Here is a 72,089-nt window from a genome sequence, read left to right on the forward strand (position 1 = left end):
GGATACCATATTGGAGTGATCCAACATAACCCTGGTTACATACGTAACCTTCGATGTTCACTGAATTGCTAGCGCTAGTTGCTCAAAAATACCTAGCATCAATGCTAGCTTTGGTTAACACCGGCTGCGTGATGATACAGTTTCCTGTTTAGGTTAGAGGTCACGTTGAAGTGCATTTCAAATGTAACAGATTTTAAGCGATTTACATTCTTCCATACCAAACAGATTGCTCTCTCAGGTGTTCTTGGAAGATCACCTTTGAAAGAACAGGAGCATAACACAAGTGTTCTTGGAAGATCACCATTGAAAGAACAGGAGCATAACACAAGTGTTCTTGGAAGATCACCATTGAAAGAACAGGAGCATAACACAAGTGTTCTTGGAAGATCACCATTGAAAGAACAGGAGCATAACACAAGTGTTCTTGGAAGATCACCATTGAAAGAACAGGAGCATAACACAAGTGTTCTTGGAAGATCACCATTGAAAGAACAGGAGCATAACACAAGTGTTCTTGGATGATCACCTTTGAAAGAACAGGAGCATAACACAAGTGTTCTTGGAAGATCACCATTGAAAGAACAGGAGCATAACACAAGTGTTCTTGGAAGATCACCATTGAAAGAACAGGAGCATAACACAAGTGTTCTTGGATGATCACCTTTGAAAGAACAGGAGCATAACACAAGTGTTCTTGGAAGATCACCATTGAAAGAACAGGAGCATAACACAAGTGTTCTTGGAAGATCACCATTGAAAGAACAGGAGCATAACACAAGTGTTCTTGGAAGATCACCATTGAAAGAACAGGAGCATAACACAAGTGTTCTTGGAAGATCACCATTGAAAGAACAGGAGCATAACACAAGTGTTCTTGGAAGATCACCATTGAAAGAACAGGAGCATAACACAAGTGTTCTTGGATGATCACCTTTGAAAGAACAGGAGCATAACACAAGTGTTCTTGGAAGATCACCATTGAAAGAACAGGAGCATAACACAAGTGTTCTTGGAAGATCACCATTGAAAGAACAGGAGCATAACACAAGTGTTCTTGGATGATCACCTTTGAAAGAACAGGAGCATAACACAAGTGTTCTTGGAAGATCACCATTGAAAGAACAGGAGCATAACACAAGTGTTCTTGGATGATCACCTTTGAAAGAACAGGAGCATAACACAAGTGTTCTTGGAAGATCACCATTGAAAGAACAGGAGCATAACACAAGTGTTCTTGGAAGATCACCATTGAAAGAACAGGAGCATAACACAAGTGTTCTTGGAAGATCACCATTGAAAGAACAGGAGCATAACACAAGTGTTCTTGGAAGATCACCATTGAAAGAACAGGAGCATAACACAAGTGTTCTTGGAAGATCACCTTTGAAAGAACAGGAGCATAACACAAGTGCGCATTTTGGAACACAGTCAATGTTTTTAACACGTTTTAACTTTTGATGATGTCATCGGGTATAACTTTTTAACTTTATATTTGTTTCTACAACTTAAAGAAATGCGCCATTTTCACATATAGACAATGTGCTGTCAATAATGAAAATGATGAAGAGATTTTCCTTTTAATTAATTAATTGCTTAATTCATTGGAATTTCCTCTTTGTAAGTCTGCTGTTGTGTTGTGATGATGCAGACTTCTACCAGTGTTTCTGGGGTAATACTGACACCTGCCGGTTCATCATTGTCTTGACTGATCCCAAAGAGAAAGAACTAAGCTATAGCAATAGTACACTACATGCCCAGTACATTATTCATACATTAATACATTTATACATATATTTATCATTTATATTTTATTAACACTATTAAATTGCTGCACATACAAAGCATTTTAGAGCAATAGGATGAAATGATATTATAGCTGCAGTTTAAACTAGAAAAGGGAGATGTTTGTGTTGATATAATCCCAACTAGATGTCCATGTATTTTTACGTTACAAACATTAGTGACCAGCACATACACTTTCTGGCCTCAAACCTTAGTTAAAGGTTCAACAATGAATTTGTGTTGGTTCAAATATAAATATTTTACTAATCATTCTAGAAATACGAGAAATATAAAAATATCCTTAAAATATCATTATTTATAACTGGATGTATGTAAGATATTAAATATGAAATGGCCTGGTTTAGGACATAAATGATGTATAGGTGAGACAGGTTTATGAACTTTACATAAATTATTTAGATACTGGATTCATTGTTTAGGATACAGGAAGCATGACAAGTTCAATCTTCATATTGGGACCCTGAAAGTCAAAAACAAATACAGTGTTATTTAGTTACCTGAGTGTCCATCACTGACATCAACATCATTAGTTTAATTGACATCTATTCACTTACTGGTTTTGATTGCTAACTTATGATGTCGTACTCACAGGTGATTGGTCCGATGGTGACGGGTTCGAGGGGGACAGAGGGGGTGACAGAGCGGTATTTCCTTTTGGTGCACACCTGTGGAGAGAGACGAGAAGGAGTCAGAGAGATCAGATACTGAGACAGAGAGACGAGAGAGAGTCAGAGAGACCAGACACTGAGACAGAGAGACGGGAAGGAGTCAGAGAGACCAGACACGGAGACAGAGAGAGTCAAAGAGACCAGACACTGAGACAGAGAGACGGGAAGGAGTCAGAGAGACCAGACACTGAGACAGAGTGACGAGAAGGAGTCAGAGAGACCAGACACTGAGACAGAGAGACGGGAAGGAGTCAGAGAGACCAGACACTGAGACAGAGAGAAGAGAAGGAGTCAGAGAGACCAGACACTGAGACAGAGAGACGAGGAGGAGTCAGAGAGACCAGACACCGAGACAGAGAAACGGGAAGGAGTCAGAGAGACCAGACACTGAGACAGAGAGACGAGAAGGAGTCAGAGAGACCAGACATTGAGACAGAGAGACGAGAAGGAGTCAGAGAGACCAGACACTGAGACAGAGAGACGGGAAGGAGTCAGAGAGACCAGACACTGAGACAGGGAGACCAGAGAGACTCAGAAACCACCACACACAAACTGAGTGAGACCAGAGAGAGACCACAGACTGAGTGAGACCAGAGAGAGACCAGACAGAGTGGATGAGTCAGCGGGAAAGATGCAGGACTCACTGGAGTGCAGGAGGAGCTCCTCTGGTCACACAGGCTGAGTCTGCAGTGCAGGAAGACGTCCCGGTAGTCCCCCTGGTACAGGAACAGCAGAGCAGAGAAGCGAGCCCTGAGAGACGAGCCGCTCTCCTCCACCCTCACCTGACGGAATTCAGTCGGACATCTAGGAAACAGGGAGGGTCATGGGTTTAGGTTAGATAACGCAACAAAAAATACACAAACATTAGGGTTCGGTTCCCAGACACAGAATGAGCCTGATCCTGGAGTTTAAAGCAATGGAGAAACTCCATGTAAAGTGTTAGTCCAGGACCAGACTTAATCTGTGTCTGAGAAAACCTCCTCCATATGTTCCTTGAGTATAAACCAAGACACCTGCACACATACTTGTTCTGAATGATGTAGTATCGCATGATGTCTTTAGGGTCGGGGGATTGCGTGGCATAGCAGTCCTCCAGAACGACCACGAAACGCTCCGTCTCGGACTCCTCTACTGACACGCCCACGTGCAGCACGGAACCCACCGGCAAGGTGACTCCGCCCGCTGGGTAAGCCTTTGTGAAGTCGTCGCTGTGGTACAGAGTCATGTTGGAGCCCACTCTGGAGCCCTTACCGACTTTGGAACCCTTCAGCCTGTCAAATGGGCCAATAGGAGATTTGGTTTTGTTAGATTCCAAATAAACAGAGTAAAAAACTCACGGACGTTTAGTAAAGCTGAAACCAAGTTAATTCACCCACTGGGTCATACAGCAGCATAAGGCAATGACATGTTTCCACCAGTGGTAGTATATAGACCCCAATGTGGATGGAGCATCCTCCTTCCCTCTAAACATGACATGTTTCCACCAGTGGTAGTATATATATAGACCCCAATGTGGGTGGAGCATCCTCCTTCCCTCTAAACATGACATGTTTCCACCAGTGGTAGTATATATATAGACCCCAATGTGGATGGAGCATCCTCCTTCCCTCTAAACATGACATGTTTATTGCTGGGCAGGAAGTGAAGTGATGCAGGCAATAAACTGTTCCTTCTCCCAATGTGACCTGACCTCCATTCCTCACTAACCCACATCTCTCCATCCTTATCAGTTCCTGCAACCATGTGATTGCCTCTCCTTTACTCAAAACATTCCAAGCTTAACTGCCTCCACCACAAACATTCCTCCTACAGATAACCATTAACATCTGGTGTAGAAACCTGACCATAGTATTCAATATTTGAGGTTTAGGAGTCAGAACCCATCAGTATAGTTTTAGCACTGTTACACAGCCAGCTTCAGCTACATACTGTATCTTGGAGGAACAACCAGAACAACCAGTACTGTGATGAGTGAGTGGACAGATGCCACGACCGTCGTATGAATAATTGGACCAAGGCGCAGCGTGAGTAGAGTTCCACATTTTAACCATAGTGAAACTTCCAAAACAACAAAGACATAACGATCGTGAAATACGTAGCGCACAGAGACACTCATACAAAACCATATCCCACATCGCAGGTGGGAAAAAGGACACACTAAGTATGATCCCCAATTAGAGGTAACGATTATCAGCTGCCTCCAACTGGGAACCATACACACACCAACATAGAAATATAATACCTAGAAACACCCCTAGTCACGCCCTGGCCTATTACACCATAGAGAACCTAGAGGGCTCTCTATGGTCAGGGTGTGACAACAGAGGAGGTGATAAACTCTTAACTAGTTATCTAAAGGATCATCAAGAACCACAGGTTTAGAGTATAAACTGTCTACGCATTAACAGAATACTGACAGTCTGACATGTGTTAGCCTGCATTAACAGAATACTGACAGTCTGACATGTGTTAGCCTGCATTAACAGAATACTGACAGCTTGACATGTGTTAGCCTGCATTAACAGAATACTGACAGCTTGACATGTGTTAGCCTGCATTGTACAGAATACTGACAGCTTGACATGTGTTAGCCTGCATTAACAGAATACTGACAGCTTGACATGTGTTAGCCTGCATTAACAGAATACTGACAGCTTGACATGTGTTAGCCTGCATTGTACAGAATACTGACAGCTTGACATGTGTTAGCCTGCATTAACAGAATACTGACAGCTTGACATGTGTTAGCCTGCATTAACAGGATACTGACAGCTTGACATGTGTTAGCCTGCATTGTACAGAATACTGACAGCTTGACATGTGTTAGCCTGCATTGTACAGAATACTGACAGCTTGACATGTGTTAGCCTGCATTAACAGAATACTGACAGCTTGACATGTGTTAGCCTGCATTAACAGAATACTGACAGCTTGACATGTGTTAGCCTGCATTGTACAGAATACTGACAGTCTGACATGTGTTAGCCTGCATTAACAGAATACTGACAGCTTGACATGTGTTAGCCTGCATTGTACAGAATACTGACAGTCTGACATGTGTTAGCCTGCATTGTACAGAATACTGACAGCTTGACATGTGTTAGCCTGCATTGTACAGAATACTGACAGCTTGACATGTGTTAGCCTGCATTAACAGAATACTGACAGCTTGACATGTGTTAGCCTGCATTAACAGAATACTGACAGCTTGACATGTGTTAGCCTGCATTAACAGGATACTGACAGCTTGACATGTGTTAGCCTGCATTGTACAGAATACTGACAGCTTGACATGTGTTAGCCTGCATTGTACAGAATACTGACAGCTTGACATGTGTTAGCCTGCATTGTACAGAATACTGACAGCTTGACATGTGTTAGCCTGCATTAACAGAATACTGACAGCTTGACATGTGTTAGCCTGCATTGTACAGAATACTGACAGCTTGACATGTGTTAGCCTGCATTGTACAGAATACTGACAGCTTGACATGTGTTAGCCTGCATTAACAGAATATTGACAGCTTGACATGTGTTAGCCTGCATTGTACAGAATACTGACAGTCTGACATGTGTTAGCCTGCATTGTACAGAATACTGACAGCTTGACATGTGTTAGCCTACATTGTACAGAATACTGACAGCTTGACATGTGTTAGCCTGCATTGTACAGAATACTGACAGCTTGACATGTGTTAGCCTGCATTGTACAGAATACTGACAGCTTGACATGTGTTAGCCTGCATTGTACAGAATACTGACAGCTTGACATGTGTTAGCCTGCATTGTACAGAATACTGACAGTCTGACATGTGTTAGCCTGCATTGTACAGAATACTGACAGCTTGACATGTGTTAGCCTACATTGTACAGAATACTGACAGCTTGACATGTGTTAGCCTGCATTGTACAGAATACTGACAGCTTGACATGTGTTAGCCTGCATTAACAGAATACTGACAGCTTGACATGTGTTAGCCTGCATTGTACAGAATACTGACAGCTTGACATGTGTTAGCCTGCATTAACAGAATACTGACAGCTTGACATGTGTTAGCCTGCATTGTACAGAATACTGACAGCTTGACATGTGTTAGCCTGCATTGTACAGAATACTGACAGCTTGACATGTGTTAGCCTGCATTAACAGAATACTGACAGCTTGACATGTTAGCCTGCATTGTACAGAATACTGACAGTCTGACATGTGTTAGCCTACATTGTACAGAATACTGACAGCTTGACATGTGTTAGCCTGCATTGTACAGAATACTGACAGCTTGACATGTGTTAGCCTGCATTAACAGAATACTGACAGCTTGACATGTGTTAGCCTGCATTGTACAGAATACTGACAGCTTGACATGTGTTAGCCTGCATTAACAGGATACTGACAGCTTGACATGTGTTAGCCTGCATTGTACAGAATACTGACAGTCTGACATGTGTTAGCCTGCATTGTACAGAATACTGACAGCTTGACATGTGTTAGCCTGCATTAACATAATACTGACAGCTTGACATGTGTTAGCCTGCATTAACAGAATACTGACAGCTTGACATGTGTTAGCCTGCATTGTACAGAATACTGACAGCTTGACATGTGTTAGCCTGCATTAACAGAATACTGACAGCTTGACATGTGTTAGCCTGCATTAACAGAATACTGACAGCTTGACATGTGTTAGCCTGCATTGTACAGAATACTGACAGCTTGACATGTGTTAGCCTGCATTAACAGAATACTGACAGCTTGACATGTGTTAGCCTGCATTGTACAGAATACTGACAGCTTGACATGTGTTAGCCTGCATTAACAGAATACTGACAGCTTGACATGTGTTAGCCTGCATTAACAGAATATTGACAGCTTGACATGTGTTAGCCTGCATTGTACAGAATACTGACAGTCTGACATGTGTTAGCCTGCATTGTACAGAATACTGACAGCTTGACATGTGTTAGACATTGTACAGAATACTGACAGCTTGACATGTGTTAGCCTGCATTGTACAGAATACTGACAGCTTGACATGTGTTAGCCTGCATTGTACAGAATACTGACAGCTTGAGCCTGCATTAACAGAATACTGACAGCTTGACATGTGTTAGCCTGCATTGTACAGAATACTGACAGCTTGACATGTGTTAGCCTGCATTGTACAGAATACTGACAGCTTGACATGTGTTAGCCTGCATTGTACAGAATACTGACAGTCTGACATGTGTTAGCCTGCATTGTACAGAATACTGACAGCTTGACATGTGTTAGCCTACATTGTACAGAATACTGACAGCTTGACATGTGTTAGCCTGCATTGTACAGAATACTGACAGCTTGACATGTGTTAGCCTGCATTAACAGAATACTGACAGCTTGACATGTGTTAGCCTGCATTGTACAGAATACTGACAGCTTGACATGTGTTAGCCTGCATTAACAGAATACTGACAGCTTGACATGTGTTAGCCTGCATTGTACAGAATACTGACAGCTTGACATGTGTTAGCCTGCATTGTACAGAATACTGACAGCTTGACATGTGTTAGCCTGCATTAACAGAATACTGACAGCTTGACATGTGTTAGCCTGCATTGTACAGAATACTGACAGTCTGACATGTGTTAGCCTACATTGTACAGAATACTGACAGCTTGACATGTGTTAGCCTGCATTGTACAGAATACTGACAGCTTGACATGTGTTAGCCTGCATTAACAGAATACTGACAGCTTGACATGTGTTAGCCTGCATTGTACAGAATACTGACAGCTTGACATGTGTTAGCCTGCATTAACAGGATACTGACAGCTTGACATGTGTTAGCCTGCATTGTACAGAATACTGACAGTCTGACATGTGTTAGCCTGCATTGTACAGAATACTGACAGCTTGACATGTGTTAGCCTGCATTGTACAGAATACTGACAGCTTGACATGTGTTAGCCTGCATTAACATAATACTGACAGCTTGACATGTGTTAGCCTGCATTAACAGAATACTGACAGCTTGACATGTGTTAGCCTGCATTGTACAGAATACTGACAGCTTGACATGTGTTAGCCTGCATTAACAGAATACTGACAGCTTGACATGTGTTAGCCTGCATTAACAGAATATTGACAGCTTGACATGTGTTAGCCTGCATTGTACAGAATACTGACAGTCTGACATGTGTTAGCCTGCATTGTACAGAATACTGACAGCTTGACATGTGTTAGCCTACATTGTACAGAATACTGACAGCTTGACATGTGTTAGCCTGCATTGTACAGAATACTGACAGCTTGACATGTGTTAGCCTGCATTGTACAGAATACTGACAGCTTGACATGTGTTAGCCTGCATTAACAGAATACTGACAGCTTGACATGTGTTAGCCTGCATTGTACAGAATACTGACAGCTTGACATGTGTTAGCCTGCATTGTACAGAATACTGACAGCTTGACATGTGTTAGCCTGCATTGTACAGAATACTGACAGTCTGACATGTGTTAGCCTGCATTGTACAGAATACTGACAGCTTGACATGTGTTAGCCTACATTGTACAGAATACTGACAGCTTGACATGTGTTAGCCTGCATTGTACAGAATACTGACAGCTTGACATGTGTTAGCCTGCATTAACAGAATACTGACAGCTTGACATGTGTTAGCCTGCATTGTACAGAATACTGACAGCTTGACATGTGTTAGCCTGCATTAACAGAATACTGACAGCTTGACATGTGTTAGCCTGCATTGTACAGAATACTGACAGCTTGACATGTGTTAGCCTGCATTGTACAGAATACTGACAGCTTGACATGTGTTAGCCTGCATTAACAGAATACTGACAGCTTGACATGTGTTAGCCTGCATTGTACAGAATACTGACAGTCTGACATGTGTTAGCCTACATTGTACAGAATACTGACAGCTTGACATGTGTTAGCCTGCATTGTACAGAATACTGACAGCTTGACATGTGTTAGCCTGCATTAACAGAATACTGACAGCTTGACATGTGTTAGCCTGCATTGTACAGAATACTGACAGCTTGACATGTGTTAGCCTGCATTAACAGGATACTGACAGCTTGACATGTGTTAGCCTGCATTGTACAGAATACTGACAGTCTGACATGTGTTAGCCTGCATTGTACAGAATACTGACAGCTTGACATGTGTTAGCCTGCATTAACATAATACTGACAGCTTGACATGTGTTAGCCTGCATTAACAGAATACTGACAGCTTGACATGTGTTAGCCTGCATTGTACAGAATACTGACAGCTTGACATGTGTTAGCCTGCATTAACAGAATACTGACAGCTTGACATGTGTTAGCCTGCATTAACAGAATACTGACAGCTTGACATGTGTTAGCCTGCATTGTACAGAATACTGACAGCTTGACATGTGTTAGCCTGCATTAACAGAATACTGACAGCTTGACATGTGTTAGCCTGCATTGTACAGAATACTGACAGCTTGACATGTGTTAGCCTGCATTAACAGGATACTGACAGCTTGACATGTGTTAGCCTGCATTGTACAGAATACTGACAGTCTGACATGTGTTAGCCTGCATTGTACAGAATACTGACAGCTTGACATGTGTTAGCCTGCATTGTACAGAATACTGACAGCTTGACATGTGTTAGCCTGCATTAACATAATACTGACAGCTTGACATGTGTTAGCCTGCATTGTACAGAATACTGACAGCTTGACATGTGTTAGCCTGCATTAACAGAATACTGACAGCTTGACATGTGTTAGCCTGCATTAACAGAATACTGACAGCTTGACATGTGTTAGCCTGCATTGTACAGAATACTGACAGTCTGACATGTGTTAGCCTGCATTAACAGAATACTGACAGCTTGACATGTGTTAGCCTGCATTGTACAGAATACTGACAGTCTGACATGTGTTAGCCTGCATTAACAGAATACTGACAGCTTGACATGTGTTAGCCTACATTGTACAGAATACTGACAGTCTGACATGTGTTAGCCTGCATTGTACAGAATACTGACAGCTTGACATGTGTTAGCCTGCATTAACAGAATACTGACAGCTTGACATGTGTTAGCCTGCATTAACAGAATACTGACAGCTTGACATGTGTTAGCCTGCATTGTACAGAATACTGACAGTCTGACATGTGTTAGCCTGCATTGTACAGAATACTGACAGCTTGACATGTGTTAGCCTGCATTAACAGAATACTGACAGCTTGACATGTGTTAGCCTGCATTAACAGAATACTGACAGCTTGACATGTGTTAGCCTGCATTGTACAGAATACTGACAGCTTGACATGTGTTAGCCTGCATTAACAGAATACTGACAGCTTGACATGTGTTAGCCTGCATTGTACAGAATACTGACAGCTTGACATGTGTTAGCCTGCATTAACAGAATACTGACAGCTTGACATGTGTTAGCCTGCATTAACAGAATACTGACAGTCTGACATGTGTTAGCCTGCATTAACAGAATACTGACAGCTTGACATGTGTTAGCCTACATTGTACAGAATACTGACAGCTTGACATGTGTTAGCCTGCATTAACAGAATACTGACAGCTTGACATGTGTTAGCCTGCATTAACAGAATACTGACAGCTTGACATGTGTTAGCCTGCATTGTACAGAATACTGACAGTCTGACATGTGTTAGCCTGCATTAACAGAATACTGACAGCTTGACATGTGTTAGCCTGCATTGTACAGAATACTGACAGCTTGACATGTGTTAGCCTGCATTGTACAGAATACTGACAGCTTGACATGTGTTAGCCTGCATTAACAGAATACTGACAGCTTGACATGTTAGCCTGCATTAACAGAATACTGACCTTGACATGTGTTAGCCTGCATTGTACAGAATACTGACAGCTGACATGTGTTAGCCTGCATACAGAATACTGACAGCTTGACATGTGTTAGCCTGCATTAACAGAATACTGACAGCTTGACATGTGTTAGCCTGCATTAACAGAATACTGACAGTCTGACATGTGTTAGCCTGCATTAACAGAATACTGACAGCTTGACATGTGTTAGCCTGCATTGTACAGAATACTGACAGCTTGACATGTGTTAGCCTGCATTAACAGAATACTGACAGCTTGACATGTGTTAGCCTGCATTAACAGAATACTGACAGCTTGACATGTGTTAGCCTGCATTGTACAGAATACTGACAGTCTGACATGTGTTAGCCTGCATTAACAGAATACTGACAGCTTGACATGTGTTAGCCTGCATTGTACAGAATACTGACAGCTTGACATGTGTTAGCCTGCATTGTACAGAATACTGACAGCTTGACATGTGTTAGCCTGCATTGTACAGAATACTGACAGTCTGACATGTGTTAGCCTGCATTGTACAGAATACTGACAGCTTGACATGTGTTAGCCTACATTGTACAGAATACTGACAGCTTGACATGTGTTAGCCTGCATTAACAGAATACTGACAGCTTGACATGTGTTAGCCTGCATTAACAGAATACTGACAGCTTGACATGTGTTAGCCTGCATTGTACAGAATACTGACAGCTTGACATGTGTTAGCCTGCATTAACAGAATACTGACAGCTTGACATGTGTTAGCCTGCATTGTACAGAATACTGACAGCTTGACATGTGTTAGCCTGCATTAACAGAATACTGACAGCTTGACATGTGTTAGCCTGCATTGTACAGAATACTGACAGTCTGACATGTGTTAGCCTACATTGTACAGAATACTGACAGCTTGACATGTGTTAGCCTGCATTGTACAGAATACTGACAGCTTGACATGTGTTAGCCTGCATTAACAGAATACTGACAGCTTGACATGTGTTAGCCTGCATTGTACAGAATACTGACAGCTTGACATGTGTTAGCCTGCATTAACAGGATACTGACAGCTTGACATGTGTTAGCCTGCATTGTACAGAATACTGACAGTCTGACATGTGTTAGCCTGCATTGTACAGAATGCTGACAGCTTGACATGTGTTAGCCTGCATTGTACAGAATACTGACAGCTTGACATGTGTTAGCCTGCATTAACATAATACTGACAGCTTGACATGTGTTAGCCTGCATTAACAGAATACTGACAGCTTGACATGTGTTAGCCTGCATTAACAGAATACTGACAGCTTGACATGTGTTAGCCTGCATTAACAGAATACTGACAGCTTGACATGTGTTAGCCTGCATTGTACAGAATACTGACAGTCTGACATGTGTTAGCCTGCATTAACAGAATACTGACAGCTTGACATGTGTTAGCCTGCATTGTACAGAATACTGACAGTCTGACATGTGTTAGCCTGCATTAACAGAATACTGACAGCTTGACATGTGTTAGCCTACATTGTACAGAATACTGACAGTCTGACATGTGTTAGCCTGCATTGTACAGAATACTGACAGCTTGACATGTGTTAGCCTGCATTAACAGAATACTGACAGCTTGACATGTGTTAGCCTGCATTAACAGAATACTGACAGCTTGACATGTGTTAGCCTGCATTGTACAGAATACTGACAGTCTGACATGTGTTAGCCTGCATTGTACAGAATACTGACAGCTTGACATGTGTTAGCCTGCATTAACAGAATACTGACAGCTTGACATGTGTTAGCCTGCATTAACAGAATACTGACAGCTTGACATGTGTTAGCCTGCATTGTACAGAATACTGACAGCTTGACATGTGTTAGCCTGCATTAACAGAATACTGACAGCTTGACATGTGTTAGCCTGCATTGTACAGAATACTGACAGCTTGACATGTGTTAGCCTGCATTAACAGAATACTGACAGCTTGACATGTGTTAGCCTGCATTAACAGAATACTGACAGTCTGACATGTGTTAGCCTGCATTAACAGAATACTGACAGCTTGACATGTGTTAGCCTACATTGTACAGAATACTGACAGCTTGACATGTGTTAGCCTGCATTAACAGAATACTGACAGCTTGACATGTGTTAGCCTGCATTAACAGAATACTGACAGCTTGACATGTGTTAGCCTGCATTGTACAGAATACTGACAGTCTGACATGTGTTAGCCTGCATTAACAGAATACTGACAGCTTGACATGTGTTAGCCTGCATTGTACAGAATACTGACAGCTTGACATGTGTTAGCCTGCATTGTACAGAATACTGACAGCTTGACATGTGTTAGCCTGCATTAACAGAATACTGACAGCTTGACATGTGTTAGCCTGCATTGTACAGAATACTGACAGCTTGACATGTGTTAGCCTGCATTAACAGAATACTGACAGCTTGACATGTGTTAGCCTGCATTAACAGAATACTGACAGTCTGACATGTGTTAGCCTGCATTAACAGAATACTGACAGCTTGACATGTGTTAGCCTACATTGTACAGAATACTGACAGCTTGACATGTGTTAGCCTGCATTAACAGAATACTGACAGCTTGACATGTGTTAGCCTGCATTAACAGAATACTGACAGCTTGACATGTGTTAGCCTGCATTGTACAGAATACTGACAGTCTGACATGTGTTAGCCTGCATTAACAGAATACTGACAGCTTGACATGTGTTAGCCTGCATTGTACAGAATACTGACAGCTTGACATGTGTTAGCCTGCATTGTACAGAATACTGACAGCTTGACATGTGTTAGCCTGCATTGTACAGAATACTGACAGTCTGACATGTGTTAGCCTGCATTGTACAGAATACTGACAGCTTGACATGTGTTAGCCTGCATTGTACAGAATACTGACAGCTTGACATGTGTTAGCCTGCATTGTACAGAATACTGACAGCTTGACATGTGTTAGCCTGCATTAACAGAATACTGACAGCTTGACATGTGTTAGCCTGCATTGTACAGAATACTGACAGCTTGACATGTGTTAGCCTGCATTAACAGAATACTGACAGCTTGACATGTGTTAGCCTGCATTGTACAGAATACTGACAGCTTGACATGTGTTAGCCTGCATTAACAGAATACTGACAGCTTGACATGTGTTAGCCTGCATTGTACAGAATACTGACAGTCTGACATGTGTTAGCCTACATTGTACAGAATACTGACAGCTTGACATGTGTTAGCCTGCATTGTACAGAATACTGACAGCTTGACATGTGTTAGCCTGCATTAACAGAATACTGACAGCTTGACATGTGTTAGCCTGCATTGTACAGAATACTGACAGCTTGACATGTGTTAGCCTGCATTAACAGGATACTGACAGCTTGACATGTGTTAGCCTGCATTGTACAGAATACTGACAGTCTGACATGTGTTAGCCTGCATTGTACAGAATACTGACAGCTTGACATGTGTTAGCCTGCATTGTACAGAATACTGACAGCTTGACATGTGTTAGCCTGCATTAACATAATACTGACAGCTTGACATGTGTTAGCCTGCATTAACAGAATACTGACAGCTTGACATGTGTTAGCCTGCATTGTACAGAATACTGACAGCTTGACATGTGTTAGCCTGCATTAACAGAATACTGACAGCTTGACATGTGTTAGCCTGCATTAACAGAATACTGACAGCTTGACATGTGTTAGCCTGCATTGTACAGAATACTGACAGCTTGACATGTGTTAGCCTGCATTAACAGAATACTGACAGCTTGACATGTGTTAGCCTGCATTGTACAGAATACTGACAGTCTGACATGTGTTAGCCTGCATTAACAGAATACTGACAGCTTGACATGTGTTAGCCTGCATTGTACAGAATACTGACAGTCTGACATGTGTTAGCCTGCATTGTACAGAATACTGACAGCTTGACATGTGTTAGCCTGCATTAACAGAATACTGACAGCTTGACATGTGTTAGCCTGCATTAACAGAATACTGACAGCTTGACATGTGTTAGCCTGCATTGTACAGAATACTGACAGTCTGACATGTGTTAGCCTGCATTGTACAGAATACTGACAGCTTGACATGTGTTAGCCTGCATTAACAGAATACTGACAGCTTGACATGTGTTAGCCTGCATTAACAGAATACTGACAGCTTGACATGTGTTAGCCTGCATTGTACAGAATACTGACAGCTTGACATGTGTTAGCCTGCATTAACAGAATACTGACAGACAGAATACTGACAGCTTGACATGTGTTAGCCTGCATTAACAGAATACTGACAGCTTGACATGTGTTAGCCTGCATTAACAGAATACTGACAGTCTGACATGTGTTAGCCTGCATTAACAGAATACTGACAGCTTGACATGTGTTAGCCTGCATTGTACAGAATACTGACAGCTTGACATGTGTTAGCCTGCATTAACAGAATACTGACAGCTTGACATGTGTTAGCCTGCATTAACAGAATACTGACAGCTTGACATGTGTTAGCCTGCATTAACAGAATACTGACAGCTTGACATGTGTTAGCCTGCATTAACAGAATACTGACAGCTTGACATGTGTTAGCCTGCATTAACAGAATACTGACAGCTTGACATGTGTTAGCCTGCATTGTACAGAATACTGACAGCTTGACATGTGTTAGCCTGCATTAACAGAATACTGACAGCTTGACATGTGTTAGCCTGCATTGTACAGAATACTGACAGTCTGACATGTGTTAGCCTGCATTGTACAGAATACTGACAGCTTGACATGTGTTAGCCTGCATTGTACAGAATACTGACAGCTTGACATGTGTTAGCCTGCATTAACATAATACTGACAGCTTGACATGTGTTAGCCTGCATTAACAGAATACTGACAGCTTGACATGTGTTAGCCTGCATTGTACAGAATACTGACAGCTTGACATGTGTTAGCCTGCATTAACAGAATACTGACAGCTTGACATGTGTTAGCCTGCATTAACAGAATACTGACAGCTTGACATGTGTTAGCCTGCATTGTACAGAATACTGACAGTCTGACATGTGTTAGCCTGCATTAACAGAATACTGACAGCTTGACATGTGTTAGCCTGCATTGTACAGAATACTGACAGTCTGACATGTGTTAGCCTGCATTAACAGAATACTGACAGCTTGACATGTGTTAGCCTGCATTGTACAGAATACTGACAGTCTGACATGTGTTAGCCTGCATTGTACAGAATACTGACAGCTTGACATGTGTTAGCCTGCATTAACAGAATACTGACAGCTTGACATGTGTTAGCCTGCATTAACAGAATACTGACAGCTTGACATGTGTTAGCCTGCATTGTACAGAATACTGACAGTCTGACATGTGTTAGCCTGCATTGTACAGAATACTGACAGCTTGACATGTGTTAGCCTGCATTAACAGAATACTGACAGCTTGACATGTGTTAGCCTGCATTAACAGAATACTGACAGCTTGACATGTGTTAGCCTGCATTTAACAGAATACTGACAGCTTGACATGTGTTAGCCTGCATTAACAGAATACTGACAGCTTGACATGTGTTAGCCTGCATTGTACAGAATACTGACAGCTTGACATGTGTTAGCCTGCATTAACAGAATACTGACAGCTTGACATGTGTTAGCCTGCATTAACAGAATACTGACAGTCTGACATGTGTTAGCCTGCATTAACAGAATACTGACAGCTTGACATGTGTTAGCCTGCATTGTACAGAATACTGACAGCTTGACATGTGTTAGCCTGCATTAACAGAATACTGACAGCTTGACATGTGTTAGCCTGCATTAACAGAATACTGACAGCTTGACATGTGTTAGCCTGCATTAACAGAATACTGACAGCTTGACATGTGTTAGCCTGCATTGTACAGAATACTGACAGTCTGACATGTGTTAGCCTGCATTAACAGAATACTGACAGCTTGACATGTGTTAGCCTGCATTGTACAGAATACTGACAGCTTGACATGTGTTAGCCTGCATTGTACAGAATACTGACAGCTTGACATGTGTTAGCCTGCATTGTACAGAATACTGACAGTCTGACATGTGTTAGCCTGCATTGTACAGAATACTGACAGCTTGACATGTGTTAGCCTACATTGTACAGAATACTGACAGCTTGACATGTGTTAGCCTGCATTGTACAGAATACTGACAGCTTGACATGTGTTAGCCTGCATTAACAGAATACTGACAGCTTGACATGTGTTAGCCTGCATTGTACAGAATACTGACAGCTTGACATGTGTTAGCCTGCATTAACAGAATACTGACAGCTTGACATGTGTTAGCCTGCATTGTACAGAATACTGACAGCTTGACATGTGTTAGCCTGCATTGTACAGAATACTGACAGCTTGACATGTGTTAGCCTGCATTAACAGAATACTGACAGCTTGACATGTGTTAGCCTGCATTGTACAGAATACTGACAGTCTGACATGTGTTAGCCTACATTGTACAGAATACTGACAGCTTGACATGTGTTAGCCTGCATTGTACAGAATACTGACAGCTTGACATGTGTTAGCCTGCATTAACAGAATACTGACAGCTTGACATGTGTTAGCCTGCATTGTACAGAATACTGACAGCTTGACATGTGTTAGCCTGCATTAACAGGATACTGACAGCTTGACATGTGTTAGCCTGCATTGTACAGAATACTGACAGTCTGACATGTGTTAGCCTGCATTGTACAGAATACTGACAGCTTGACATGTGTTAGCCTGCATTGTACAGAATACTGACAGCTTGACATGTGTTAGCCTGCATTAACATAATACTGACAGCTTGACATGTGTTAGCCTGCATTAACAGAATACTGACAGCTTGACATGTGTTAGCCTGCATTGTACAGAATACTGACAGCTTGACATGTGTTAGCCTGCATTAACAGAATACTGACAGCTTGACATGTGTTAGCCTGCATTAACAGAATACTGACAGCTTGACATGTGTTAGCCTGCATTGTACAGAATACTGACAGTCTGACATGTGTTAGCCTGCATTAACAGAATACTGACAGCTTGACATGTGTTAGCCTGCATTGTACAGAATACTGACAGTCTGACATGTGTTAGCCTGCATTAACAGAATACTGACAGCTTGACATGTGTTAGCCTACATTGTACAGAATACTGACAGTCTGACATGTGTTAGCCTGCATTGTACAGAATACTGACAGCTTGACATGTGTTAGCCTGCATTAACAGAATACTGACAGCTTGACATGTGTTAGCCTGCATTAACAGAATACTGACAGCTTGACATGTGTTAGCCTGCATTGTACAGAATACTGACAGTCTGACATGTGTTAGCCTGCATTGTACAGAATACTGACAGCTTGACATGTGTTAGCCTGCATTAACAGAATACTGACAGCTTGACATGTGTTAGCCTGCATTAACAGAATACTGACAGCTTGACATGTGTTAGCCTGCATTGTACAGAATACTGACAGCTTGACATGTGTTAGCCTGCATTAACAGAATACTGACAGCTTGACATGTGTTAGCCTGCATTGTACAGAATACTGACAGCTTGACATGTGTTAGCCTGCATTAACAGAATACTGACAGCTTGACATGTGTTAGCCTGCATTAACAGAATACTGACAGTCTGACATGTGTTAGCCTGCATTAACAGAATACTGACAGCTTGACATGTGTTAGCCTGCATTGTACAGAATACTGACAGCTTGACATGTGTTAGCCTGCATTAACAGAATACTGACAGCTTGACATGTGTTAGCCTGCATTAACAGAATACTGACAGCTTGACATGTGTTAGCCTGCATTAACAGAATACTGACAGCTTGACATGTGTTAGCCTGCATTGTACAGAATACTGACAGTCTGACATGTGTTAGCCTGCATTAACAGAATACTGACAGCTTGACATGTGTTAGCCTGCATTGTACAGAATACTGACAGCTTGACATGTGTTAGCCTGCATTGTACAGAATACTGACAGCTTGACATGTGTTAGCCTGCATTGTACAGAATACTGACAGTCTGACATGTGTTAGCCTGCATTGTACAGAATACTGACAGCTTGACATGTGTTAGCCTGCATTGTACAGAATACTGACAGCTTGACATGTGTTAGCCTGCATTGTACAGAATACTGACAGCTTGACATGTGTTAGCCTGCATTAACAGAATACTGACAGCTTGACATGTGTTAGCCTGCATTGTACAGAATACTGACAGCTTGACATGTGTTAGCCTGCATTAACAGAATACTGACAGCTTGACATGTGTTAGCCTGCATTGTACAGAATACTGACAGCTTGACATGTGTTAGCCTGCATTGTACAGAATACTGACAGCTTGACATGTGTTAGCCTGCATTAACAGAATACTGACAGCTTGACATGTGTTAGCCTGCATTGTACAGAATACTGACAGTCTGACATGTGTTAGCCTGCATTGTACAGAATACTGACAGCTTGACATGTGTTAGCCTGCATTGTACAGAATACTGACAGCTTGACATGTGTTAGCCTGCATTAACAGAATACTGACAGCTTGACATGTGTTAGCCTGCATTGTACAGAATACTGACAGCTTGACATGTGTTAGCCTGCATTAACAGAATACTGACAGCTTGACATGTGTTAGCCTGCATTGTACAGAATACTGACAGCTCTGACATGTGTTAGCCTGCATTGTACAGAATACTGACAGCTTGACATGTGTTAGCCTGCATTGTACAGAATACTGACAGCTTGACATGTGTTAGCCTGCATTAACAGAATACTGACAGCTTGACATGTGTTAGCCTGCATTAACAGAATACTGACAGCTTGACATGTGTTAGCCTGCATTGTACAGAATACTGACAGCTTGACATGTGTTAGCCTGCATTAACAGAATACTGACAGCTTGACATGTGTTAGCCTGCATTGTACAGAATACTGACAGCTTGACATGTGTTAGCCTGCATTAACAGAATACTGACAGCTTGACATGTGTTAGCCTGCATTGTACAGAATACTGACAGTCTGACATGTGTTAGCCTGCATTGTACAGAATACTGACAGCTTGACATGTGTTAGCCTGCATTGTACAGAATACTGACAGCTTGACATGTGTTAGCCTGCATTAACAGAATACTGACAGCTTGACATGTGTTAGCCTGCATTAACAGAATACTGACAGCTTGACATGTGTTAGCCTGCATTGTACAGAATACTGACAGCTTGACATGTGTTAGCCTGCATTAACAGAATACTGACAGCTTGACATGTGTTAGCCTGCATTAACAGAATACTGACAGCTTGACATGTGTTAGCCTGCATTGTACAGAATACTGACAGTCTGACATGTGTTAGCCTGCATTAACAGAATACTGACAGCTTGACATGTGTTAGCCTGCATTGTACAGAATACTGACAGTCTGACATGTGTTAGCCTGCATTAACAGAATACTGACAGCTTGACATGTGTTAGCCTGCATTGTACAGAATACTGACAGTCTGACATGTGTTAGCCTGCATTAACAGAATACTGACAGCTTGACATGTGTTAGCCTGCATTAACAGAATACTGACAGCTTGACATGTGTTAGCCTGCATTAACAGAATACTGACAGCTTGACATGTGTTAGCCTGCATTGACAGAATACTGACAGTCTGACATGTGTTAGCCTGCATTGTACAGAATACTGACAGCTTGACATGTGTTAGCCTGCATTAACAGAATACTGACAGCTTGACATGTGTTAGCCTGCATTAACAGAATACTGACAGCTTGACATGTGTTAGCCTGCATTGTACAGAATACTGACAGCTTGACATGTGTTAGCCTGCATTAACAGAATACTGACAGCTTGACATGTGTTAGCCTGCATTGTACAGAATACTGACAGCTTGACATGTGTTAGCCTGCATTAACAGAATACTGACAGCTTGACATGTGTTAGCCTGCATTGTACAGAATACTGACAGTCTGACATGTGTTAGCCTGCATTAACAGAATACTGACAGCTTGACATGTGTTAGCCTGCATTGTACAGAATACTGACAGCTTGACATGTGTTAGCCTGCATTAACAGAATACTGACAGCTTGACATGTGTTAGCCTGCATTAACAGAATAGAATGACATGTGTTAGACAGAATACTGACAGCTTGACATGTGTTAGCCTGCATTGTACAGAATACTGACAGTCTGACATGTGTTAGCCTGCATTAACAGAATACTGACAGCTTGACATGTGTTAGCCTGCATTGTACAGAATACTGACAGCTTGACATGTGTTAGCCTGCATTGTACAGAATACTGACAGCTTGACATGTGTTAGCCTGTTGACATGTGTTAGCCTGCATTGTACAGAATACTGACAGCTTGACATGTGTTAGCCTGCATTGTACAGAATACTGACAGCTTGACATGTGTTAGCCTGCATTGTACAGAATACTGACAGCTTGACATGTGTTAGCCTGCATTAACAGAATACTGACAGCTTGACATGTGTTAGCCTGCATTAACAGAATACTGACAGCTTGACATGTGTTAGCCTGCATTAACAGAATACTGACAGCTTGACATGTGTTAGCCTGCATTGTACAGAATACTGACAGCTTGACATGTGTTAGCCTGCATTGTACAGAATACTGACAGCTTGACATGTGTTAGCCTGCATTAACAGAATACTGACAGCTTGACATGTGTTAGCCTGCATTAACAGAATACTGACAGCTTGACATGTGTTAGCCTGCATTGTACAGAATACTGACAGCTTGACATGTGTTAGCCTGCATTAACAGAATACTGACAGCTTGACATGTGTTAGCCTGCATTAACAGAATACTGACAGCTTGACATGTGTTAGCCTGCATTGTACAGAATACTGACAGTCTGACATGTGTTAGCCTGCATTAACAGAATACTGACAGCTTGACATGTGTTAGCCTGCATTGTACAGAATACTGACAGTCTGACATGTGTTAGCCTGCATTAACAGAATACTGACAGCTTGACATGTGTTAGCCTACATTGTACAGAATACTGACAGTCTGACATGTGTTAGCCTGCATTGTACAGAATACTGACAGCTTGACATGTGTTAGCCTGCATTAACAGAATACTGACAGCTTGACATGTGTTAGCCTGCATTAACAGAATACTGACAGCTTGACATGTGTTAGCCTGCATTGTACAGAATACTGACAGTCTGACATGTGTTAGCCTGCATTGTACAGAATACTGACAGCTTGACATGTGTTAGCCTGCATTAACAGAATACTGACAGCTTGACATGTGTTAGCCTGCATTAACAGAATACTGACAGCTTGACATGTGTTAGCCTGCATTGTACAGAATACTGACAGCTTGACATGTGTTAGCCTGCATTAACAGAATACTGACAGCTTGACATGTGTTAGCCTGCATTGTACAGAATACTGACAGCTTGACATGTGTTAGCCTGCATTAACAGAATACTGACAGCTTGACATGTGTTAGCCTGCATTAACAGAATACTGACAGTCTGACATGTGTTAGCCTGCATTAACAGAATACTGACAGCTTGACATGTGTTAGCCTACATTGTACAGAATACTGACAGCTTGACATGTGTTAGCCTGCATTAACAGAATACTGACAGCTTGACATGTGTTAGCCTGCATTAACAGAATACTGACAGCTTGACATGTGTTAGCCTGCATTAACAGAATACTGACAGCTTGACATGTGTTAGCCTGCATTGTACAGAATACTGACAGTCTGACATGTGTTAGCCTGCATTAACAGAATACTGACAGCTTGACATGTGTTAGCCTGCATTGTACAGAATACTGACAGCTTGACATGTGTTAGCCTGCATTGTACAGAATACTGACAGCTTGACATGTGTTAGCCTGCATTGTACAGAATACTGACAGTCTGACATGTGTTAGCCTGCATTGTACAGAATACTGACAGCTTGACATGTGTTAGCCTACATTGTACAGAATACTGACAGCTTGACATGTGTTAGCCTGCATTGTACAGAATACTGACAGCTTGACATGTGTTAGCCTGCATTAACAGAATACTGACAGCTTGACATGTGTTAGCCTGCATTGTACAGAATACTGACAGCTTGACATGTGTTAGCCTGCATTAACAGAATACTGACAGCTTGACATGTGTTAGCCTGCATTGTACAGAATACTGACAGCTTGACATGTGTTAGCCTGCATTGTACAGAATACTGACAGCTTGACATGTGTTAGCCTGCATAACAGAATACTGACAGCTTGACATGTGTTAGCCTGCATTGTACAGAATACTGACAGTCTGACATGTGTTAGCCTACATTGTACAGAATACTGACAGCTTGACATGTGTTAGCCTGCATTGTACAGAATACTGACAGCTTGACATGTGTTAGCCTGCATTAACAGAATACTGACAGCTTGACATGTGTTAGCCTGCATTGTACAGAATACTGACAGCTTGACATGTGTTAGCCTGCATTAACAGGATACTGACAGCTTGACATGTGTTAGCCTGCATTGTACAGAATACTGACAGTCTGACATGTGTTAGCCTGCATTGTACAGAATACTGACAGCTTGACATGTGTTAGCCTGCATTGTACAGAATACTGACAGCTTGACATGTGTTAGCCTGCATTAACATAATACTGACAGCTTGACATGTGTTAGCCTGCATTAACAGAATACTGACAGCTTGACATGTGTTAGCCTGCATTGTACAGAATACTGACAGCTTGACATGTGTTAGCCTGCATTAACAGAATACTGACAGCTTGACATGTGTTAGCCTGCATTAACAGAATACTGACAGCTTGACATGTGTTAGCCTGCATTGTACAGAATACTGACAGTCTGACATGTGTTAGCCTGCATTAACAGAATACTGACAGCTTGACATGTGTTAGCCTGCATTGTACAGAATACTGACAGTCTGACATGTGTTAGCCTGCATTAACAGAATACTGACAGCTTGACATGTGTTAGCCTGCATTGTACAGAATACTGACAGTCTGACATGTGTTAGCCTGCATTGTACAGAATACTGACAGCTTGACATGTGTTAGCCTGCATTAACAGAATACTGACAGCTTGACATGTGTTAGCCTGCATTAACAGAATACTGACAGCTTGACATGTGTTAGCCTGCATTGTACAGAATACTGACAGTCTGACATGTGTTAGCCTGCATTGTACAGAATACTGACAGCTTGACATGTGTTAGCCTGCATTAACAGAATACTGACAGCTTGACATGTGTTAGCCTACATTGTACAGAATACTGACAGCTTGACATGTGTTAGCCTGCATTAACAGAATACTGACAGCTTGACATGTGTTAGCCTGCATTAACAGAATACTGACAGCTTGACATGTGTTAGCCTGCATTAACAGAATACTGACAGCTTGACATGCATTGTACAGAATACTGACAGCTTGACATGTGTTAGCCTGCATTAACAGAATACTGACAGCTTGACATGTGTTAGCCTGCATTAACAGAATACTGACAGCTTGACATGTGTTAGCCTGCATTGTACAGAATACTGACAGCTTGACATGTGTTAGCCTGCATTGTACAGAATACTGACAGCTTGACATGTGTTAGCCTGCATTAACAGAATACTGACAGCTTGACATGTGTTAGCCTGCATTAACAGAATACTGACAGCTTGACATGTGTTAGCCTGCATTGTACAGAATACTGACAGCTTGACATGTGTTAGCCTGCATTGTACAGAATACTGACAGCTTGACATGTGTTAGCCTGCATTGTACAGAATACTGACAGCTTGACATGTGTTAGCCTGCATTGTACAGAATACTGACAGCTTGACATGTGTTAGCCTGCATTAACAGAATACTGACAGCTTGACATGTGTTAGCCTGCATTAACAGAATACTGACAGCTTGACATGTGTTAGCCTGACAGAATACTGACAGCTTGACATGTGTTAGCCTGCATTAACAGAATACTGACAGCTTGACATGTGTTAGCCTGCATTAACAGAATACTGACAGCTTGACATGTGTTAGCCTGCATTGTACAGAATACTGACAGCTTGACATGTGTTAGCCTGCATTGTACAGAATACTGACAGCTTGACATGTGTTAGCCTGCATTGTACAGAATACTGACAGCTTGACATGTGTTAGCCTGCATTGTACAGAATACTGACAGCTTGACATGTGTTAGCCTGCATTAACAGAATACTGACAGCTTGACATGTGTTAGCCTGCATTGTACAGAATACTGACAGCTTGACATGTGTTAGCCTGCATTGTACAGAATACTGACAGCTTGACATGTGTTAGCCTGCATTGTACAGAATACTGACAGTCTGACATGTGTTAGCCTGCATTAACAGAATACTGACAGCTTGACATGTGTTAGCCTACATTGTACAGAATACTGACAGCTTGACATGTGTTAGCCTGCATTAACAGAATACTGACAGCTTGACATGTGTTAGCCTGCATTAACAGAATACTGACAGCTTGACATGTGTTAGCCTGCATTGTACAGAATACTGACAGCTTGACATGTGTTAGCCTGCATTAACAGAATACTGACAGCTTGACATGTGTTAGCCTGCATTGTACAGAATACTGACAGCTTGACATGTGTTAGCCTGCATTGTACAGAATACTGACAGCTTGACATGTGTTAGCCTGCATTAACAGAATACTGACAGCTTGACATGTGTTAGCCTGCATTGTACAGAATACTGACAGTCTGACATGTGTTAGCCTACATTGTACAGAATACTGACAGCTTGACATGTGTTAGCCTGCATTGTACAGAATACTGACAGCTTGACATGTGTTAGCCTGCATTAACAGAATACTGACAGCTTGACATGTGTTAGCCTGCATTTAACAGAATACTGACAGCTTGACATGTGTTAGCCTGCATTAACAGAATACTGACAGCTTGACATGTGTTAGCCTGCATTGTACAGAATACTGACAGCTTGACATGTGTTAGCCTGCATTGTACAGAATACTGACAGCTTGACATGTGTTAGCCTGCATTAACAGAATACTGACAGCTTGACATGTGTTAGCCTGCATTAACAGAATACTGACAGCTTGACATGTGTTAGCCTGCATTGTACAGAATACTGACAGCTTGACATGTGTTAGCCTGCATTAACAGAATACTGACAGCTTGACATGTGTTAGCCTGCATTAACAGAATACTGACAGCTTGACATGTGTTAGCCTGCATTGTACAGAATACTGACAGCTTGACATGTGTTAGCCTGCATTAACAGAATACTGACAGCTTGACATGTGTTAGCCTGCATTGTACAGAATACTGACAGCTTGACATGTGTTAGCCTGCATTAACAGAATACTGACAGCTTGACATGTGTTAGCCTGCATTGTACAGAATACTGACAGCTTGACATGTGTTAGCCTGCTGCAGAATACTGACAGCTTGACATGTGTTAGCCTGCATTAACAGAATACTGACAGCTTGACATGTGTTAGCCTGCATTGTACAGAATACTGACAGCTTGACATGTGTTAGCCTGCATTAACAGAATACTGACAGCTTGACATGTGTTAGCCTGCATTAACAGAATACTGACAGCTTGACATGTGTTAGCCTGCATTGTACAGAATACTGACAGTCTGACATGTGTTAGCCTGCATTAACAGAATACTGACAGCTTGACATGTGTTAGCCTGCATTGTACAGAATACTGACAGTCTGACATGTGTTAGCCTGCATTAACAGAATACTGACAGCTTGACATGTGTTAGCCTACATTGTACAGAATACTGACAGTCTGACATGTGTTAGCCTGCATTGTACAGAATACTGACAGCTTGACATGTGTTAGCCTGCATTAACAGAATACTGACAGCTTGACATGTGTTAGCCTGCATTAACAGAATACTGACAGCTTGACATGTGTTAGCCTGCATTGTACAGAATACTGACAGTCTGACATGTGTTAGCCTGCATTGTACAGAATACTGACAGCTTGACATGTGTTAGCCTGCATTAACAGAATACTGACAGCTTGACATGTGTTAGCCTGCATTAACAGAATACTGACAGCTTGACATGTGTTAGCCTGCATTGTACAGAATACTGACAGCTTGACATGTGTTAGCCTGCATTAACAGAATACTGACAGCTTGACATGTGTTAGCCTGCATTGTACAGAATACTGACAGCTTGACATGTGTTAGCCTGCATTAACAGAATACTGACAGCTTGACATGTGTTAGCCTGCATTAACAGAATACTGACAGTCTGACATGTGTTAGCCTGCATTAACAGAATACTGACAGCTTGACATGTGTTAGCCTACATTGTACAGAATACTGACAGCTTGACATGTGTTAGCCTGCATTAACAGAATACTGACAGCTTGACATGTGTTAGCCTGCATTAACAGAATACTGACAGCTTGACATGTGTTAGCCTGCATTGTACAGAATACTGACAGTCTGACATGTGTTAGCCTGCATTAACAGAATACTGACAGCTTGACATGTGTTAGCCTGCATTGTACAGAATACTGACAGCTTGACATGTGTTAGCCTGCATTGTACAGAATACTGACAGCTTGACATGTGTTAGCCTGCATTAACAGAATACTGACAGCTTGACATGTGTTAGCCTGCATTGTACAGAATACTGACAGCTTGACATGTGTTAGCCTGCATTAACAGAATACTGACAGCTTGACATGTGTTAGCCTGCATTAACAGAATACTGACAGTCTGACATGTGTTAGCCTGCATTAACATAATACTGACAGCTTGACATGTGTTAGCCTACATTGTACAGAATACTGACAGCTTGACATGTGTTAGCCTGCATTAACAGAATACTGACAGCTTGACATGTGTTAGCCTGCATTAACAGAATACTGACAGCTTGACATGTGTTAGCCTGCATTGTACAGAATACTGACAGTCTGACATGTGTTAGCCTGCATTAACAGAATACTGACAGCTTGACATGTGTTAGCCTGCATTGTACAGAATACTGACAGCTTGACATGTGTTAGCCTGCATTGTACAGAATACTGACAGCTTGACATGTGTTAGCCTGCATTGTACAGAATACTGACAGTCTGACATGTGTTAGCCTGCATTGTACAGAATACTGACAGCTTGACATGTGTTAGCCTACATTGTACAGAATACTGACAGCTTGACATGTGTTAGCCTGCATTGTACAGAATACTGACAGCTTGACATGTGTTAGCCTGCATTAACAGAATACTGACAGCTTGACATGTGTTAGCCTGCATTGTACAGAATACTGACAGCTTGACATGTGTTAGCCTGCATTAACAGAATACTGACAGCTTGACATGTGTTAGCCTGCATTGTACAGAATACTGACAGCTTGACATGTGTTAGCCTGCATTAACAGAATACTGACAGCTTGACATGTGTTAGCCTGCATTGTACAGAATACTGACAGTCTGACATGTGTTAGCCTACATTGTACAGAATACTGACAGCTTGACATGTGTTAGCCTGCATTGTACAGAATACTGACAGCTTGACATGTGTTAGCCTGCATTAACAGAATACTGACAGCTTGACATGTGTTAGCCTGCATTGTACAGAATACTGACAGCTTGACATGTGTTAGCCTGCATTAACAGAATACTGACAGCTTGACATGTGTTAGCCTGCATTGTACAGAATACTGACAGTCTGACATGTGTTAGCCTGCATTGTACAGAATACTGACAGCTTGACATGTGTTAGCCTGCATTGTACAGAATACTGACAGCTTGACATGTGTTAGCCTGCATTAACATAATACTGACAGCTTGACATGTGTTAGCCTGCATTAACAGAATACTGACAGCTTGACATGTGTTAGCCTGCATTGTACAGAATACTGACAGCTTGACATGTGTTAGCCTGCATTAACAGAATACTGACAGCTTGACATGTGTTAGCCTGCATTAACAGAATACTGACAGCTTGACATGTGTTAGCCTGCATTGTACAGAATACTGACAGTCTGACATGTGTTAGCCTGCATTAACAGAATACTGACAGCTTGACATGTGTTAGCCTGCATTGTACAGAATACTGACAGTCTGACATGTGTTAGCCTGCATTAACAGAATACTGACAGCTTGACATGTGTTAGCCTACATTGTACAGAATACTGACAGTCTGACATGTGTTAGCCTGCATTGTACAGAATACTGACAGCTTGACATGTGTTAGCCTGCATTAACAGAATACTGACAGCTTGACATGTGTTAGCCTGCATTAACAGAATACTGACAGCTTGACATGTGTTAGCCTGCATTGTACAGAATACTGACAGTCTGACATGTGTTAGCCTGCATTGTACAGAATACTGACAGCTTGACATGTGTTAGCCTGCATTAACAGAATACTGACAGCTTGACATGTGTTAGCCTGCATTAACAGAATACTGACAGCTTGACATGTGTTAGCCTGCATTGTACAGAATACTGACAGCTTGACATGTGTTAGCCTGCATTAACAGAATACTGACAGCTTGACATGTGTTAGCCTGCATTGTACAGAATACTGACAGCTTGACATGTGTTAGCCTGCATTAACAGAATACTGACAGCTTGACATGTGTTAGCCTGCATTAACAGAATACTGACAGTCTGACATGTGTTAGCCTGCATTAACAGAATACTGACAGCTTGACATGTGTTAGCCTACATTGTACAGAATACTGACAGCTTGACATGTGTTAGCCTGCATTAACAGAATACTGACAGCTTGACATGTGTTAGCCTGCATTAACAGAATACTGACAGCTTGACATGTGTTAGCCTGCATTGTACAGAATACTGACAGTCTGACATGTGTTAGCCTGCATTAACAGAATACTGACAGCTTGACATGTGTTAGCCTGCATTGTACAGAATACTGACAGCTTGACATGTGTTAGCCTGCATTGTACAGAATACTGACAGCTTGACATGTGTTAGCCTGCATTAACAGAATACTGACAGCTTGACATGTGTTAGCCTGCATTGTACAGAATACTGACAGCTTGACATGTGTTAGCCTGCATTAACAGAATACTGACAGCTTGACATGTGTTAGCCTGCATTAACAGAATACTGACAGTCTGACATGTGTTAGCCTGCATTAACAGAATACTGACAGCTTGACATGTGTTAGCCTACATTGTACAGAATACTGACAGCTTGACATGTGTTAGCCTGCATTAACAGAATACTGACAGCTTGACATGTGTTAGCCTGCATTAACAGAATACTGACAGCTTGACATGTGTTAGCCTGCATTGTACAGAATACTGACAGTCTGACATGTGTTAGCCTGCATTAACAGAATACTGACAGCTTGACATGTGTTAGCCTGCATTGTACAGAATACTGACAGCTTGACATGTGTTAGCCTGCATTGTACAGAATACTGACAGCTTGACATGTGTTAGCCTGCATTGTACAGAATACTGACAGTCTGACATGTGTTAGCCTGCATTGTACAGAATACTGACAGCTTGACATGTGTTAGCCTACATTGTACAGAATACTGACAGCTTGACATGTGTTAGCCTGCATTGTACAGAATACTGACAGCTTGACATGTGTTAGCCTGCATTAACAGAATACTGACAGCTTGACATGTGTTAGCCTGCATTGTACAGAATACTGACAGCTTGACATGTGTTAGCCTGCATTAACAGAATACTGACAGCTTGACATGTGTTAGCCTGCATTGTACAGAATACTGACAGCTTGACATGTGTTAGCCTGCATTAACAGAATACTGACAGCTTGACATGTGTTAGCCTGCATTGTACAGAATACTGACAGTCTGACATGTGTTAGCCTACATTGTACAGAATACTGACAGCTTGACATGTGTTAGCCTGCATTGTACAGAATACTGACAGCTTGACATGTGTTAGCCTGCATTAACAGAATACTGACAGCTTGACATGTGTTAGCCTGCATTTAACAGAATACTGACAGCTTGACATGTGTTAGCCTGCATTAACAGAATACTGACAGCTTGACATGTGTTAGCCTGCATTGTACAGAATACTGACAGCTTGACATGTGTTAGCCTGCATTAACAGAATACTGACAGCTTGACATGTGTTAGCCTGCATTAACAGAATACTGACAGCTTGACATGTGTTAGCCTGCATTGTACAGAATACTGACAGTCTGACATGTGTTAGCCTGCATTAACAGAATACTGACAGCTTGACATGTGTTAGCCTGCATTGTACAGAATACTGACAGCTTGACATGTGTTAGCCTGCATTGTACAGAATACTGACAGCTTGACATGTGTTAGCCTGCATTGTACAGAATACTGACAGCTTGACATGTGTTAGCCTGCATTGTACAGAATACTGACAGCTTGACATGTGTTAGCCTGCATTAACAGAATACTGACAGCTTGACATGTGTTAGCCTGCATTGTACAGAATACTGACAGCTTGACATGTGTTAGCCTGCATTAACAGAATACTGACAGCTTGACATGTGTTAGCCTGCATTGTACAGAATACTGACAGCTTGACATGTGTTAGCCTGCATTAACAGAATACTGACAGCTTGACATGTGTTAGCCTGCATTGTACAGAATACTGACAGCTTGACATGTGTTAGCCTGCATTAACAGAATACTGACAGCTTGACATGTGTTAGCCTGCATTGTACAGAATACTGACAGTCTGACATGTGTTAGCCTACATTGTACAGAATACTGACAGCTTGACATGTGTTAGCCTGCATTGTACAGAATACTGACAGCTTGACATGTGTTAGCCTGCATTAACAGAATACTGACAGCTTGACATGTGTTAGCCTGCATTGTACAGAATACTGACAGCTTGACATGTGTTAGCCTGCATTAACAGGATACTGACAGCTTGACATGTGTTAGCCTGCATTGTACAGAATACTGACAGTCTGACATGTGTTAGCCTGCATTGTACAGAATACTGACAGCTTGACATGTGTTAGCCTGCATTGTACAGAATACTGACAGCTTGACATGTGTTAGCCTGCATTAACATAATACTGACAGCTTGACATGTGTTAGCCTGCATTAACAGAATACTGACAGCTTGACATGTGTTAGCCTGCATTGTACAGAATACTGACAGCTTGACATGTGTTAGCCTGCATTAACAGAATACTGACAGCTTGACATGTGTTAGCCTGCATTAACAGAATACTGACAGCTTGACATGTGTTAGCCTGCATTGTACAGAATACTGACAGTCTGACATGTGTTAGCCTGCATTAACAGAATACTGACAGCTTGACATGTGTTAGCCTGCATTGTACAGAATACTGACAGTCTGACATGTGTTAGCCTGCATTAACAGAATACTGACAGCTTGACATGTGTTAGCCTACATTGTACAGAATACTGACAGTCTGACATGTGTTAGCCTGCATTGTACAGAATACTGACAGCTTGACATGTGTTAGCCTGCATTAACAGAATACTGACAGCTTGACATGTGTTAGCCTGCATTAACAGAATACTGACAGCTTGACATGTGTTAGCCTGCATTGTACAGAATACTGACAGCTTGACATGTGTTAGCCTGCATTGTACAGAATACTGACAGCTTGACATGTGTTAGCCTGCATTAACAGAATACTGACAGCTTGACATGTGTTAGCCTGCATTAACAGAATACTGACAGCTTGACATGTGTTAGCCTGCATTGTACAGAATACTGACAGCTTGACATGTGTTAGCCTGCATTAACAGAATACTGACAGCTTGACATGTGTTAGCCTGCATTGTACAGAATACTGACAGCTTGACATGTGTTAGCCTGCATTAACAGAATACTGACAGCTGACATGTGTTAGCCTGCATTAACAGAATACTGACAGCTCTGACATGTGTTAGCCTGCATTAACAGAATACTGACAGCTTGACATGTGTTAGCCTACATTGTACAGAATACTGACAGCTTGACATGTGTTAGCCTGCATTAACAGAATACTGACAGCTTGACATGTGTTAGCCTGCATTAACAGAATACTGACAGCTTGACATGTGTTAGCCTGCATTAACAGAATACTGACAGCTTGACATGTGTTAGCCTGCATTGTACAGAATACTGACAGTCTGACATGTGTTAGCCTGCATTAACAGAATACTGACAGCTTGACATGTGTTAGCCTGCATTGTACAGAATACTGACAGCTTGACATGTGTTAGCCTGCATTGTACAGAATACTGACAGCTTGACATGTGTTAGCCTGCATTGTACAGAATACTGACAGTCTGACATGTGTTAGCCTGCATTGTACAGAATACTGACAGCTTGACATGTGTTAGCCTACATTGTACAGAATACTGACAGCTTGACATGTGTTAGCCTGCATTGTACAGAATACTGACAGCTTAACATGTGTTAGCCTGCATTAACAGAATACTGACAGCTTGACATGTGTTAGCCTGCATTGTACAGAATACTGACAGCTTGACATGTGTTAGCCTGCATTAACAGAATACTGACAGCTTGACATGTGTTAGCCTGCATTGTACAGAATACTGACAGCTTGACATGTGTTAGCCTGCATTGTACAGAATACTGACAGCTTGACATGTGTTAGCCTGCATTAACAGAATACTGACAGCTTGACATGTGTTAGCCTGCATTGTACAGAATACTGACGGTCTGACATGTGTTAGCCTACATTGTACAGAATACTGACAGCTTGACATGTGTTAGCCTGCATTGTACAGAATACTGACAGCTTGACATGTGTTAGCCTGCATTAACAGAATACTGACAGCTTGACATGTGTTAGCCTGCATTGTACAGAATACTGACAGCTTGACATGTGTTAGCCTGCATTAACAGAATACTGACAGCTTGACATGTGTTAGCCTGCATTGTACAGAATACTGACAGTCTGACATGTGTTAGCCTGCATTGTACAGAATACTGACAGCTTGACATGTGTTAGCCTGCATTGTACAGAATACTGACAGCTTGACATGTGTTAGCCTGCATTAACAGAATACTGACAGCTTGACATGTGTTAGCCTGCATTAACAGAATACTGACAGCTTGACATGTGTTAGCCTGCATTGTACAGAATACTGACAGCTTGACATGTGTTAGCCTGCATTAACAGAATACTGACAGCTTGACATGTGTTAGCCTGCATTAACAGAATACTGACAGCTTGACATGTGTTAGCCTGCATTGTACAGAATACTGACAGTCTGACATGTGTTAGCCTGCATTAACAGAATACTGACAGCTTGACATGTGTTAGCCTGCATTGTACAGAATACTGACAGTCTGACATGTGTTAGCCTGCATTAACAGAATACTGACAGCTTGACATGTGTTAGCCTGCATTGTACAGAATACTGACAGTCTGACATGTGTTAGCCTGCATTGTACAGAATACTGACAGCTTGACATGTGTTAGCCTGCATTAACAGAATACTGACAGCTTGACATGTGTTAGCCTGCATTAACAGAATACTGACAGCTTGACATGTGTTAGCCTGCATTGTACAGAATACTGACAGTCTGACATGTGTTAGCCTGCATTGTACAGAATACTGACAGCTTGACATGTGTTAGCCTGCATTAACAGAATACTGACAGCTTGACATGTGTTAGCCTGCATTAACAGAATACTGACAGCTTGACATGTGTTAGCCTGCATTGTACAGAATACTGACAGCTTGACATGTGTTAGCCTGCATTGTACAGAATACTGACAGCTTGACATGTGTTAGCCTGCATTGTAACAGAATACTGACAGCTTGACATGTGTTAGCCTGCATTGTACAGAATACTGACAGCTTGACATTGTTAGCCTGCATTAACAGAATACTGACAGCTTGACATGTGTTAGCCTGCATTAACAGAATACTGACAGCTTGACATGTGTTAGCCTGCATTAACAGAATACTGACAGCTTGACATGTGTTAGCCTGCATTGTAGCCTGCATTAACAGAATACTGACAGCTTGACATGTGTTAGCCTGCATTGTACAGAATACTGACAGCTTGACATGTGTTAGCCTGCATTGTACAGAATACTGACAGTCTGACATGTGTTAGCCTGCATTGTACAGAATACTGACAGCTTGACATGTGTTAGCCTGCATTGTACAGAATACTGACAGCTTGACATGTGTTAGCCTGCATTAACATAATACTGACAGCTTGACATGTGTTAGCCTGCATTAACAGAATACTGACAGCTTGCATTGACATTGTACAGAATACTGACAGCCTGCATTAGCCTGCATTAACAGAATACTGACAGCTTGACATGTGTTAGCCTGCATTAACAGAATACTGACAGCTTGACATGTGTTAGCCTGCATTGTACAGAATACTGACAGTCTGACATGTGTTAGCCTGCATTAACAGAATACTGACAGCTTGACAGCCTGCATTGTACAGAATTGACAGCCTGACATGTGTTAGCCTGCATTAACAGAATACTGACAGCTTGACATGTGTTAGACATTGTACAGAATACTGACAGTCTGACATGTGTTAGCCTGCATTGTACAGAATACTGACAGCTTGACATGTGTTAGCCTGCATTAACAGAATACTGACAGCTTGACATGTGTTAGCCTGCATTAACAGAATACTGACAGCTTGACATGTGTTAGCCTGCATTGTACAGAATACTGACAGCTTGACATGTGTTAGCCTGCATTGTACAGAATACTGACAGCTTGACATGTGTTAGCCTGCATTAACAGAATACTGACAGCTTGACATGTGTTAGCCTGCATTAACAGAATACTGACAGCTTGACATGTGTTAGCCTGCATTAACAGAATACTGACAGCTTGACATGTGTTAGCCTGCATTGTACAGAATACTGACAGTCTGACATGTGTTAGCCTGCATTAACAGAATACTGACAGCTTGACATGTGTTAGCCTGCATTAACAGAATACTGACAGCTTGACATGTGTTAGCCTGCATTGTACAGAATACTGACAGCTTGACATGTGTTAGCCTGCATTAACAGAATACTGACAGCTTGACATGTGTTAGCCTGCATTAACAGAATACTGACAGAATACTGACTGACAGCTTGACATGTGTTAGCCTGCATTGTACAGAATACTGACAGTCTGACATGTGTTAGCCTGCATTAACAGAATACTGACAGCTTGACATGTGTTAGCCTGCATTGTACAGAATACTGACAGCTTGACATGTGTTAGCCTGCATTGTACAGAATACTGACAGCTTGACATGTGTTAGCCTGCATTGTACAGAATACTGACAGTCTGACATGTGTTAGCCTGCATTGTACAGAATACTGACAGCTTGACATGTGTTAGCCTACATTGTACAGAATACTGACAGCTTGACATGTGTTAGCCTGCATTGTACAGAATACTGACAGCTTAACATGTGTTAGCCTGCATTAACAGAATACTGACAGCTTGACATGTGTTAGCCTGCATTGTACAGAATACTGACAGCTTGACATGTGTTAGCCTGCATTAACAGAATACTGACAGCTTGACATGTGTTAGCCTGCATTGTACAGAATACTGACAGCTTGACATGTGTTAGCCTGCATTGTACAGAATACTGACAGCTTGACATGTGTTAGCCTGCATTAACAGAATACTGACAGCTTGACATGTGTTAGCCTGCATTGTACAGAATACTGACAGTCTGACATGTGTTAGCCTACATTGTACAGAATACTGACAGCTTGACATGTGTTAGCCTGCATTGTACAGAATACTGACAGCTTGACATGTGTTAGCCTGCATTAACAGAATACTGACAGCTTGACATGTGTTAGCCTGCATTGTACAGAATACTGACAGCTTGACATGTGTTAGCCTGCATTAACAGAATACTGACAGCTTGACATGTGTTAGCCTGCATTGTACAGAATACTGACAGTCTGACATGTGTTAGCCTGCATTGTACAGAATACTGACAGCTTGACATGTGTTAGCCTGCATTGTACAGAATACTGACAGCTTGACATGTGTTAGCCTGCATTAACAGAATACTGACAGCTTGACATGTGTTAGCCTGCATTAACAGAATACTGACAGCTTGACATGTGTTAGCCTGCATTGTACAGAATACTGACAGCTTGACATGTGTTAGCCTGCATTAACAGAATACTGACAGCTTGACATGTGTTAGCCTGCATTAACAGAATACTGACAGCTTGACATGTGTTAGCCTGCATTGTACAGAATACTGACAGTCTGACATGTGTTGCCTGCATTAACAGAATACTGACAGCTTGACATGTGTTAGCCTGCATTGTACAGAATACTGACAGTCTGACATGTGTTAGCCTGCATTAACAGAATACTGACAGCTTGACATGTGTTAGCCTGCATTGTACAGAATACTGACAGCTTGACATGTGTTAGCCTGCATTGTACAGAATACTGACAGCTTGACATGTGTTAGCCTGCATTGTACAGAATACTGACAGCTTGACATGTGTTAGCCTGCATTAACAGAATACTGACAGCTTGACATGTGTTAGCCTGCATTGTACAGAATACTGACAGCTTGACATGTGTTAGCCTGCATTGTACAGAATACTGACAGCTTGACATGTGTTAGCCTGCATTGTACAGAATACTACTGACATGTGTTAGCCTGCATTGTACAGAATACTGACTTGACATGTGTTAGCCTGCATTAACAGAATACTGACAGCTTGACATGTGTTAGCCTGCATTGTACAGAATACTGACAGCTTGACATGTGTTAGCCTGCATTAACAGAATACTGACAGCTTGACATGTGTTAGCCTGCATTGTACAGAATACTGACAGCTTGACATGTGTTAGCCTGCATTAACAGAATACTGACAGCTTGACATGTGTTAGCCTGCATTAACAGTACAGAATACTGACAGCTTGACATGTGTTAGCCTGCATTAACAGAATACTGACAGCTTGACATGTGTTAGCCTGCATTAACAGAATACTGACAGCTTGACATGTGTTAGCCTGCATTGTACAGAATACTGACAGTCTGACATGTGTTAGCCTGCATTAACAGAATACTGACAGCTTGACATGTGTTAGCCTGCATTGTACAGAATACTGACAGTTGACATGTGTTAGCCTGCATTAACAGAATACTGACAGCTTGACATGTGTTAGCCTGCATTGTACAGAATACTGACAGTCTGACATGTGTTAGCCTGCATTGTACAGAATACTGACAGCTTGACATGTGTTAGCCTGCATTAACAGAATACTGACAGCTTGACATGTGTTAGCCTGCATTAACAGAATACTGACAGCTTGACATGTGTTAGCCTGCATTGTACAGAATACTGACAGTTGACATGTGTTAGCCTGCATTAACAGAATACTGACAGCTTGACATGTGTTAGCCTGCATTAACAGAATACTGACAGCTTGACATGTGTTAGCCTGCATTAACAGAATACTGACAGCTTGACATGTGTTAGCCTGCATTAACAGAATACTGACAGCTTGACATGTGTTAGCCTGCATTAACAGAATACTGACAGCTTGACATGTGTTAGCCTGCATTAACAGAATACTGACAGCTTGACATGTGTTAGCCTGCATTAACAGAATACTGACAGCTTGACATGTGTTAGCCTGCATTAACAGAATACTGACAGCTTGACATGTGTTAGCCTGCATTGTACAGAATACTGACAGCTTGACATGTGTTAGCCTGCATTAACAGAATACTGACAGCTTGACATGTGTTAGCCTGCATTTAACAGAATACTGACAGCTTGACATGTGTTAGCCTGCATTAACAGAATACTGACAGCTTGACATGTGTTAGCCTGCATTGCAGAATACTGACAGTCTGACATGTGTTAGCCTGCATTAACAGAATACTGACAGCATTGACATGTGTTAGCCTGCATTAACAGAATACTGACAGCTTGACATGTGTTAGCCTGCATTAACAGAATACTGACAGCTTGACATGTGTTAGCCTGCATTGTACAGAATACTGACAGTCTGACATGTGTTAGCCTGCATTGTACAGAATACTGACAGCTTGACATGTGTTAGCCTGCATTAACAGAATACTGACAGCTTGACATGTGTTAGCCTGCATTGTGTTACAGGGGCGTTTTAGAAGTTGGGGGGACATAGTTATTATTGTTTTTAAATCCAGTCGGATACCCAGCCTACCCAACCACTCGGAGGCGTCCGCATGGTCCTAAAGTACACCGCTGCCTCGTATTGTATCACATTCCAATAATAAAACTGGTCAAAGATGCACCCCTGTTGTGTTACATTGTCCATGTTTTACAGTGTTCACTGTAACATCACGTCTCCACTTACGACAGGTAGGGTTTGATGGCCACATCCAGGCTGGTCTCTGATTCCAGAGGGTAGGCACAGGAGAAAGGCACGCTCACGGGTCGGCTGAAGGACACGTCGGGAACGTGGTAGATGAATAAACTGTTGGAAAAGATGGCATCCGTTCCGTTTGTCTGGTGAAAGGGGGAAAAGGGAAGAAGATTAGAAGCCAGGAGAGGACCTCTCACCAGTTCTCACAATAATATCAGTCTTGGACTATTTCAGTTCATCTGTTCATCATTTTCTGTTGATGGCAACATGTCTCTTTATCTAACATTCCATTTGTTGCCACTCCTTGTCATTGCCAAAGAGACTGGCTTTCGACGATCTCAATGCTCAGTGTCCTGTCGTATTTACGGCGCAGTTGCTGATTGGTAGTTGTAAAAAACATTAATATTTTCCATGACAACGTTACGGAACATGAGGTGAGCGCAAATCTGGCACAATATAGAATAAGATTCTTATGAGCAACAACAAACAGCCGTTACGACCTGCTGCTGTAATTACCTTGTGAGAAGGCAGTGTCTATCATAGAGATAAGAAGGAATAGAAAGGTCTCCATTCACGTCAGTGGAGCTCCCAAGCTTGTCGTCCTAAAACCTGGGACTGAGTTACCTCTGGTTCATTCAACCTTCCCTATGGGGGAACATGTATGTGGAAAGACGACGGTTTTGGAATAAACGCTGAAAAGAAGGTCTGAGGTCGACACAGGCTTAGGAGATCTTACACATTTTGTTCCATGAGATGATATCAAATCAGATGTAGTGGGACACATACACATGGTTAGCAGATGTAGTGGGACACATACACATGGTTAGCAGATGTAGTGGGACACATACACATGGTTAGCAGATGTAGTGGGACACATACACATGGTTAGCAGATGTAGTGGGACACATACACATGGTTAGCGGATGTAGTGGGACACATACACATGGTTAGCGGATGTAGTGGGACACATACACATGGTTAGCAGATGTAGTGGGACACATACACATGGTTAGCAGATGTAGTGGGACACATACACATGGTTAGAAGATGTAGTGGGACACATACACATGGTTAGCAGATGTAGTGGGACACATACACATGGTTAGCAGATGTAGTGGGACACATACACATGGTTAGCAGATGTAGTGGGTCACATACACATGGTTAGCAGATGTAGTGGGACACATACACATGGTTAGCAGATGTAGTGGGTCACATACACATGGTTAGCAGATGTAGTGGGACACATACACATGGTTAGCAGATGTAGTGGGACACATACACATGGCTAGCAGATGTAGTGGGACACATACACATGGTTAGCAGATGTAGTGGGACACATACACATGGTTAGCAGATGTAGTGGGACACATACACATGGTTAGCAGATGTAGTGGGACACATACACATGGTTAGCAGATGTTATTGGTCACATACACATGGTTAGCAGATGTAATGGGACACATACACATGGTTAGCAGATGTAGTGGGACACATACACATGGTTAGCAGATGTTATTGGTCACATACACATGGTTAGCATATGTAGTGGGACACATACACATGGTTAGCAGATGTAGTGGGACACATACACATGGTTAGCAGATGTAGTGGGACACATACACATGGTTAGCAGATGTAGTGGGACACATACACATGGTTTGCAGATGTAGTGGGACACATACACATGGTTAGCAGATGTAGTGGGACACATACACATGGTTAGCAGATGTAGTGGGACACATACACATGGTTTGCAGATGTAGTGGGACACATACACATGGTTAGCAGATGTAGTGGGACACATACACATGGTTAGCAGATGTAGTGGGACACATACACATGGTTAGCAGATGTAGTGGGACACATATACATGGTTAGCAGATGTAGTGGGACACATACACATGGTTAGCAGATGTAGTGGGACACATACACATGGTTAGCAGATGTAGTGGGACACATACACATGGTTAGCAGATGTAGTGGGACACATACACATGGTTAGCAGATGTAGTGGGACACATACACATGGTTAGCAGATGTAGTGGGACACATACACATGGTTAGCAGATGTAGTGGGACACATACACATGGTTAGCAGATGTAGTGGGACACATACACATGGTTAGCAGATGTAGCGGGACACATACACATGGTTAGCAGATGTAGTGGGACACATACACATGGTTAGCAGATGTAGTGGGACACATACACATGGTTAGCAGATGTTAATGAGACTGTAGCGACATGCTTGTGCTTCTAGTTCCGAAAATGTAACAAAATCTAACAAGTAATCTAACAAATTCACAGCGACTGCCTTATACACACAAATGTAAAGGGATGAATAAGAATTTGTACACATGAATATATGGATGAGCGATGACCGTGCAGCATAGGTAAGATGCAGTAGACGGTATAGAGTACAGTATATACATATGAGATGAGTAATGTAGGGTATGGAAACATTATATAAATTGCCATTATTTAAAGTGACTAGTGATACCTTATTACATCTAATTATTAAAGTGGCTGGAGATTTGAGTCAGTATGTTGGCAGCAGCCACCTAATGTAAGTGATGGCTGTTTAACAGTCTAATGGCCTTGAGATAGAAGCTGTTTTTCAGTCTCTCGGTCCAAGCTTTGATGCACCTGTACTGACCTCGCCTTCTGGATGATAGCGGGGTGAACAGGCAGTTGCTCAGGTGGTTGTTGTCCTTGATGATCTTTTGGCCTTCCTGTGACATCGGGTGCTGTAGGTGTTCTGGAAGGCAGGTCTCTTGTGATACAGTGCGACAGGATGCTCTCGAATGTGCATCTGTAAAAGTGTGTGAGTGTTTCTTCAGCCTTCTGAGGTTGAAAAGGCGCTGTTGTGCCTTCTTCACCATGCTGTATGTGTGGGTGGACCATTTAAGTTTGTCTGTGATGTGTACGCCAAGGAACATAAAACTTTCCACCTTCTCCAATACTGTCCCATTGATGTGGATGGGGGGGATGCTCCCTCTGCTGTTTCCTGAAGTCTACGATAATCTCCTTTGTTTTGTTGACGTTGAGTGAGAGGTTATTTTCCTGACACCACACTCCGAGGGCCCTCACCTCCTCCCTGTAAGCTGTCTCGTCGTTGTAGGTAATCAAGCCTACCACTGTGTCGTCTGTAAACTTGATGATTGAGTTGGAGGCGTGCATGGCCATGCAGTCATGGGTGAACAGGGACTACAGGAGAGGGCTGAGCACGCACCCTTGTGGGGCCCCAGTGTTGAGAATCAGTGAAGTGGAGGTGTTGTTTCCTACCCTCACCACCTGGAGGCGGCGCGTCAGAAAGTCCAGGACCCAGTTGCAGAGGGTGGAGTTAAATGCTGAGCTGTAGTCAATTAACAGCATACATTAGCATACAACTTCCGGGTTGGAGCGAGCCGGTCGCATCCGCGCTTCGGTCTGCAGGTTGTATAACTTTTTCATTACATTTCATTACATTTCATTATAGTACAACGGTCTGATTTGTCTAATCTTAGCAATTTCTTCTTAGCTAGCTACATAGTCGTCGTTGTATCAAAGATAATTGCGTAATTATCGTATTTCGTCGTCTCCTATCTGCCCAACACGTTCACCGTCTACCGTAGCACTGTAGTAACTATCACACTCAACTGAACGACTTGATTAGTGTAGTGTTAGCTAGCTACATAGTTGTCTTTGCTGTCTTCGTATCCAAGATAATTGTGTAGTTTAGAGTATGGAGTCTTAGAGTGATAATTGCGTTATTATCGTATTTCGTCATCCTCCTATCTGCCTAGCAGCTAGCCAGCTAGCATACGTTCACCGGCTACCGTAGCACTGTAGTAACTATCACACTCAACTGAACGACTTGATTAGTGTAGTATTAGCTAGCTACATAGTTGTCTTTGCTGTCTTCGTATCCAAGATAATTGTGTAGTTTAGAGTGTGTAGTCTTAGAGTGATTATCTTAATTCACCGAGGTTAGCTAGCCAGCTATTTTGTCGTCCTTAACGTAGGAGACACTCCTAGCTAGCCAATAGCCAGCCAACGTCTACTGAATAGAACTTTCGCATTCGGTCGCATTCCGCTTCGCTCCACAGGTAGTATCACATTTTCATTTCATTTCATTACAGTCCCAACGGTGTGATTTGTTTGATCGTAGCTAGCTACATAGCTAGCTACATAGCCGTCTTTGTTTCAAAGATAATTGTGTAGTCTAGAGCGATTTTCTAGGTTAGCTAGCCAGCTATTGTCGTTCTCCTAACGCAACGTAACGTAACCAACACTGCTAGCTAGCCAGCTAGCTCCCGAAAAGCAGCATTGTAGAAACTTCACACTCAACGGTACGACTTGATTAGGGTAGTGTCAACAACGCAGCTAGCCTACCCCAGCAGTACTGTATCATTTTAATCATTTTAGTCAATTAGATTCTTGCTACGTAAGCTTAACTTTCTGAACATTCGAGACGTGTAGTCCACTTGTCATTCCAATCTCCTCTGCATTAGCGTAGCCTCTTCTCTAGCCTGTCAACTATGTGTCTGTCTATCCCTGTTCTCTCCTCTCTGCACAGACCATACAAACGCTCCACACCGCATGGCCGCGGCCACCTAATCTGGTGGTCCCAGCGCGCACGACCCACGTGGAGTTCCAGGTCTCCGGTAGCCTCTGGAACTGCCGATCTGCGGCCAACAAGGCAGAGTTCATCTCAGCCTATGCCTCCCTCCAGTCCCTCGACTTCTTGGCTCTGACGGAAACATGGATCACCACAGACAACACCGCTACTCCTACTGCTCTCTCTTCGTCCGCCCACGTGCTCTCGCACACCCCGAGAGCTTCTGGTCAGCGGGGTGGTGGCACCGGGATCCTCATCTCTCCCAAGTGGTCATTCTCTCTTTCTCCCCTTACCCATCTGTCTATCGCCTCCTTTGAATTCCATGCTGTCACAGTTACTAGCCCTTTCAAGCTTAACATCCTTATCATTTATCGCCCTCCAGGTTCCCTCGGAGAGTTCATCAATGAGCTTGATGCCTTGATAAGCTCCTTTCCTGAGGACGGCTCACCTCTCACAGTTCTGGGCGACTTTAACCTCCCCACGTCTACCTTCGACTCATTCCTCTCTGCCTCCTTCTTTCCACTCCTCTCCTCTTTTGACCTCACCCTCTCACCTTCCCCCCCTACTCACAAGGCAGGAAATACGCTCGACCTCATCTTTACTAGATGCTGTTCCTCCACTAACCTCATTGCAACTCCCCTCCAAGTCTCCGACCACTACCTTGTATCCTTTTCCCTCTCGCTCTCATCCAACACTTCCCACACTGCCCCTACTCGGATGGTATCGCGCCGTCCCAACCTCCGCTCTCTCTCCCCCGCTACTCTCTCCTCTTCCATCCTATCATCTCTTCCCTCTGCTCAAACCTTCTCCAACCTATCTCCTGATTCTGCCTCCTCAACCCTCCTCTCCTCCCTTTCTGCATCCTTTGACTCTCTATGTCCCCTATCCTCCAGGCCGGCTCGGTCCTCCCCTCCCGCTCCGTGGCTCGACGACTCATTGCGAGCTCACAGAACAGGGCTCCGGGCAGCCGAGCGGAAATGGAGGAAAACTCGCCTCCCTGCGGACCTGGCATCCTTTCACTCCCTCCTCTCTACATTTTCCTCTTCTGTCTCTGCTGCTAAAGCCAATTTCTACCACTCTAAATTCCAAGCATCTGCCTCTAACCCTAGGAAGCTCTTTGCCACCTTCTCCTCCCTCTTGAATCCTCCTCCCCCCCCCCCTCCTCCCTCTCTGCAGATGACTTCGTCAACCATTTTGAAAAGAAGGTCGACGACATCCGATCCTCGTTTGCTAAGTCAAACGACACCGCTGGTTCTGCTCACACTGCCCTACCCTGTGCTCTGACCTCTTTCTCCCCTCTCTCTCCAGATGACATCTCGCGTCTTGTGACGGCCGGCCGCCCAACAACCTGCCCGCTTGACCCTATCCCCTCCTCTCTTCTCCAGACCATCTCCGGTGACCTTCTCCCTTACCTCACCTCGCTCATCAACTCATCCCTGACCGCTGGCTACGTCCCTCCTGTCTTCAAGAGAGCGAGAGTTGCACCCCTTCTGAAAAAACCTACACTCGATCCCTCCGATGTCAACAACTACAGACCAGTATCCCTTCTTTCTTTTCTCTCCAAAACTCTTGAACGTGCCGTCCTTGGCCAGCTCTCCCGCTATCTCTCTCAGAATGACCTTCTTGATCCAAATCAGTCAGGTTTCAAGACTAGTCATTCAACTGAGACTGCTCTTCTCTGTATCACGGAGGCGCTCCGCACTGCTAAAGCTAACTCTCTCTCCTCTGCTCTCATCCTTCTAGACCTATCGGCTGCCTTCGATACTGTGAACCATCAGATCCTCCTCTCCACCCTCTCCGAGTTGGGCATCTCCGGCGCGGCCCACGCTTGGATTGCGTCCTACCTGACAGGTCGCTCCTACCAGGTGGCGTGGCGAGAATCCGTCTCCTCACCACGTGCTCTCACCACTGGTGTCCCCCAGGGCTCTGTTCTAGGCCCTCTCCTATTCTCGCTATACACCAAGTCACTTGGCTCTGTCATAACCTCACATGGTCTCTCCTATCATTGCTATGCAGACGACACACAATTAATCTTCTCCTTTCCCCCTTCTGACGACCAGGTGGCGAATCGCATCTCTGCATGTCTGGCAGACATATCAGTGTGGATGATGGATCATCACCTCAAGCTGAACCTCGGCAAGACGGAGCTGCTCTTCCTCCCGGGAAGGACTGCCCGTTCCATGATCTCGCCATCACGGTTGACAACTCCATTGTGTCCTCGTCCCAGAGCGCTAAGAACCTTGGCGTGATCCTGGACAACACCCTGTCGTTCTCAAATAACATCAAGGCGGTGGCCCGTTCCTGTAGGTTCATGCTCTACAACATCCGCAGAGTACGACCCTGCCTCACACAGGAAGCGGCGCAGGTCCTAATCCAGGCACTTGTCATCTCCCGTCTGGATTACTGCAACTCGCTGTTGGCTGGGCTCCCTGCCTGTGCCATTAAACCCCTACAACTCATCCAGAACGCCGCAGCCCGTCTGGTGTTCAACCTTCCCAAGTTCTCTCACGTCACCCCGCTCCTCCGCTCTCTCCACTGGCTTCCAGTTGAAGCTCGCATCCGCTACAAGACCATGGTGCTTGCCTACGGAGCTGTGAGGGGAACGGCACCTCAGTACCTCCAGGCTCTGATCAGGCCCTACACCCAAACAAGGGCACTGCGTTCATCCACCTCTGGCCTGCTCGCCTCCCTACCACTGAGGAAGTACAGTTCCCGCTCAGCCCAGTCAAAACTGTTCGCTGCTCTGGCCCCCAATGGTGGAACAAACTCCCTCACGACGCCAGGACAGCGGAGTCAATCACCACCTTCCGGAGACACCTGAAACCCCACCTCTTTAAGGAATACCTAGGATAGGATAAAGTAATCCTTCTCCCCCCCCCTCCCTCCCCCTTAAAAGACCTAGATGCACTATTGTAAAGTGGCTGTTCCACTGGATGTCATAAGGTGAAAGCACCAATTTGTAAGTCGCTCTGGATAAGAGCGTCTGCTAAATGACTTAAATGTAAATGTAAATGTTACATAGGTATTCCTCTTGTCCAGATAGGATAGGGCAGTGTGTGGTGTGATGGCGGTAAGCAAATTGTTTTGGGTCGGCCTCTGGGATAAGATCCCATGTCCAGGGTGGAGGTCAGCTTCGGGAAAGTGGTATTCCTGGTCGTACTGTAGGGAAGTGGTATTCCTGGTCATACTGTAGGGAAGTGGTATTCCTGGTTGTACTGTAGGGAAGTGGTATTCCTGGCCGTACTGTAGGGAAGTGGTATTCCTGGTCGTACTGTAGGGAAGTGGTATTCCTGGTCGTACTGTAGGGAAGTGGTATTCCTGGTCGTACTGTAGGGAAGTGGTATTCCTGGTCGTACTGTAGGGAAGTGGTATTCCTGGTCGTACTGTCGGGAAGTGGTATTCCTGGTCGTACTGTAGGGAAGTGGTATTCCTAGTCGTACTGTAGGGAAGTGGTATTCCTGGCCGTACTGTAGGGAAGTGGTATTCCTGGTCGTACTGTAGGGAAGTGGTATTCCTGGTCGTACTGTAGGGAAGTGGTATTCCTGGTCGTACTGTAGGGAAGTGGTATTCCTGGTCGTACTGTCGGGAAGTGGTATTCCTGGTCGTACTGTAGGGAAGTTGTCAGCTCGGGGATTCGATCCAGCAACCTTTCGGTTACTAGTCCAACGTGGACTTACAGCTGTAATTGCTACCAAAGGTGCTTCTACAAAGTATTGACTCAGCGGTGTAAATACTTATGTAAATTTGTTTTTTCTGTGTTTCATTTTCAATACATTTGCAAAAATTTCTAAAAACATGTTTTCACTTTGTCATTATGGAGTATTGTGTGTAGATGTGTGCAAATTTTTTAAAAATGTAATCTGTAGAATTTAGGCTGTAACACAACAACATGTGGAATATGTCAAGGGGTCTGAATACTTTCTGAAGGCTCTGTACATCCTATAAGGAAACATCAATCAAATCCACCACCGCACCTCAGACACCCTCAAATGACATTTCTCCTTTCTCCTTGGCTTCATTATAGCATAATGCTGAAATAATGTTTATTTGTGTATATGTTTCTAATTATTTATTATATTATTTGCCCATCATTATTTGTCCATTTTAATATTTTCTTTTTCATTGGCCAGTCTGAGATATGGCTTTTTCTTTGCAACTCTGCCTAGAAGGCCAGCATCCCGGAGTCGCCTCTTCACTGTTGACGTTGAGACTGGTGTTTTGCCGGTACTATTTAATGAAACTGCCAGTTTAGGACTGTTTCTCAAACTAGACACTCTAATGTACTTGTCTTCTTGCTCAGTTGTGCACCGGGGCCTCCCACTCCTCTTTCTATTCTGGTTAGCGCCAGTTTGCACTGTCCTGTGAAGGGAGTAGTACACAGCGTTGTACGAGATCTTCAGTTTCTTGGCAAATTTTCGCAAGGAATAGCCTTCATTTCTCAGAACAAGAATAGACTGGCGAGTTTCAGAAGAAAGTTATTTGTTTCTGGCCATTTTGAGCCTGTAATCGAACCCACAAATGCTGATGCTCCAGATACTCAACTAGTCTAAAGAAGGGCCAGTTTTATTTCTTCTTTAATCATCAGAACAACCGTTTTCAGCTGTGCTAACATAACTGCAAAAGGGTTTTCTAATGATCAATTAGCCATTTAAAATGATAAACTTGGATTAGATAACACAACGTGCCATTGGAACACAGGAGTGATGGTAACGTTCTTTGCTTCACGGAAACATGGCTCACTGGAGAGACGCTATCGGAATCGGTGCAGCCAGCGGGTTTCTCCACGCATCGCGCCGACAGGAACAAACATCTTTCTGGTAAGAAGAGGGGCGGGGGCGTATGTTTCATGGTTAACGTGACATGGTGTGATCATAACAACATACAGGTACTCAAGTCCTTCTGTTCACCTGATTCCTCACAATCAAATTATCTTCCAAAGGAATTCTCTTCGATTATAATCACAGCCGTATATATCCCCCCCAAGCAGACACATCGATGGCTCTGAACAAACTTTATTTGACTCTTTGCAAACTGGAATCCATTTATCCGGAGGCGTCATTCATTGTAGCTGGGGATTTTAACAAGGCTAATCTGAAAACAAGACTCCCTAAATTTTATCAGCATATCGATTGCGCAACCAGGGCTAGAAAAACCTTGGATCACTGCTATTCTAACTTCCGCGACGCATATAAGGCCCTGCCCTGCCCTCCTTTCAGAAAAGCTGACCACGACTCCATTTTGTTGATCCCTGCCTACAGACAGAAACTAAAACAAGAAGCTCCCGCGCTGAGGTCTGTTCAACGCTGGTCCGACCAATCTGATTCCACACTCCAAGACTGCTTCCATCACGTGGACTGGGATATGTTTCGTATTGCGTCAGACAACAACATTGACCAATACGCTGATTCGGTGAGCGAGTTCATTAGAACGTGCGTTGAAGATGTCGTTCCCATAGCAACGATTAAAACATTCCCAAACCAGAAACCGTGGATTGATGGCAGCATTCGCGTGAAACTGAAAGCGTGAACCACTGCTTTTAATCAGGGCAAGGTGACCTGAAACATGACCGAATACAAACAGTGTAACTATTCCCTCCGCAAGGCAATCAAACAAGCTAAGCGTCAGTATAGAGACAAAGTAGAATCTCAATTCAACGGCTCAGACACAAGAGGTATGTGGCAGGGTCTACAGTCAATCACGGATTACAAAAAGAAAACCAGCACCGTCACGGACCAGGATGTCTTGCTCCCAGGCAGACTAAATAACTTTTTTGCCCGCTTTGAGGACAATACAGTGCCACTGACACGGCCCGCAACTAAAACATGCGGACTCTCCTTCACTGCAGCCGATGTGAGGAAAACATTTAAATGTGTCAACCCTCGCAAGGCTGCAGGCCCAGACGGCATCCCCAGCCGCGCCCTCAGAGCATGCGCAGACCAGCTGGCTGGTGTGTTTACGGACATATTCAATCAATCCCTATCCCAGTCTGTTGTTCCCACATGCTTCAAGAGGGCCACCATTGTTCCTGTTCCCAAGAAAGCTAAGGTAACTGAGCTAAACGACTACCGCCCCGTAGCACTCACTTCCGTCATCATGAAGTGCTTTGAGAGACTAGTCAAGGACCATATCACCTCCACCCTACCTGACACCCTAGACCCACTCCAATTTGCTTACCGCCCAAATAGGTCCACAGACGATGCAATCTCAACCACACTGCACACTGCCCTAACCCATCTGGACAAGAGGAATACCTATGTGAGAATGCTGTTCATCGACTACAGCTCGGCATTTAACACCATAGTGCCCTCCAAGCTCGTCATCAAGCTCGAGACCCTGGGTCTCGACCCCGCCCTGTGCAACTGGGTACTGGACTTCCTGACGGGCCGCCCCCAGGTGGTGAGGGTAGGCAACAACATTTCCACCCCGCTGATCCTCAACACTGGGGCCCCACAAGGGTGCGTTCTGAGCCCTCTCCTGTACTCCCTGTTCACCCACGACTGCGTGGCCACGCACGCCTCCAACTCAATCATCAAGTTTGCGGACGACACAACAGTGGTAGGCTTGATTACCAACAACGACGAGACGGCCTACAGGGAGGAGGTGAGGGCCCTCGGAGTGTGGTGTCAGGAAAATAACCTCACACTCAACGTCAACAAAACTAAGGAGATGATTGTGGACTTCAGGAAACAGCAGAGGGAACACCCCCCTATCCACATTGATGGGACAGTAGTGGAGAGGGTAGTAAGTTTTAAGTTCCTCGGCGTACACATCACAGACAAACTGAATTGGTCCACCCACACAGACAGCATCGTGAAGAAGGCGCAGCAGCGCCTCTTCAACCTCAGGAGGCTGAAGAAATTTGGCTTGTCACCAAAAGCACTCACAAACTTCTACAGATGCACAATCGAGAGCATCCTGTCGGGCTGTATCACCGCCTGGTACGGCAACTGCTCCGCCCACAACCGTAAGGCTCTCCAGAGGGTAGTGAGGTCTGCACAACGCATCACCGGGGCAAACTACCTGCCCTCCAGGACACCTACACCACCCGATGTCACAGGAAGGCCATAAAGATCATCAAGGACAACAACCACCCGAGCCACTGCCTGTTCACCCCGCTATCATCCAGAAGGCGAGGTCAGTACAGGTGCATCAAAGCGGGGACCGAGAGACTGAAAAACAGCTTCTATCTCAAGGCCATCAGACTGTTAAACAGCCACCACTAACATTGAGTGGCTGCTGCCAACACACTGACTCAACTCCAGCCACTTTAATAATGGGAATTGATGGGAAATGATGTAAAATATAACACTAGCCACTTTAAACAATGCTACCTAATATAATGTTTACATACCCTACATTATTCATCTCATATGTATATGTATATACTGTACTCTATATCATCTACTGCATCTTTATGTAATACATGTATCACTATCCACTTTAACTATGCCACTTTGTTTACATACTCATCTCATATGTATATACTGCACTCGATACCATCTACTGTATCTTGCCTATGCCGCTCTGCACCATCACTCACTCATATATCTTTATGTACATATTCTTTATCCCCTTACACTTGTGTGTATAAGACAGTAGTTTTGGAATTGTTAGTTAGATTACTTGTTGGTTATTACTGCATTGTCGGAACTAGAAGCACAAGCATTTCGCTACACTCGCATTAACATCTGCTAACCATGTGTATGTGACAAATACAATTTGATTTGATTTTGATTTGCTGATAATGGGCCTCTGTACGCCTCTATAGATATTCCATTCAAAATCTGCCGTTTCCAACTTTAATAGTAATTTACAACATTAACAATGTCTGCAATGTATTTCTGATCAGTTTGATGTTATTTTAATGAATTTCTTTAAAAAACAAGGACATTTCTAAGTGAACGGTGGTGTATATGTATGTATATTTATGTTGTGTTACGCAGCATTTGAAAAAGAGACCTAGACCTCAATATGTCTTCCGTGTTAAAATGTAACATAAAAATAAACCATCTGTTTTCACTGTTTCATTCATGCATCTCCGCTGGCCTCTCTCTCTTCCAACCTCTCTGTATTCCGCTCAACCAGTAGCCCAATCATGTCCCAGAAGTAGCAAACTACAGTAGTTCTGTCACCTACTTTTAGCCCAAGCATGTCCCAGAAGTAGCAAACTACAGTAGTTCTGTCACCTACTTTTAGCCCAAGCATGTCCCAGAAGTAGCAAACTACAGTAGTTCTGTCACCTACTTTTAGCAATAAATAAATATGTATATATATATATATATATATATATATATATATATATATATATTAGAGGGAAAAAGTACCTTGCTCTTTCTTACTGGACATAAAATAGGCTTCAGGCTACAGCGCTCACAATGAACTGGCGGGGAAGTTTGAAGGGCGAGAGCTTCTCTGGTGTGACTGGTCACATTGGCTGGTGATAAACATGCAATAAATGGACTGTTCATATTTGAAGGCCTGTGTCTTTGGCAATGACAAGGATTGGCAATGAGTGGAATATTAGCTAAAGAGACTGGTATCCAGGGTTATGTCCAACAGCAAGTGCTCTCTTTTGATAGTTTTGGTGAGGGTCGGGGTCTGTTCTCACCACCAGAGTGTTTCCGCAGGCGCCCTCCTTGCGCTCCACCTGGTACCATACCATGCCGCCACGCTCTTCGTGAGCGTTACACCGGGGGTCGGCCAGGTTAGCGGTGGTGGCGTCCAGACCAGCGGCCTCCAGGTTAGTCCTGTTGAGACCCACCTGTACCAGGCTCCGCCCACATACTACCTCTGGGTGCAGCAAAACAGGCTGATCTGTAAGAGAGGAAGAGAGAGACAGAGGGATGAGAAACAGGCTGATCTGTAAGAGAGAGACAGAGGGATGAGAAACAGGCTGATCTGTAAGAGAGAGACAGAGGGATGAGAAACAGGCTGATCTGTAAGAGAGGAAGAGAGAGACAGAGGGATGAGAAACAGGCTTATCTGTAAGAGAGGAAGAGAGAGACAGAGGGATGAGAAACAGGCTGATCTGTAAGAGAGGAAGAGAGAGACAGAGGGATGAGAAAAAATAAAGACAACAGAAAATACGTTATTCAAGAACCCAAAATGAAAAGAAGGAATTACAAATGATCATATAAACTCTTCTAAAAAAGGGTTCCAAAAGGGTTATGCGAATGTCCCCATAGGATAACCCTTTTTGGTTCCAGGTAGAACCCTTTTTGGTTCCAGGCAGGGGTTCTACTTGGAATCCAATAGGGTTCTACCTGGAACCAAAATGGTTATAGCTGGCACCAAAAAAGGGTTCTTCACAGGGTTCTCTTATGGGGACAGCTGAAGAACCCTTTTAGGTTCTAATTAGCACCTGTTTTTCTAAGAGTGTACAGTACATATGTCCTCAAGCAGGTGTTTTCTGAGAACTCACCTGGCCTCTCACACCGCCAAGTGACCCCATCGGTGCTCACGCAGGTCTCCCCCGCTCTGCAGGTACCACACATTGCTTTTGGCGTAGTCGTGGAAACCTGTGACTGTGTTGTTGTTGTGGTGCGATTGTTCTCTACTGGCATTTCTGTAAATGTGACTGGTTTTGGTGTTGTGGTGGGAGCTGACACATCTGGAACAAGGAGTTAAACAGGAGACACAGTTATGAGGGAACATTCATCACTCATGTTTTGAAAGAACTAGTATGCTGGTATTACCAGAATCATACAAGACGCCTGTATGAATGAATGGATGAATATGCTGAGTACTGTTGATATCTAGGGCCATAAGAAGAACATCATGGTGTATATAACCAGCTGGTGAATGACTAAGCAGTAAACAGTTTAAAAATAAATACAATAACTTCCATTCAAAAGGCAGAACAACATCAACAAGCCCCACTCAGAACTTGGCAAAGCAGGAGGCGAAACCTTACATGCACAATAGGCGAAGTAGCACCCGGGAGGCATGACGAACTTGTACACAAAGTAGTTCCCAGGGCATGCCTTGACGTGGATGGGCTGAGACTGCACCCAGCAGCAGTCCCCATTGAAGCTGGCGCAGACGGCACTCTGGACAATTTCATCCACCTGCTGGGGGGGAGGAAACGCCAGCCACAAGGGAGCCTGGGTGCCGCACTTGAAGGAATCCACGCACTTGTCCGGCATGGACACGCTCTGGTTGCCGATGAACATGCGGTAATAGCCGTCCCAGCGGACGTTGCGGTCGCAGTGCTTGTTGCCCACGTGGTTGTTGGTGGAACGCCAGGCGTCGTTCAGGACCGTGTAGATCTTACAGGGGTTGGAGCACTGCTGGATGCCGGCGACCGTGATGCAGTCCTCCCCGTCGGCGCACTCGTTAAAGCCGCAGCTGAACCGGACATGGGCAAGGTTGGTGTTGGAGCGGCGGACACGGCGAGGGGCGTGGTGGTGGGCGGCGGTGGCGGTGTGGCCAGGTAAACAGATGAGGCCGTCTCCGGAGAAGCCCTTCTTACAGGTGCATGTGATGTCACCTGCCATGGGCGAGGTGTGGCAGACGGCTTGTTCGTGACACGCCTCGCAGCTGGTGACAATCGTACCTGTGGGAATTTGGGAATATATGGGTTCATCATCTTTTTTTTTCTTTTTAGGTTGAGGTATCATGATACAACTGAATTGTTTTGATGCTTCCATTTTTAGGTTCTGCCACTAAAGAGCAGAGAAAGTCCGTTGTGTGGTGGGTTATATAATATTATACTGTATAAAAACACTTAACACATAATACATGTATCCCTGCACTGTCAACTCTAACCAAAAATATTTTGTTCAGAGTTAGATATGGCAGAAGTAAAATAAGACAATGCAAAAATCAAATGAACAAATGCTATACAGTATAGTTTATATCATATATAGTATTCATTATGAATAAACATAAATCATTTAATGTTTTAAATATACAGTGCATTTGGAAAGTATTCAGACCCCTTGACCTTTTCCACATGTTGTTACTTTACAGCCTATTTGTAAAATGGATTAAATTGTTTTTTACCCTCAAGGACATTCTGAGACCTGTCCCGAAGCCTCCTGCGTTGTCTTGGCTGTGTGCTTAGGGTCGTTGTCCTGTTGGAAGGTGAACCTTTGCCCCAGTCTGAGGTCCTGAGCGCTCTGTTCTGGAGCAAGTTTTCATCAAGGATCTCTCTGTACTTTGCTATGTTCATCTTTCCCTCGATCCTGACTAGTCTCCCAGTCCCTGCCGCTGAAAAACACAGCATGATGCTGCCACCACCATGCTTCACCGTAGGGATGGTGCCAGGTTTCCTCCAGAGGTGATGCTTGGCATTCAGGCCAAAGAGTTCAAGCTTGGTTTCATCAGACCAGAGAATATTGTTTCTCATGGTCTGAGAGTCCAAGTGGGCTGTCATGTGCCTTTTACTGAGGAGTGGCTTCTGTCTGGCCACTCTACCATAATGGCCTGATTGGTGGAGTGGTACAGAGATGTCCTTCTGGAGCTATGTCAGAGTCACCTCCCTGACCAAGGCCCTTCTCCCTCAATTGCTCAGTTTGGCCAGGCGGCCAGCTCTAGGAAGAGTCTTGGTGGTTCCAAACTTCTTCCATATATGAATGGAAATCATGTCCAACTTCCAAATCATGTCCAATCAATTGAATTTACCACAGGTGGACTCCAATCAAGTTGTAGAAATATCTCAAGGATGATCAACGGAAACAGGATGCACCTGAGCTCAATTTCGAGTCTCATAGCGAAGGGTCTGAATACTTATGTAAATAAGTTATTTATATTTTTATTCAAATTCTAAAAACCTGTTTTTGCTTTGTTATTATGGGGTATTGTGTGTAGATTGATGAGGAAAAAATGAATTTAATCAATTTTTAGAATGAGGCTGTAACGTAACAAAATGTGGTAAAAGTCAAGGGGTCTGAATACTTTCCGAATGTACTGTAGAGTATATTTGTGTGTACCTGAGGTATGTCCAGCTGTTGATGTATTAAATATATAGTATATTTGTGTGTACCTGAGGTATGTCCAGCTGTTGATGTATTAAATATATAGTATATTTGTGTGTACCTGAGGTATGTCCAGCTGTTGATGTATTAAATATATAGTATATTTGTGTGTACCTGAGGTATGTCCAGCTGTTGATGTATTAAATATATAGTATATATGTGTGTACCTGAGGTATGTCCAGCTGTTGATGTATTAAATATATAGTATATATGTGTCTACCTGAGGTATGTCCAGCTGTTGATGTATTAAATATATAGTATATATGTGTGTACCTGAGGTACGTCCAGCGCTGGACAGAACCAGTAGAGGCACCAGCAGAGCCACCAGGATCATCCTCATCAACACTAGTTACTTCTACAGGGGCAGAAACGGGGAACACAACCTGAAGGAAAATACACTTATTATATTCATCCACATTTTATCCACAATTTACATCCACTGGAACGTCAGTCACGTTTAAATGCAAGTTTGACTTGATTTAATTTGACTGTATCTATACAGGTCATCCTATGGTGATAAAACACATTTTATTTTCTGTCACAAGACTGCAATTAACCCCGTTACAACACATCTAATACAATAATATATATTAAGCATGGACACACATTCTCTGGAGGATATTATAACACATCTAATACAATAATAGATATTAAGCATGGACACACATTCTCTGGAGGATATTATAACAACACATCTAATACAATAATATATATTAAGCATGGACACACATCCTCTAGAGGATATTATAACAACACATCTAATACAATAATATATATTAAGCATGGACACACATTCTCTAGAGGATATTATAACATCTAATACAATAATATATATTAAGCATGGACACACATTCTCTGGAGGATATTATAACAACACATCTAATACAATAATATATATTAAGCATGGACACACATTCTCTGGAGGATATTATAACAACACATCTAATACAATAATATATATTAAGCATGGACACACATTCTCTGGAGGATATTATAACAACACATCTAATACAATAATATATATTAAGCATGGACACACATTCTCTGGAGGATATTATAACATCTAATACAATAATATATATTAAGCATGGACACACATCCTCTGGAGGATATTATAACAACACATCTAATACAATAATATATATTAAGCATGGACACACATTCTCTGGAGGATATTATAACACATCTAATACAATAATATATATTAAGCATGGACACACGTTCTCTAGAGGATATTATAACATCTAATACAATAATATATATTAAGCATGGACACGTTCTCTAGAGGATATTATAACATCTAATACAATAATATATATTAAGCATGGACACACATCCTCTAGAGGATATTATAACATCTAATACAATAATATATATTAAGCATGGACACGTTCTCTAGAGGATATTATAACACATCTAATACAATAATATATATTAAGCATGGACACACGTTCTCTGGAGGATATTATAACATCTAATACAATAATAGATATTAAGCATGGACACACATCCTCTGGAGGATATTATAACATCTAATACAATAATAGATATTAAGCATGGACACACATTCTCTGGAGGATATTATAACATCTAATACAATAATATATATTAAGCATGGACACACATCCTCTGGAGGGTATTATAACAACACATCTAATACAATAATATATATTAAGCATGGACACATTCTCTAGAGGATATTATAACACATCTAATACAATAATATATATTAAGCATGGACACATTCTCTGGAGGATATTATAACACATCTAATACAATAATATATATTAAGCATGGACACACATTCTCTGGAGGATATTATAACAACACATCTAATACAATAATATATATTAAGCATGGACACACATTCTCTGGAGGGTATTATAACAACACATCTAATACAATAATATATATTAAGCATGGACACACATCCTCTAGAGGATATTATAACATCTAATACAATAATAGATATTAAGCATGGACACGTTCTCTAGAGGATATTATAACATCTAATACAATAATAGATATTAAGCATGGACACACATTCTCTGGAGGATATTATAACATCTAATACAATAATATATATTAAGCATGGACACACATTCTCTGGAGGGTATTATAACAACACATCTAATACAATAATATATATTAAGCATGGACACATCCTCTAGAGGATATTATAACATCTAATACAATAATAGATATTAAGCATGGACACACATTCTCTGGAGGATATTATAACAACACATCTAATACAATAATATATATTAAGCATGGACACACATTCTCTGGAGGATATTATAACAACACATCTAATACAATAATATATATTAAGCATGGACACACATTCTCTGGAGGATATTATAACACATCTAATACAATAATATATATTAAGCATGGACACATTCTCTAGAGGATATTATAACATCTAATACAATAATATATATTAAGCATGGACACATTCTCTGGAGGATATTATAACAACACATCTAATACAATAATATATATTAAGCATGGACACACATTCTCTGGAGGATATTATAACATCTAATACAATAATATATATTAAGCATGGACACACATTCTCTGGAGGATATTATAACACATCTAATACAATAATATATATTAAGCATGGACACACATCCTCTGGAGGATATTATAACAACACATCTAATACAATAATATATATTAAGCATGGACACACATTCTCTAGAGGATATTATAACATCTAATACAATAATATATATTAAGCATGGACACACATTCTCTAGAGGATATTATAACATCTAATACAATAATATATATTAAGCATGGACACACATTCTCTGGAGGGTATTATAACAACACATCTAATACAATAATATATATTAAGCATGGACACACATTCTCTGGAGGATATTATAACATCTAATACAATAATATATATTAAGCATGGACACACATTCTCTGGAGGATATTATAACATTTTAAACTCAGTGCAGGTATATTAATTTAACCAAACCCAAAATAACTTTGTTTAACCATACAGTATGAATAGTGATCTGAGAGGAGTACTGACTTACCAAATGTTGATGCTGACTGCTGGAACCACCTGTAAACGAGGCATTTATACACTGGTTATCGGGGAGGGGGGGAAGCGGGTCACATTGTGCAATATTCCCAGGGACAAGACCTTAGTCTGGGTCCCAGTCTGTTCAGCTCTCATTCCACTCCTTGCCACTCCTTGTCATGATAAACTGTTTGGCAATGACCCTGAGTAAAGGAGTGAAACGTCAGACAAAACTGACTGGATTTCAGGCAAACAATAAGTGTGGAAGAGGTTGAATCACAACTATAGATCCCAACTACAGTATAATCTTAATTGGATCACTCTGTTGTTGCTGAACATTTCCCAGTGTATTAAGAAGGCTTCTAAAGTTTGTCATTTCCACTCAGAAATATCAGACTTGATTTTATTTTACAAAAAATGTATTATAATCCACGTAGTCATTCACATTTTTTGTTGCTGCAGGATTATTTTCCTTCTGTAGCAAAGTGGCTCAAATTACGATCCTACATCTGTATCATCGTTGAAATGTAAGGAATGCATAACCATAAAACCCTGGGGTGTGATTAAGGTAAAGTCAATATGCTCTGTTGGGTGGCGGCAGATACAATGGATGTTTTCAAACTAATTAAGCGACAGGGCAAGTGGCTGGTGGCTGGTGGGTGGGTGGCATTAGGCCAACACTGTGTGATTAATGAGGTAAATAATGCCTCACAATATCCCAGAGAACCACTTAACATTTGGCTGACTTCTTACCTCTCGGGCTCTGTTATAAAGACCATGTGTCATGGGTTGCTGGTGCTATTGGATAGGCCAACACCCTTGTTTTAATGTCATTTCCACCCTTCTTCCATCAGTTTTTCAATCAGTTTATTTGTCTTATGTTTGCACTGTAGATGTCTGTTTCAACTGTGCAGTATTTCAATCTGTTTTCTGTCGTTTGTATGTACTATATGCACTGCTCAAAAAAATAAAGGGAACACTAAAATAACATATCCTAGATCTGAATGAATGAAATATTCTTATTAAATACTTTTTTCTTACATAGTTGAATGTGCTGACAACAAAATCACACAAAAATTATCAATGGAAATCAAATTTATCAACCCATGGAGGTCTGGATTTGGAGTCACACTCAAAATTAAAGTGGAAAAACACTACAGGCTGATCCAACTTTGATGTAATGTCCTTAAAACAAGTCAAAATGAGGCTCAGTAGTGTGTGTGGCCTCCACGTGCCTGTATGACCTCCCTACAATGCCTGGGCATGCTCCTAATGAGGTGGCGGATGGTCTCCTGAGGGATCTCCTCCCAGACCTGGACTAAAGCATCCACCAACTCCTGGACAGTCTGTGGTGCAATGTGGCGTTGGTGGATGGAGCGAGACATGATGTCCCAGATGTGCTCAATTGGATTCAGGTCTGGGGAACGGGCGGGCCAGTCCATAGCATCAATCCCTTCCTCTTGCAGGAACTGCTGACACACTCCAGCCATTAGATGAGGAGGAACCCAGAACCAACCGGCATATGGTCTCACAAGGGGTCTGAAGATCTCATCTCGGTACCTAATGGCAGTCAGGCTACCTCTGGCGAGCACATGGAAGGCTGTGCGGCCCCCCAACGAAATGCCACCCCACACCATGACTGACCCACCGCCAAACCGGTCATGCTGGAGGATGTTGCAGGCAGCAGAGCATTCTCCACGGCGTCTCCAGACTGTCACGTCTGTCACGTGCTCAGTGTGAACCTGCTTTCATCTGTGAAGAGCACAGGGCGCCAGTGGCGAATTTGCCAATCTTGGTGTTCTCTGGCAAATGAAAAACGTCCTGCACGGTGTTGGGCTGTAAGCACAACCCCCACCTGTGGACGTCGGGCCCTCATTCCACCCTCATGGAGTCTGTTTTTGACCGTTTGAGCAGACACATGCACATTTGTGGCCTGCTGGAGGCCATTTTGCAGGGCTCTGGCAGTGCTCCTCCTGCTCCTCCTTGCACAAAGGCGGAGGTAGCGGTCCTGCTGCTGGGTTGTTGCCCTCCTACGGCCTCCTCCACGTCTCCTGATGTACTGGCCTGTCTCCTGGTAGCGCCTCCATGCTCTGGACACTACGCTGACAGACACAGCAAACCTTCTTGCCACAGCTCGCATTGATGTGCCATCCTGGATGAGCTGCACTACCTGAGCCACTTGTGTGGGTTGTAGACTCCGTCGCATGCTACCACTAGAGTGAAAGCACCGCCAGCATTCAAAAGTGACCAAAACATCAGCCAGGAAGCATAGGAACTGAGAAGTGGTCTGTGGTCCCCACCTGCAGAACCACTCCTTTATTGGGTATGTCTTGCTAATTGCCTATAATTTCCACCTGTTGTCTATTCCATTTGCACAACAGCATGTGAAATTTATTGTCAATCAGTGTTGCTTCCTAAGTGGACAGTTTGATTTCACAGAAGTGTGATTGACTTGGAGTTACATTGTGTTGTTTAAGTGTTCCCTTTATTTTTTTGAGCAGTGTATATATGCTTCTTTCGACCTGGCCATGCTTTCTGATACACCCTAGCTTGATAACCATTGTCCCATTTTTATCAATCTGTTTTTTTTTGTCTTCTGTTTGTGATATAGATATGCCTGTTTCAACTGTGCCGTGCTGACAGATAGGCTACCTCTAAGTGTTCTTGACATTGTTCCCTTTATCTTTAAGTTTTTTGTCTTCTGTTTGTACTATAGATATGCCTGTTTCAACTGTGTCGAGCTCACGTAATACATCTCCATTTAGTCACGCTGAATCAGCGGATTAATAACAAGAAAAGATCTGACCTGATCCCTTTGTCTTATTCCAAACCCTTTTCTCTTTGCTCTAGATGACCAACAATAGCCAGTTGCCACCATGATGACATCATATCAACTGTTCACGCTGAGGGAAAGGTGAACTGTTCCCACTCATCTAAACACAGACTCAAATGGCACCTTATTCCCTATATAGTGCACTACTTTTGTTTACTAAGATGGTCAAAAATAGTCCACTAAATAGGGAATAGGGTGCCATAAGTAGGGAATAGGGTGCCATAAGTAGGGAATAGGGTGCCATTTGAAACGGAGCCATAGTGTTCCACAGGCATGATCCCTCTCTCTATGGCTTATAGACGATACAGCAAGTTTTGCTATTTGTTTTAGTGTTAAGTCACTTCTACATGCCTGAACAATTTGAGAGCTTGGTATTTCATGTGTAGAGTCCCTGGGAATCCATGAGTATGAAGTTGGCATATGCTTAAAAAAATGTCTCCATAAGGGAATACAAATAACATTAAGCCTTAGTAAATAACATACTCAACACCTTAGCAACGAGCCTAAAACCAAATATGGTCATATCAGGAAGTCTACTTGATGAAGAAGGAAGCAAACCCTCAAATTATTTAGGTCCTGTTGTTCAGTCAAGTTAAGTGTGAAACTGTCACGACTTCCGCCGAAGTCGGTCCCTCTCCTTGTTCGAGTGGCGTTCGGCGGTCGACGTCACCGGCCTTCTAGCCACCGCTGATCCACTTTTCATTTTCCGTTTGTTTCGTCTTGGTTTTACACACCTGGTTTCAATCCCCTAATTACTTGTTCATTGTTTAACCCTCTGTTCCCCCCATGTTTGTTTGTGAGTAATTGTTTGTATGTAAGACGGTCCGTTATGTGGGCTCGCTTTATTGTATTATATTTGTCTATTTTGAGTAAATTACGCTTATTTACTCACATCTGCTTTCCTGCGCCTGACTCCTCTACACACAGAGCACATTACAGAAACAATAAGTAGAAAATAATAAAGAAAATAAAAGACAGGAACAAGATTAAATTATATCAGATTCTCTGTTTACAGGTGTTGTATCTTAATTTGACCAGTTTCTCACAGCAGGAAAATAATCCCGCAGCAACAGGAAATACTCATTATTGTGTGGCTTATATTTAAATGGACACTTTTGTAGGGGTTGATATTTTTTTAGTTAGAGCAAATTAAGTCTGAAATGTTCAAGTGGAAATTACAAACTTTAGATGCCTTTTTAAACTTTGAATACATGAGACATTTGCATTTTCTGCAACAACAAGGTGATCAAATTAAGATTTAACATCTGTAACCCTAACTCTGCTTCGCCAACAGACCAGACCAAGAGATAACAGAGAACATACATTGATATAATGACACAAGACTGATATAATAGTAAAGTTATCTAATAATAGATTATCTAAAAATCATTAAGATACAGAAGCTCTCTGCTGTCCCATTGCAGTGCTGTTTGGTTCACTCTGGCCCTTTGGTCCCTAGAAGACAAACAGTGCAAAGAGAAGGTTACTAGTGAGGGGGGTGTGTGTATGTGTGTGTCTGACTGCTCACAAGTTACTTTGAGGTGAGTGTGATGATATCAAAAATACTCACAGGTGATTGGTCCGATGGTAAGGGGCTTTTGGGAGGCCGAGGTGGAGACAGAGCGGGATATTCTTCTACCACAGTTCTGAGGAGAGAGACCAAAGACAGTCAGAGAGAACTGACCTTGAGGAGAGAGACCAAAGACAGTCAGAGAGAACTGACCTTGAGGAGAGAGACCAAAGACAGTCAGAGAGAACTGACCTTGAGGAGAGAGACCAGGGAGACACCAGACACTGAAGCAGAAACACCAGGGAGAGACCAGACACTGAGGTAGAAACACCAGGGAGACACCAGACACTGAAGCAGAAACACCAGGGAGAGACCAGACACTGAGGCAGAAACACCAGGGAGACACCAGACACTGAAGCAGAAACACCAGGGAGAGACCAGACACTGAGGCAGAAACACCAGGGAGACACGCCCAATTTTTCAGTTTTTGATTTGTTAAAAAAGTTTGAAATATCCAATAAATGTCGTTCCACTTCATGATTGTGTCCCACTTGTTGTTGATTCTTCACAAAAAAATACAGTTTTATATCTTTATGTTTGAAGCCTGAAATGTGGCAAAAGGTCGCAAAGTTCAAGGGGGCCGAATACTTTCGCAAGGCACTGTATTTTGAATGAATTGTCAACTCAAATATAACAAAATCCCATACATATATATATATATTTGCAGATGTTAACAGAGATAATCTTGTCTAGATGCAATTACTCAATTGCATGTTGTTCAACCTTACCGGAGCTATCAGCTGTGATGGCGGGTATCAGCATTAGAAGTAGTAAGCCTGGCGTTATCAGAGGATGACCCATGTTACTGCTCGTCATGCCTTGAGGTTGTAAAGAACCAGATGTAAACCTTTTCCTAACAAAACAGAGAAATGTGGAAAGAATTTTATGACTCCTCTTTTAATCTACATATTCCACATATTTCTTGAAGCACAACATTCCCTATGATGTAACAGTATCCCTTTCCTGCTGTCAAAGGACCTTCATGGTTGAAATGTTATTAATACTTTTCATAATTAATAAAGTTTTTTTTTAATGTTTTTAATGTCTAACAGTTTTGCTATATTTCAGTCTTATGTGATGTACCTGTATATAAAGTGTAATATTGGGAAGCAAACTCAAAATTGAATACATTTCAACTCTATATCTGACATGGTACAGGTGTGTTATATTTATAAGCCCATAACCATGTGTGTGAGGTGGATACTTTGGTTTCAAAGTATATTTATTGAAGACTACCAAGACACACTTTGTGTGCCCCTGGTTTACCCACTGCAGTAAAAGGTTCATCAATAGTGTACAACTTGAATGCCCACTTCACTTCTAAAAGACACATTTAATTGAGCTCCAGATTTGGTTGCATGGCTAGTTTTAAAGTGCACGAGACCACTAAACTTATCATGAATACTATCAATTGCCTAAGAAACTTGTAAACTTACCTGTATGGTTTGATGATGTGAACTGTCAATCTCTCTGTTTTTCTGACATTATAAACCCTGCCAGGACTACGGGGGTGTTCCAGACAGTGATGTGGAGTATGACATCATCACTATTGTATATAGTTTCTGGGAAACAATAAATTGGGGTCATCAGATTGTAGCAAAGCAATATTTAACCTGAACTCAAACTACAAAGTGACCTTAGACATGCCTTTCGTGTAGTTATCTCTGTGTTATCTCTCTTTAATAAAAGACAGGGACTGGTGGTCTTGGTGTTGCAGCAGTATGCATATACTCCAGAGGCAGCTTAGACCAGGGCCACGTGTTTGACTTCTTCTATGGTCTCTGATCCCATTCTACCTGTGTTCTCCCAACCTGTGACCACTCTTCCTGTGACCCGCCTTCTAATGTATCTGCATAGGCTTTCCTTTCCTGTCGGCCCTGCTCCCCCCTTCCCCTAATGATCCATCTTCAACAAAAAGGGTCCGATGTCGATTAGGGGGAAGAATAAAACATCTATTGAAGCTCCCTCTCTGAGGAGACTTGTGGTGCTCTCCATCCTGATGGAGCCCTGCTTCCCCAGCCCCGACCCTAACTGTCATATACTCTGAACAACTGTCTGACCTAGATGGTCATAGGGTAAGAAGCAGGAGTTTTTACTCTCACCAAAGTAACAGTGTGGTCAAAGACTTAGTAATTAGTTGTAGTCACAATCGGGTTACCTATAACTCCAAAAATATTAACTTATTTTCAGATAACTTCGGAACTACCCACAATCCACTATTACCAATGTCATTAAGAGAACCTGCCCTGCTACCGAGTCCGTATGCTAGCTCACTAGCTAGCATGAGCTGGCTAACATTAGCCGCTAGGCATGCGAGCATTACCGATCGGCATTCCCTACACGTGGGGCATTCTGCACGTTCAGCTCCAACAGGCAGGCTCTGTTGAAAACAATTATGTCTGACTTTGGAATTCTGATCAGTTGTGATCGGTTTTATGTAAAAAATGTATTTAAAAAAAAAATTGCTTCACTTTAACCTTATACTTGAAAACGTTACTTCTGCCACTGAGCAAGGCAGTTAACCCCCAACAACAACTGCTCTCCGGGTGCCGATGCCATAGATATGAATTAAGGCTGCCCCCCGCACCTCTCTGACTTAGAAGGGTTGGGTTAAATGTGCAAGACACATTTCAATTTCAAAATGCAAGATATCCCAGTCTTGTAATCGAGGCCTTCCAGGGTAGCGTTCCTGGGCCCACTGGTTAAGATTCACTGACCTAAATCACTTTAGTGTCACATAGTTAATACCCGTGAATAAACAAACCACTTCTGCTCCATGCCAAACATTTTATGACGGCAATGAGGAAATTAATTTTCCGAGGATACTCATGTCTGATACAACCAGAACAAAACACTGATAAAGAGTAATGCACAGAGTACAATATTAAAGTATTCTGACCACTTCCCCTTTCCAGATGTTGTTACAGCCTTATTCTAAAATGCATCAAATTTAATTTTCCCTCATCAATCTACACACAATACCCCATAATGATAAAGCGAAAACAAGTTTTTATTTAGACCCTAAATGTGCTTCTGTGCATGCACATTTTTATTTGCTGTGTTTTAGTTAAAGAAACGCTACAGAACTTGAGTACGTACATTTTTTAAAAACCGCTTAACTTCTTGTTAATCCAGCCACAGTGTCAGATTCCAAAAAGGCTTTACGGCGAAAGCAAACCATGCAATTATCTGAGGACAGGACCCCGCACACAAACACATGAAAATCATATTGTAACCAGCCAGGCGCGACACAAAAGTCAGAAATAACGATATAATTCATGCCTTAAGATCTTCTTCTGTTGGCATTCCAATATGTCCCATAAACATCACAAAAGGTCATTTTGTTCAAAGAATTCTGTTGTTATATACCCAAAATGTCCATTGATTTGGCACATTTGATTCAGAAAAACACCGGTTCCAACTCACCCAACATGACTACAAGTTATCTAATAAATTACCTGTAATCTTGGTCCAAACATTTCAAACAACTTTCCAAATCCAACTTTAGGTATTATAAAAGGTAAATAATCGATAACATTTTAGATGGGATAAACTGTGTTCAAAAGCGGATAAAATCAAAGTGGAACGAGCTTCAGGTCCCGCACCCCAAACAAAACAGTCCCCATGGCTATACACCCAGAAAGGAAAGGGCTACTTCTCCATTACTCAAAGGAAAAACATCAGCCAATTTCTAAAGACTGTTGACATCTAGTGGAAGCCATAGGAACTGCAAGCATATTTCTATTAAAACAGGCTTGCCATAGAAACCTAATAGAAAAAAAGAATACCTGGATGGATTGTGCTTGGGGTTTCGCCTGCCAAATCAGTTCTGTTATACTCACAGACATTATTCAAACAGTTTTAGAAACAGTTTTAGAAACATATACATATCCTAGCTTCTGGGCCTGAGTAGCAGGCAGGTTACTTTGGGCACGCTTTTCATCCGGATGTGAAAATACTGCCCCCTATCCCAGAGAGGATAATCTATGAGCAGAACAACTGTTTTACCTCAATTATCTACAAAATTCCTAGCTTGAAAGTGACTGTTTTCGGGAAGCTGTGTGGAGCTATTTTGAGTACTACAATTTGAATTTCCAGCGAATGAGCTTCAGCACCTCGCCATTTAATTAAAAAAAAATTGTATTTCACCTTTATTTTAAACATATAGGCTAGTTGAGGACAAGTTCTCATTTACAACTGCGACCTGGCCAAGATAAAGCAAAGCAGTGCAACACAAAGATGGAATAAACAAACATACAGTCAATAATACAATAGAAAAATTTATATAGTGTGTTTCTTCTCAGGTTTTGGCCTGACATATGAGTTCTGTTATACTCACAGACATCATTCAAACAGTTTTAGAAACTTCAGAGTGTTTACTATCCACATCTACTAATGATATGCATATTCTAGCTTTTGGGCCTGAGTAGCAGGCAGTTTACTCTGGGCACCTTATTCATCCAAGCTACTCAATACTGCCCCTAGTCCCAAAGAAGTTTTAAGCATGTCCCAGTTTAGGTCACCTAACAGCACGAGCCCTGAAGAAAGATGGGGGGCAACCAATTCACATATGTTGTTGTCATGACGTTGGCCTGTTGGGGAGGTTTATGACCCCCATACATTCCTTGAACCATATTTCAGTAATCCAACCAGTAGAAAATATGCATTGGTACTTAATGAATATAATGTCAGATCAGTTGGCGTCTGAGACATTATTACTGATGATAGGATGACATAAACTGTGTCTTGGAAAGTCTACACATTCTAGTTATCAGATTCATATGGAATTGTTGTGCAATTTACATTTTATAAATATGAAACTATTTGTGAAAAGATTAAATGTAATTTTAGCTTCTTAAATGAGAGAACGGTTTGTCATAGAGAAACTCTGCTCACTCAGAGGCCCAAGTGAACAGACAATGGTTGTAAACTATGAAACACGCCCTTCTTTCACCACTATATGAACCCGTTGACAAATATTCAACTTTCTGTTCCCAGGACGTGAGGACTTGCGGTCCCCGTGTTAAAAAGGACAAGGTCACCTACAAAACTAAGCCAAACTCAGCGTGAGCTCTGGTTGAATGACAAGAACGAAAATAGCATCGAATTTCAACGTGAAGATGACGATCAACATGCCGAAGGGATGAATTTTGACTATACCAGCCAGAACATAGCATGAGCTTAAAGTATGGCAACTTGATATTAAATTTGAACTCTTATTCACTAAAGAAGTGATACCTCCTAGCCGTTGCGTTAGCGCAGCAACTGTAGACGTGGGCTAGGAGAGGATGGACAGAGTATCCATTCTACCACGCTCCAGTTCACCACTAGACATTCTTCACAGGACCAGAGATCCATGCTGGACCACCCCGCCTTCTATCTACGACCAATCTACCGAAGCGCATTTTTCAAATGGGTGTTATTTGGAATGCATAAGATTCTGTATTTATGATAGCATAGCTTCTCCCTTTGTTCCTCAGTCTTCCCGCTCTTTCATTCAAAACCCAACCCCTTTTCTTTGTGTAACCAGCCGTCATATCTGTTCCATCCGCTAGGGACGTTTTCCGTTATGACATAATTTGTAATCAATGTATGATCCATTAAGTGTAGATGTAATTCTGTGTGATTATTTAGGTATTTAGTAAATAAATAATTAAACAACATTTTTTATTGCTGATTCGACTTGTTAGCCAGGGTTCGTGAAGATAACCAAGAATTTACAACTTTCAGATGAGACTGAATAAAGTGATGATTAAATTTTGACTCCTACTGATGTAAAAGATTACTAGGTCTTTAAGAGTTTATTCTGAAGATAACAGCTCTATAAACATTATTTCGTGGTGCCCTGACTTTCTAGATAATTACATTTACCTGATTAGCTTAATCATGTAATATTAATTACAGATACATTATTTTATAGAATAGCATGTCCTATCACTTAATCCAGCATAGCCAAAGACACGACAGCGTCCAGGGCACAGCTGAGCGCAGAAGGTAGTCTATAGCAATCGGCAACGGTGAGAGACCCGTTTCTGGAAATGTGGATTTTATAAGTAGGAGCTCTATCTTGTCGGAAAATGTTATAGTTAGGGATGGAATTTTCAGGGGTTTTGGTGGTCTTCCTAAGCCAGGATTCAGACACACCTAGGACATCCGGGTTGGCAGAGTGTGCTAGGGCAGTGAATAAAATAATCTTAGGGAGGAGGCTTCTAATGTTAACATGAATGAAACCTTTTACGGTTACAGAAGTCAACAAATGAGAGCGCCTGGGGAATGGGAGTTGAGCTAGGTACTGCAGAGCCTGGATTAACCTCTACATCACCAGAGGAACAAAGGAGGAGTAGGATAAGGGTACGGCTAAAGGCTAAGAGAACTGGGCGCAGGTTTCTGGGCGCGGTATAATAGATTCGAGGCATAATGCACAGACAAAGGTATGGTAGGATGTGAATACAGTGGAGGTAAACCTATGCACTGAGTGACGATGAGAGAGATATTGTCTCTCAAAATATAATTTAAACCAGGTGAGGTCACCGCATGTGTGGGAGGTGGAATTAAAGGGTTAACTAAGGCGTATTTCCCTGCATTTCCCTGTTTGACCGCAAGGTTTTATGGGTATTATGACACCTCCACTGTGGGGCCCTATACTGCACACAAAATGGTACGTGCTAAATAGTATGCGAAGATGAGTACATAGTATACAGTTTAAGTATGGTGTACGCTAGTATGGGTATTCAAACACGCCCCTTTTCTTCTTCTTAAGTGCGCTGAGGGTAATAAATTCCAACCACGTGTTTCTTATCAGCAACCAATAAAATGTTAACCCAGGCTACAGCCCTGCTCTTAAAGGGAAATAAATGCCAACACAGCAAAACACAACACAACAGTCTCTAAACATTAACTAACTTATCTAATTGGCTAGCCTTACTGGCACACCATGGTTTTATCAGCCCATCAAGTTCAGAGTCAAATGTCCAGTGAAACCAAATGTCCAGTGAAACCAAATGGCCAGTGAAACCAAATGTCCAGTGAAACCAAATGTCCAGTGAAACCAAATGGCCAGTGAAACCAAATGTCCAGTGGAACCAAATGGCAGGTAAACAACCACATAAAAATGGCTTCGTTCTCCCCAATTAAGGTGCCACCAACCTCCTGTGGTTTCCATGGACGAGCCTAATATCACTATGCGCAATTCAAAGCGTCGGCTGGAGTGGAGTAAAGCTTTAATAGCTTAATATAACTTAATATACCCTAAATAATACATTTTCAATACTTCTTAAGCTTCATGGCTGGCTTATTCCTGAATGATTTAGAGTTATTATGTTGTTTAACGACATCAATACAGGGAACAAAACAGCCTGGCGCCCTCGAGCACCAGAGAGGGGGAGCGGGAACAGGCGTGACAAGATGGTACACTGTCCTTCTCTCAGCACATATCAAAGCTGCAGGCTAAAGTTTAATTCTTGACTTGGTTTCCTCTATCGTAATCACTCCGCTTTCCCCTCAGCTGCCAAACTATCCCTGATTCAAATGACCATCCTACCCATGCTAGACCACGGAGACGTAATATATAGATCGGCAGGTAAGGGCGCTCTCGAGTGGCTAGATGTTTGTTACCATTCTTTACCACAATAATTGGGGAATTGAAACCAGGTGTGTAAAACAAAAATAATAAAATGAAAAGTGGATAGGCCATGGCTAGAAGGCAGGTGACGTCGACCGCCGAATGCCGCCCAAACAAGGAGAGGGACTGACTTCGGCGGAAGTCGTGACAGTACCCCCGAGCCGCGCGCTGACACCGACCTCGGGGACGACCTGAAGGAAGAGACGCAGGGCGATCCGGATGGAGACGATGGAAATCCACAGCAATGAAGGGTCCAAAACGTCCTACACCGGCACCCAGCTTCTCTCCTCCAGACCGTACCCCTCCCACTCCACGAAGTACTGAAGGCCCCTCGCCCGACGCCTCGAGTCCAGTATGGCTCAAACAACATATGCCGGGGCCCCCTCGATGTCCAGAGGGGACGGAGGAACCTCCCGCACCTCAGACTCCTGGATGGGAACAGCCACCACCGGCCCGAGGAGAGACACATGGAACGAGGGGTTAATATGGTAATCTGGGGGAAGCTGTAACCTGTAGCAAACCTCGTTCAGTCTCCTCGGGACTTTGAATGGACCCACAAACCGCTGGACCCAGCTTCCGGCAGGGCAGGTGGAGGGGCAGGTTTCGGGTCGAGAGTGAACACCGGGGCCTCACTGCGGTGGCGATCAGCACTTGCCTTCTGACGCCTCATGGCCCGTTGCAGGTGCACATGAGTGGCGTCCCAGGTCTCCTCTGAGCACATAAACC

The 72,089-nt window shown here is 42.6% G+C and overlaps 1 protein-coding gene and 1 long non-coding RNA gene across 2 annotated transcripts; both read right to left on the reverse strand.

Annotated features, from left to right (window-relative positions):
- Positions 1–1,789: 1,789 nt before the first annotated feature.
- On the reverse strand, positions 1,790–56,697 carry LOC115122334 (pancreatic secretory granule membrane major glycoprotein GP2-like). Its single transcript, XM_065001070.1, has 9 exons — positions 56,564–56,697; positions 54,226–54,867; positions 53,734–53,922; positions 52,921–53,126; positions 39,701–39,852; positions 3,497–3,742; positions 3,116–3,275; positions 2,393–2,468; positions 1,790–2,263 (listed from the first exon to the last, which is right to left on the reverse strand). Exons 1-9 carry the CDS (start codon positions 56,628–56,630, stop codon positions 2,244–2,246), a joined length of 1,758 nt encoding a protein of 585 aa, XP_064857142.1. The 5' UTR covers positions 56,631–56,697; the 3' UTR covers positions 1,790–2,243.
- A 4,662-nt stretch (positions 56,698–61,359) lies between these two features.
- LOC115116742 (uncharacterized) lies at positions 61,360–64,920 on the reverse strand. Its single transcript, XR_003861586.2, has 3 exons — positions 64,471–64,920; positions 63,743–63,818; positions 61,360–63,627 (listed from the first exon to the last, which is right to left on the reverse strand). It is a non-coding gene; the product is annotated as an uncharacterized LOC115116742 (long non-coding RNA).
- Positions 64,921–72,089: the final 7,169 nt, after the last annotated feature.

This window comes from Oncorhynchus nerka, linkage group LG15 (genome assembly GCF_034236695.1).
Source record: "Oncorhynchus nerka isolate Pitt River linkage group LG15, Oner_Uvic_2.0, whole genome shotgun sequence".
In the NCBI taxonomy this organism is placed as follows: Eukaryota; Metazoa; Chordata; class Actinopteri; order Salmoniformes; family Salmonidae; genus Oncorhynchus; species Oncorhynchus nerka.

Bases quoted from the DNA above. Each gene is read 5' to 3' on its own strand.
- LOC115122334 (XM_065001070.1), bottom strand. From the start codon at position 56,630: ATGAGGATGATCCTGGTGGCTCTGCTGGTGCCTCTACTGGTTCTGTCC. The intron at 3,743-39,700 runs GTAAGTGGAGAC...CCCATTTGACAG, and splicing joins GCCATCAAACCCTACCTGTC to GCTGAAGGGTTCCAAAGTCG. The intron at 2,264-2,392 runs GTGAGTACGACA...TTTGACTTTCAG, and splicing joins CACCATCGGACCAATCACCT to GGTCCCAATATGAAGATTGA.